Source organism: Triturus cristatus, chromosome 6, assembly GCF_964204655.1.
Source record: "Triturus cristatus chromosome 6, aTriCri1.1, whole genome shotgun sequence".
Classification (NCBI taxonomy): Eukaryota; Metazoa; Chordata; class Amphibia; order Caudata; family Salamandridae; genus Triturus; species Triturus cristatus.
In genome coordinates this window covers 1,354,755,260-1,354,827,348 of record NC_140589.1, presented here as the reverse complement: position 1 = coordinate 1,354,827,348, position 72,089 = coordinate 1,354,755,260, and the positions used below count along the sequence as shown (strand labels likewise).

General features: G+C 44.0%; 1 long non-coding RNA gene across 2 annotated transcripts; it reads left to right on the top strand.

The window, feature by feature from the left end:
• The first annotated feature begins 13,913 nt into the window (after positions 1-13,913).
• LOC146821419 (uncharacterized) lies at positions 13,914-43,163 on the top strand. Of its 2 annotated transcripts, XR_014962710.1 has the most exons (6): positions 13,914-14,050; positions 38,805-38,990; positions 40,803-40,868; positions 42,234-42,311; positions 42,417-42,495; positions 43,040-43,163. It is a non-coding gene; the product is annotated as an uncharacterized LOC146821419 (long non-coding RNA). The 2 variants fall into 2 exon arrangements; XR_014962711.1 differs by lacking the exon at positions 40,803-40,868.
• Positions 43,164-72,089: the final 28,926 nt, after the last annotated feature.

Genomic DNA, 72,089 nt, shown 5'->3' with positions numbered 1-72,089 from the left:
AGATTGATTGGTATTACTTAATTATCTAACTTTTAGAAACAGCTGATCTGACATAGAAAAGTAAATGGATCTTCTTACTCTGCAGGCCTACTTCAGATTGTTGGTGGTGACTTGGACACACTTTTTTGTACAGATCTGTGCACTTTATTTACAAGAAATAAGTTGGCACTTGTTTATGGTCACCACTGTGGGGGGAGCTGCAGACTAGCTAATATTTATTGGCTCATTCAGGTCACATGGCAAGTCATCTGGAGGCGAGTCATTTAACCCCTGCCAGAGATACCACTTCCCCCTTCTGGATCCAGCCCCAAACATTTGACAAGAGGGGCACCAAAACAGTGTTTTCAATATATGCATATAAAGTCACTGCACCTATGGCCTGATTTACAGTTCGGTGGATGTGGTACGCCATCACAAACATGAATAATATCCCGTCTGCTGTATTACAAGTGTATTATATCTTATGGCTCTTGTAATACGGCGGAAGGATATCCACTACGTTTGTGATGTAGTAACCTGTCCGCCGAGCTCTAAAGCAAGCCCCTGATGAAGTAATATGAGTTTTGGTTGAACTCATAAGGAGATAACTCATGTGTGTGAATGAATGGAAAACGAAAACTAAGAAACCACATTAGAGGAAACCAAATCATGGAAAAACTATTTTAAGGAAAGACAACTTTAAGAAAATACTAAAAAATCGAAAATTAAAGGAACATTTAAAAGAAAAGATCATTTTAAGGAAAAATCCAAAATTACTTGCTTGGAGTCGAGCACTACTGTGGGGTTTTTTGGTTCAGGAATTGGTAATGTTTAGGGTGATGAGGGTTTTTTTAGGTGTCAGAAATAATTGCCATTTGGGCAAAGAAAGGGTTTTTTAGCTTTCAGAGATGGGTGGAGTGTAGGGGTGGTGAGACGATTTTAGGGTTTACAGATGAGTGGTGTTAAGGTGTGTGAGGTGGTTTTAGGTTTCGGGGTTGGGTGAAGTGTAAGCGTGTTGAGGGGTTTTAGGGTTCATGGACAGGCAAAGTTTAGGGCAGGTGAGGATTTGTAAGGTTCCACTTGCTTAGAGCTGGTAGTACATCTGAATGTAAAGTCCCGTGAATTGGGGATAACCTGTGGAAAATGACCGAGTTACTTATTCTGGGGGGTAAAATTTAGAATTCCAGGAGTTTGGAGGGGAAAGATATATACCAGACTCCGTAATTTTGTTCTTTGTATCCCTCTTTGAACTCTGGCCAAACCATAATAAAGACCTCTATGAGAAAGAAATTTGGTTTAAAAAAAAAAATAGGGCAAGGATTAGTGGTTAGGGTGAAGTGGTAATGAGTTAGGGATTTGAGGATAATGAGTACCCCTTAGGGGTTAAAGGTAAAGGACTATGCATATAAGCAAGGAGATTAGAAGCAATGTTTTAAAGGTAGTGAGTTAAGATAGGGGTAAAAGGATAGGTTTGCGGTATGGGGTTTGGATATAGAGTTGGGTGACACAGGCTAGAGTTTAGATGTAAGGGGTAGCAGTGAGCAGTAAAGGGTTGGCGGTATGGATTTAGAGGTAAGGTTAAATGTTATTCATTAGAAGTTATGGGTGATAGGTTCGAGTTAGGATCAGGATTACAACAAAGTTTGTCTTAAGGATATCTTAGAAAAAACAAATTTGAATCAAATGAATATTGGTCCAAATGATTCAAGTAAATTTCCAATTCACATAAAAGAGATATTTTCACATAAAATCATGATTTTTTCAGCTGAGGAAAGTAATAGTTTTTTGTAGAATGTAAGAAAAGTTTCAATTTGTGAAAAGATTAGAACAAGACATTCTTATCGGTTTTGACAATGTTTTATATTTCAAACACACCAACTTATACATGAACTAGGAAATACAAAGGTAAAAATGAACTTTTGTTTTATATGCTTCCTTTCGTGCAGTGATGTGTGCTACATGGTTAATGTGAATGTTTAAAAGAAGTGAAGATGGAGTTGTGGCCTTGTAGGGGAATGACGTAGAAGTGAGCCATCAGATCTTCTCTTCAGCCCCTGCTTTAAAAAGAAAAATAAAGCAGCCAAACATTCATTTTTAATTTTCTGCTATCAGAAGCCAGGAACTACCCGCAGATACCAAATAGCAGGATGGTGATACATTGGAGACAAGAGGGTGATCTAGAGCTCTCTGCCTGAGAGAGGAGGCGCCATCTTGGACACAGAAATGAAAGCTGTCATTGGGTCACAGTTGATCCTTTTTATGTTGGCATTGTGGCATCAGGGACTGGACCTGCAGGAGGAGCAGAACCCTGGTGGACAACCCGGATGTTTCCAAAAAATACTGAGCTACTTCAAAAGTAGCTAAAACCTCTTGGGCTTGTTAAAAAAAACAGAAGAAGCTACTAGGCAAAGTGGATCAAGTGGGGAAGTGCAAGGCTCATGGCCAAGATGGAAAATGGTGCAGGGGTCGAGCAGGAGACAGCAGACTTCCAAAGAAGACATCCCAAGACGAGAAGCTTTACCACAAGTGAAGATCAGTGGTCCTGCATAGCACCGTAGATTCAAAGATCTGCATGGAGATACATGTGGTAAGAAAGCACTTTAACACATTTTTATTTGATATTTCATGAAGAGATAAAGTTAGTCCCCGTTACACTGATTCCTAAAGACTGGAGCACAAACTACGACATAGGGAAAGACTACAAGCTATATCGCTTTGACACTCACAGTTGGAGGCACATTAGAAACACATTCGAAAATAAAGAAATAATTGTTTGACATTAAATGGGTTGATAGTGATTGATATAAATGGATACATTCAACAGAAGGTATTGAAGTGCAGGTTGGGAGGGGGGTAGGGGCAAACCGAGATAGTTTGGTGACCAGAGGAACTTGTCTTTATAAGGCGCCAAGTGCGGAGTACAATGGAATTTTAACTGGGAAGACTGACTGCATTATATGAGTGATAAAAGTAAGGAGTGCCATCAAGGAGGGTTCTAAATACATAAACAATTGTTAACAAGCCAGACGCTACTGCACATTTCAAACTATACTGCTCTTTTCGAAACTATGGGGCTCATTTACTGTGTAGCGGTCAGCCTGCCAGGTTGCCAAGTTGGAATAGGCCCTTAATTCTGCTCCGCCAGTGGAGGACCACCAACTACATCACTGTTGAATGCAGAGCAAGCTGCCATGTGTTTTGTGGACCGGCTCTGCAGTGTCAGGAATTTCATACCTCCCTGCAAATTTAACTGAGGCCAGAAGGGACTCCGCGATGTCTGCCATTGTGTTCTCATGCTGGTGCCAATGGAAGACAAGACCTTAGTATCTGGGAAGAATTATAATTGTGTCACATGAGGCCAGAGGATATGGACACTAGGGATGCACTTCTGGATGAGCATAAGTAGATTGAGAGGGAGGTGAGAGATGCCTAGCAATGTTATCTTGTTGTATGGCAGTTCGCACCCAACTTGCATCATGCACTATTATTTTTTTCCTGGGGTCCGTATGGAGGCTTTTTTGCTCAGGGCTCTGTTTGCTTTTACTTTGCCCCTTCTGTTGATTCTGCCTCCTGCAGTTCTCCTGCTTCTTTGGTGTGAAGGACTAGTTCCAGGTAGCCTTGTGACTCCTTGAAGCATGAAGAAGCTAGTAAGCCTGGCTGCTCATTTCTCATTTCACTTTTCATGCAAAAATTATGATGGTTTGAGTACATCCAAACCTTCAAAGCAGGGCTATGCTGCTCAAAAGCAAAAAAGGCATGTCTTTGATGGCCAGTGAATTTACTCTCTGAGCATCAATAATAATTTAACATTTTCATTTCATGGGAAACCAAGATATGTATGGCTGTCCTGAGAAGGCAGAGCCAGTGGTGATTGCCCTGCTCCAAACAGAGTGCTGCTACTATGGCCTAGAGGTCCTACTGTTAAGCCTTTATGCTAATGGTTGACGATGTCAGAGAAGGCGAGTTAAGGGGGACAAATCAAAAGCAGACACATAAACTCTAAAGCAGCAAAGATGGGTCCTTGCAATTGACCTTGGACGATATATCCTTAAGAGGTGGAATTGTTAGGCACAAAGTGGCTGGGGAGGATGGGCCTCTAGGCAGGAATAATGGGCGATGTTGCTCTTGACGGGGGGAGAAAGGGGTTTGTCTGGGTCAAACTGGAATGGCGTGGCGAGCAAACAAATGACGGATTTAACCCAGATCTGTGACTAGGGGTGAATGTTTGATTTGTTCAGCATTCCATCCATCATCTATTCTTTGTAATTTGTCGCCCTAAGTGGGAACGGGATGCCCAGATATGGATCTCATGCTTGCTATACCACTAGATTCAAGCTAGCCTGGCTGATGAGTGGTGATACCCCGAAACCGATCCTAGGATGTTTGCCTCTGGTCCGGGGAGGATTTGTACTGGCAGTTCGGGCTGGACTGTTCCCATGGGGATAAGGGTCAAGACTGATTTTCATATGACTAGGTCCAAACTGGAATGCCATGGCGAGCAAAAGTAATGATGGAATTAACCCAGATCTGGAACTGAAGGTGAATGTTTGATTTGTTCAGGATTCTGTCCATCATCTGTTCTTTTTGCATACCCCTACAGACCACGCACGAAACCTCGGCATCATCCTTGACTCCTCCCTCTCCATGAACTGCCAGATCAACGCCGTCGCCTCCACTAGTTTCAACTGCCTTCACATCCTCCACAAGACCTTCAAATGGATCCCCCGACTGCATAAGGACCGTTACCCACGTACTCATAACCAGCAGACTGGACTACGGCAACGCCCTCTACGCCGGAATCAACAAAACTCTTCTACACAAACTCCAAACCATCCAGAACTCCTCAGCCAGACTCGTCCTCGGGACACCGCATCTCAGGCACATGACCCAACACCTATGAGGCCTCCACTGGCTCCCCGTCGAAAAGAGGGTAACCTTCAAGCTCCTCACCCACACCTACAAATCCCTCAACAACATTGGGTCCAAATATCTCAACAAGAGAGTTTCCTTCAACGTACCCAAGAGGAACCTCCACTCCACCGACCTCACCCTGGCAGAGGGCCCCCGCATCCGCAGAAACAGAACCGGCAGGAGAGCTTTCTCCTACATCGCTGCCAAAACCTGGAATGAGCTCCCGGTGAACATCAGATGCTCCTCAACCCTGCACACGTTCAGGAAGGACCTCAAGACCTGGCTCTTCGACTGACCCGGATCTGCTCCCCCCCTCCCTCAGCGCCTTGAGACCCTCACGGGTGAGTAGCGCGCTATATAAACCCTTGATTGATTAACTGATTGATTGATTGCATAAGCCAATAATATGCATCATCTCTCTTCAGCGGCTTCATTGAATATGTGTAGAAACATTGGAGGTCTGCAAACATTGCCATTATAATGAACCTCAAATGAACTCAATCCCTCAAATTACCCACAGCAATACAATACCCAGGTCAAAAAACCTAACGTAAGTCTTATTTTTGCAGGGCACCAGGGAAGAAGCACTAGGTGCATTGTAGGGACCTCCTGATCTAAAAAAAAAAAAATCAAGCAAACCCTACGTCTGATGTTTCTGCCCTTTTTTTTACCCATGAACAAAGGTGATACAACAAAACTAGACCCATGACAAATACTAGTTGCCTTTCTTCTTTCTGTAAGTTGTCAGAAGAGCTTACCGTATAGCACCATTACGCAAATGTGCACAAATACTCAAGCCATGCATACCTAATGCAGAGACCTAACACTTTTCATAAGGTACCAAGAAGGAGGCCAAGAAACCCCACACCCATCACACTGCAGTGCATGGGCTTGTGTACACTCTCTCTTTTCTTGCCATTACCTGGTGCTTTAGCATAGAGCCCCATATTGCGCATGCACCAGAGCAATAAAGAGGCCTAATACTTTCTTCAGCCAGACCTAAAGCAACAATTTCATGTCTAGTTTTCACATTCAATTTGTATGGGTCCAGAATTAAGTCAGTCTAGTGTTGGTATTGCCAACCTGTTAGTCAAGTTTAAAGACCAGCTTAATGTTCCCATGTTGAATCTGTTGGTGGAGCATAAAGTCAGATCTTACTTTGATAGGCGACTATAACAAAATGCAGTCCAATATTCATATTGACTCGGTTTTGGTTTGGTATAATGTCCACTCTAGTTCTGATAATGACACTCTGTCAATTGACTATAGAATCCAGTATTGTTTGATCTTTATATGTTATTATTCACGATTAAAGTTCAGTTCAATTTGCATAGTTCTGAACTGCTGAATGTTTACCCTAAAGATTCACATGCTCTTGGAAAATGTCACAGCTTGTGCAACCACGATAGCATGACTTACTTTTTTCGGCATCTTTGACCCTCACTGCTTTACAGTGAACAGTTTGGTTCTGGTGCATTTAGCTTTTTCTGTCTTTGAAGCACATGACAAAGAGCAGACACTGAGGAAACAGGTTCAGTGGTCAAACATATCTCCCTCACACAGGAGTCAGTTCTGACGGCCAGGGGCTGTCTGGCTCACAGCTAGGTCATACCATGTTGATTTGTGAGGGGGTTATTGGTCTGCAGAGTTACTGCTTAGAAGTTATGCTGTTCACATATATTGTCTCTAGCTTTTCAAAATTAGACCCTCATTTAGAAAAGGTCGATATGTGTAAAAGTCGTGTTAAATACCGTAAGACTATTCTGCTATTTAAAGTGATTTGCTGCGTTAACTTTATGGTGTTAATGGAGATGCCAATTCGGTAATTTGTAACAACACCGGAAATAAGCTCCTGTAATGCTCACGCAAAAAGCTGGTGCTACCTATGTAGCAATTATGTGGAAAAGCTGGTGGAAACACTGTTTTCGCACGTTATACCTTATTTTCAGTTTAAAGATAAATTTATAGAATTACTGGTTCTGATAAAGCCATTTCTAATTCGTGGCATTTCTGCGAATTGGCCAAAATACGTCTAAAATGACGGTCGCGGTTTCATGGAGGCCGGACAGGACGTTGCTTTGAAACCCAAACAGGAAGGATGTTTGAAAGAGGGAAACCGCCTCATGATGTATTTCTCAGATACTCGCTCAGAATGGGGAAGGGCGACTACTTCTGAAACCAGCCTGGCTTGGCCTGAATTGATTCCAAGTCATAACATGCGAGGGTAGTTTTTGCTCAGATGTGACCCAAATTGTACAAGTGTTCAGTCTTAAAATGTCCTCAAACACCTGCAGGTACTGTCGAGCCAGGGGTGTAACACAGACCCATGCAGCCCCTGCAGTGCAGGGGGGTCCCAACGCTTCAGGTGGCCCCCATTCAGCCAAAGGCCCATGAATATTTGTGAGATATGGGAGACTCAGTGGAACTTCATCACACCCTGCTGGGGGAGGGGCTTCATTTTGCATTACGCCATTGTGCCAAACGGCTCACTCGACTGTGTTGTGCACTTGCAAGACCTTCAACCCTAGGGACGTTGCACTTTGGCGTTTGCTGCAGCCAGTGTTCCACTGTAGACGCTGCATGTTAGTTGGCACCAATGAACAGCACATAGAAGAAGCTGTACAGGCAATAGCGTAACAATAGCCCCCGCAGCCCACACGGTGAGGGGGGGCCCCGTACTCCAGGGGCCCCCTCTAGCACTGTGCACTGGAGTCTGGGCGAAGGCCTGGGAGCTCCTGCCTGGGCACGGGGCGTGGGTGCCCCCCTTCATGTACTTTGCAGGGTGGCTCTTCGAGTTCCGTTACGCCACTGTGTACAGGCCGAGTGTGGAACTGAAACTTGCGAAGATGCCACATCCACTTCTTGCGGCTGTCAAGACATGCCGAGAATGGACTGCTTCAAGGGTTGCCCAGGGCTGGACTGGCCACAGTGAGCATCAGACGTTTACCCGGGAGGCTGGAAGGGTGGGGACTGCTTTTGCAGTGGTGGGGGCCAGTTTTGTTACTGGGGGCTGGTTTGCAGTGGTGCTTCACACTTGCACCCAGTTCCCCTGGGGGAGGGTCGACAGCTCTGTCAGAAACTGCCAGGGCTGCTGTGGATTCCCAGTCCGCCCTGGTGTGTTTTATTGTGAAGTTTGTTCCGCGCCCATACCACAAAATTCACGGTCCTTTGCTTAACACCTTTATTCCTAGCAGTGCCGAACTGCCCTGTTGGGCACTCTGTCACACTATAACAACTTTAGATGATCTAGCTTGAAATGGCCATTGTTTAGCAAAAGGATTAGCGCTTAGACGCCGTTGGGTAGTAATGCACTTTATAAATTCCACTAACATTACATAACATTGTGTGAGTCAGCAGTTTTATTCCTGTCACAGTCCACAGGTAAAAAACAAGTACTGGCAAAGCCAATAGGTCTCATCTTTGGGACCGTCTAGCTTTGCCAATGCTTTTTGGTGATTCTGAACAGCATTGGTAAAAAGTAATGCTTGTTTGCCGGTGTTGTTAAATATCGTCAGAAAAATACTAGGCACATTGTCGTGATCCCTAAATGTGTCATCATGCATCTGTGTACCCATAGAATGACACAGGTGCCATTCTTTTATTTTGTATTGACCAATCTAAGATGGTGGGCACTACTTAGATTGGTCAATAAAAAAAAGCAACTGTAAGTACACAAAACCGCTTTTGTGGAGGGTCAGCCACAGCACTAGTTGTGGGGGGGAGATTAGCACGAGGAAAACAGCAACATAGAGCATCGGGGAATCCTCACAGGCTGGTGAGAGCACCATGGAGTACAGGAAAATGAGGCACAAAGATGAGTGAGAGCAACATAGAGCGCGGGGGAGAAGCACATGAGGGAAACAGCTGGAAAACACATGCAATCATAAACTGCTTCAGCAAAAAAAAAAGATCGTTCTCTAAAAGTAAGCAGTGAAAGGACATAAGTAAACAGGCTTTCCGACAGGGGAGGGACAAACACAAATTAGACAAGACAAGCCATTAAATTAGAAGCAAGCAAACGAGACTGACAATAAAACCAACCAACGGTAAGCAATGTCCCAATGTAAAAGAGATCCATCGTAAGATACGATTGGAGGCCGTTGGCGAGATTTCAGAAAGGTGTGTTTACCAGTAGCTACGTTAACGAGGGACTCACTTAAATGGAACCAATGCCAGGATCTTGAGAGACATTTTGGAATTTAAAAAACGGCATTGCTAAATGACACTATGCAGACACATGCCTAATGCCCAAAACTTGATTGGGGCATCACTCAATCCAGGTTCTCACAGACCACATATTCCAGTCTACTGCTTTCTTTCAACAAATCATCATTTTAGGTGTGCTATTCTAACTGAAGAAAACCAAGACTACAACTCCAGTAATGCAATACTGTATTAAATGAAACACCAGGACAGGCATATGCGGTCCCTGTGTCATGGAACAAATGGCATCAGTATCCTTGAATTCACAGGTGAAAAATGTGTTAAGTTGTAGTAGAGGAGGGGTGGTTCTCAACTATCTTGTGGGATACTTTGTTTTCAACTGCACGCTTCGCTTAAGAATTGTTTCCACAGTTTAACTTGTGATGTCATCGATAATGTTAACAGCTTCTGATTGAATGTCTTCATTTTACAGCTAGTGGGACTAAACCCTATCTTTATTCTATGTACATGACCGTGAGACACGCTAGGAGCTAGACACTGGATTTCCTGTCTCTGGGTACAGCGTCTCACCACCCCCCCACCTTTAGTGGGTCCTCCCTGCGATCTCCTGCAACCCCTGGTAACCTCCAAATATGAAACTCACCAACAGGACACTGTTTATGAGCAGGGGGGATGAGCTATTGTCATCTTGTTCAGTTTTGAATTACTATTCAGGCCACTAAATGGACTCCGACCTGCACCAGTGGCGGCAGAGAATTGTCAGTCAAGTGCCAGGGGAATACGCAAGCCAGCTGCTGAGGAATTAAAGAGGCAGCCACATAAGGTGGCACTCAGACCTTCGTACAATGTCTGTAGAAAAAGGAGTTTGATCTTTACAATATGAAGTAAGCATTCAAACACCAAGCAATTCGTAAGGGCGGCTTCTCCATTTGAGCAAAGGAGCGTTGTCGCCCCATTTGGAAAAGCCCCAGGCCAGAGCTGAAAAATAAAATGGTAATAAAGTTTATTTATTACTACTTTATTTTTCAGCAACCTGCCCGTCCTGAACTTAGTGACAGGAAGGGGCTGAGCCAGTGCTGCTGAGTGGCAGCAGGGTGCTGTGTGCCTTAAAATGCGCATGTCTCTTTGGCCGGCCGTCTTTCCACGGACAGCCAGACATGCGCATTTTAAACGTCTCTAACCCAGCTGTCTAAGCTCAGGCCTCCAGTGCTCTTGAGAGCGCTGAGAGAGGCCGCTCCAACCAATCCTGATGCTGCTCTCATGCTGGTGAGAGCAGAGCCAGGATTGGTTTGGGGAGTTGGCTGGGCCCCTTGGAAGAGAGACGACCAGTGGAGGAGGATGTCGCGTCTCAAGATAAGTGTACTTCATTCACATTTTTTTGCATCCCCACTAACTGGTTACATGGCAGTCACTGCTGAATTTGCGAAAGAACAATCTAGTTCATGGGGGCAGTGGGCTGAGGAAGGCAACGGATGGCAGGGTGTATGGGGAGGAGAGCAACACAGGGGAAGGGGTAGAAGCACACAAGGAGACAACACACAGAGGTAAGGGGAGAAGCACATGAAGGAAACTGCAACATGGAGTGCAGGTAGAAAGCACATGCATGAGAGAGAACAACAGGGAGTGCAAGGGGGCGAGAAGCATATGGAAGAGAGAAAGCAACATGAGTGCGGGGAGAGAAGCACATAGGAGACAGAAGTAGAATGCATGTGCGCTCATGGAGTGCTTAAGCAAAAAGGAATTTCCTAAAGTGAGCAGTTCAAGGATGCAAGTAAAGAGGCTTTGCCCTAGGGGAGGGACAAACACCAATTGGACATGGTAAGCAATCAAATAAGAAACAAGCAAATGAAAATGACAATATAGCTAACCAATGGTAAGCAAGGACGGGCTCTAATCTTACTGTAAGCTGATAGTCTTTTCCTAAACAGATAGGCGAGGCATAAAAACGACCTATTTTCTTTCAAGCCAGCTCAGGTGGATGTGACAGAGTGCCCAACCAACACTGATTTTTACTCAAAGACAACACTGGACATGAAAAAATAGTTGGAACAGGAAATAGAGCACTGCAAGGTTTCGCTGCACAGAATGGCCATTTGCCGTAGTTCTTCATTTGAATGCAAACGGCCAACATTGAAGGCCAGCGAGCTCAGCAGGAGCTCATAACCATTCGTATTGAGTTTCATGAAATTCCTTGAGACTTTCTTGCAGTTTTATTTAGCGCGAACTCGACCCGAAGGAATCGGAGCGCTTTACACGAGCACCAGTTATATTACATATGCAGTTATAGACACATCATATTTTTTTTTTGTCAGCAGGGGGAAATCAAGTGATTTTGCCCAGAATCACAAGAGGCTGAGCCGACGCCGAGACTCGAACCAGGCACCCGAGCTCTCAAGTCGGCCGCTGTGGCCGTTACCCATATCCTCTTCTCTGGTTGCTTTTTTAATGCTCCTGCTTTGGGTGCGAAAGTACTTTATAAAAGATGATTACCATAACACCTGGGCAGCTCTCTTCTGCAGCTGTGACACATAATGGCACCCTGAAACTGAGACTTCTGTTCACTCTGGTTATACAGAGGAAATGGCCCCCGTGAAAGCAGACGTCAGTTTGTGCCTTGCACAGACCCGAAACACGCCTGTGGTTGTTGAACATCGTTGAGCAGCATTTGTCTCGGACCAGGTTATGACATTTCACTGAGCGCCAGCTTGGAGTCCCAATAAGTGGAACGAGGTCCTTCCCCCTGGTGAATTTGCATATTCACATCTGTTTGTGCTTTGATATGTGGATGAGGTGTCTCGAAAAATGGCATTCTGGGGTTGTATTTTAAGCAGACAAACACTGGAAGCGTAGATTTTCTAGGGCACATACTATGAATGGTCTTTTCTCAGTTTTACTTGGCAAACAAGTCTGGGGTGATATTTGATGTTTTTTATGCCTCCAATACAATAGGTGTTTAAACATCCTATGCTGAGGTCCATTTAAGTAAACAATATGTGAGTGTGCCCTCCTCGATTAACTAAACGGTTATATTATTTACAATATGTAAATTCACCAACATCCTCATTCTGCAAGAGTTGCAGTCCATTCTGGTCCTCCCACTGAATCCCATTTCCATCTAATTTACCATTTTTCTAATGCTTTATACCGCACTGCTGCTACTTCCAAGCGCTGTCATAAGCGATGTTGATATTGCTAAATATAAGACTACTCAATTTACCATCCTTGAAGGATGAAAGGGGGGGGGGGCTACTTTGCTGGGAATAAAATGTGTGACCATCAGATCATCACTGCACATATCGGTGGCAAAGATTAACCGAGGGAAGTTGAAAAAAGACACTAAGGTGCAACTAAATTTGGCAACAAGTCCTCCCAACATAAAACCAACTAGATTCAGAGTGAAAGGCTGACTATTTGTTCCATTATACCAGAGGTCTTCAAACTGGGGGGCGGCCCCCCCTGGGGGGGGCATAACTGATCTCAGAAGGTGCACCAGTCTCTGGCCAAGAGAAGCATCATGCTTTGTTTTGAGTGTTAAAAACATGAGCAGCAGTAAGCCATTTTGTAAAGGGCCTTCACTAACAAACTTTGTCATGTATATCCTGACTGGGAGAATATGTAAAAAGGGGTAACAGAGCTGAAATGCAAAGTTTAAATATGTTTAGAAATATTTAAACCTTGCCAAATTAGCAGCATAAGTGTAAAAAAATTGAGGGGGGCCCGAAGATTTTATTTTTTTTACAGGGGTGGCAGCATTAAGAAGTTTGAAGACCTCTGCATTAGACTCAGAGAGGACAAAGTGCACATGTCCACCTGAACATAGCAGTGTAGCATTGGATACCCAGTTATACCCGTGTGGTATAATGTAAATCTGAGATACATAATGTCCATATAGCCCTTCTAAAATCTTAATGACTCAACACAGATTTGCTTCTATGAAAATGCTCATAGATCTGAAATCCGTGACTGGTTGTGGCTCGACCTTTGATCTTATCAAAACAAACATACATTTGATGTCTTTTCGTGTGATGTTTGTAGAGCCAATGTGCACTCAAAGGAGCATCTTGGAGCTGAGAATCACAGACGAGGGAATTACAAATACAAAGCAGCAAGTAGCGTTGCTAAGAACAGCCAAACAATTGTGTTTGGGGGTCCTCCTGGGAAAAGATGGCCTTGAATGCAAAACATATTCATAGAATACACACATTAAACAGAGAAGGGGGTAGCAGAGATAGGCTGGCCTGCTTGCAGGAATGAGCCCAAAGAGCAACACACACCCTTCTGAAACACTTGTTCCGTGTGCTCTTTTAATAAGCCTTAACTCACTGTATGAAGAAATAACTCTGAATATCTGTTTAGCATTAGGATGAGGCATGTGGAACAGGTTTCTGAGTACACTGAGCACGAGGGGTGCAAATGAATAATAAAACGTGTTGCCGGAAGCAGGAGATGTGGCCTTGTGGCGAGAACTGCAGAGCTTGGAATGTGGAGACTCTGGCTCAGGGCCTCGGGCCTTGACTCAACATCATATGATTCTGGGCAAATCATTACTTTCCGTGTCTTAAAAAGAAAAAAAGGTAATTTATGAAAAGTATTTGTGTTATCCTCCGTGATGTCTCCCAGCTTCCAATGCAGGGTCCCATGGGAAGCAAAGACGGAGCCTTGTCTTCCCATGGGAGTGTTTGTGAAGGGGAAGAATGACGTGGCAGGACAGGATAAGTTTAACAATAGGCAGGGGAGGGGTTTAAGAATAGTTTTTAAATGAACGCAGAGAGAGGCTTAACCTTGCAGGCCTTATTGTGTTCATGGGCCTGCCCACTCGTGATGTTGGTGGAATCTGAGGCGGTGCATAACGCTTTGCGCAGGATTGGTGCAGTGGGCCGCGCAGACTTGCTGCGGCTGGGTGTGCTGGCCCAGGCCTGGGTCGGCCCCTCGTAAGTGCTGCGGCCTGCCCTTGGCGGCGTGGCCGCTGCAGTTGTGGCATGCTCCTCGCTGCAAGGTAAGCTCAGGAAGAAGGGTGGGGGTGGGCGGGGCCAAATTGTGTCCCTGACAGAGGCCCGTTATCCGCTCCGAGGGCGCCGGAGTAGCTTGCCAGCCCCTGACCAGTGGGTCACATGTGCTTCAGGCTCGCCGGAGCATTTCTTAGAGGCAGACATGAAGGCCCACCCGCTCGTACTGAGCAGGGAGGGGCAAGCAGTGCAGGGGGAGCGAGCAGCAGGGCAGGAGGGTGGGGGGCACCCCCAGGGGGAGCCTGAAATTTAATGGCGAGCAGAAGGTGTCCCTGGTGGACCCTTGTCCAATACTTCACAGTGGTGAGGAGAGGGGCGGCTGCCCCACCTGCTGACTGTGTGCATGGTCGCATTGATGTGGGCAGAGGCCCCCGGGATGGGTGTTCGCGGGTGGGTGGGAGCAGGGGGGTCAGGCTACCTAACAAGTTCACAAGTGGCAGGCCTGCAACCTGGAGGCTAAGATTAGGGAGCAGCGGAGGCTGGTCCAGGAGACAGAGGAGAGGTGGGAGGGGATGTACAGGGAGATTGAGGCTCAGGCAGAGATGGGGGGGCATGCTAAGAAGGTGAAGGGCGCCTTGGGTGAGGGGGAGAGCGCGGGTGGCTCAGCAGGGAGCTCTGGTCGCTGGGTTTGGGTGTCTGTGGAAGATTTTGGGGGTCCTGAGGACAGAGAGGCTACTGCAGCCAGTGGGGTCTACTGCGCAGGGGGCCTGCATGGTCAGAGCGATGCTGCGGTGAGCAGAGGGGCAAGGTCAGCTACTGAGTCTGGCAAGATGTTGGAGACCCCAACGGGGCGCACAACGGCCCACGGACGTTAAGCAGAAAGCACTAGGGGGTCTTCAGTGGCCTTCCTACTTCGGGGGATCATATACAGCGCATGGTGAGCACCCAGCGATGGCTGGGGGATCAGGGGCTGGGAGTGTCCTTCCTTTTTCTGCTGAACTATCTGAGAGGGGGTTGTGTGATGTGGAGGATGCTTTGGAGATGGATTATGATGAGGGGAGCAATGAATGGGAGGAAGGTGAGGTGCATGATGAGGATGAAGGGCACTTGCTGGATCTGAGCGTCCGGGGAAAAGGGGGAACAAAGACTTCTGAGTTGCTGTTTTGCAGAAGTCAGGTGCGAACCAAGTGGCTGGCTCAGCGCAACAGAGGGAGTCAACCTCGTGAAAGGCTTCAGAGAGGATGGACCGCAGCTGGTTGCCTCAAGTTAAGAGTGACTGGTGGTCAGTGTGGGAGCCTGGGATGGCTGGCTCACACAGGAGGGGCACAGGTCTGTGGGAGTGGGGTAGGGGAGGGTTGATGAAAGGGATGTTCAATCGAAGGGGGCATCTGAAGCGTGCCCAAAGGGTAGTGCCGATGATGGCAGTACCAAAGTGGGGTTGAGATGCTTGCAGCCTTTGAGAAGGTGGGGAGACAAGGAGGACACTGAGGATGGCTCGCACAAGAAGCGGTTACCTTACATGGGGTTGGCCATGCCACTGTGGTCCCACATGGCTGAAAAGACCAAAAAGCGAATCGGGAGACATTAGTATGTGGACGGCTTTAAGCTCTTACTCAGGGATATACAGACCAAGTAGGGTTCTAAGGAGAAGGCGTGGGAGCTAACTAGGCGGCCCAGGGTGCACATCACCATGGATAATTGCACGTAGCCTTCCTGAGCATATATTTTGAGAAATTTGCTGACAGGGCCATTGCCTTATTTAAATATATGGACATATTTCGCAAAGCGAAGTTACATTTTGGTGGCTATGCTTGGCTCAGCTATGATGAGGAGTTCCAGGCCAGGGTCATACTTGACTCTGAGAAGCCTTGGGGGAATGTGGACTCGGAACTGTGGATGCAGTGGATGTCCTCCACCCAATCTTCAGCTTCTACCCACACAGCCAGAGATCTGCCCATTACTTACAAGCCATTTCAGCCACGTCCTGCCAGGCACGGGGCGGGACCCACTCCGAAACCAGCAGGCACGAATGTGTGGTCCTGTTGGAACTTCAACAAGGGGGTTTGTTTGCGGTATCCCTGCAGGTTCAAACACGAGTGCTCCAAATGTAGGAGTAGGCACCCCGTCACTCATGCTGGTGAGCCCCTCTGAACAGTGGAGGGCTCTAATTTGGAGCCAGACGCGGTTGGGGGGAGATACAACTTCATTGAACGAGAGATGAGGTGCTCAAATTTGGGGCACATGCGGAAATGTGAAAGCATTTCATCCAGATAGAATTCATCAACCACCCCCTCCCTCGTCGTCTGTTTGTATGACCTGGAATTATCGTCATACTAGACACTTTGCATACTAAACCGTATTCAGCCGTGAACAAGTCGCATGTAAAAAACTACTAAAGGCGACGAAACACGTGTTGGCTTGGGAACGTTTTGAAGACTGTGAAATACATTTTGAGAAAAGAATATTAAACCGAAGAAACTCAAAAGAAAGAGACGAAGATCTACTTGTGTTATTTGTTTATGTATATTCTAACTGTTTTGACCTTGATTTAACGTGTGCTTGGGTACCCTTATCTTGACTCTATGTGGTCTGACCGCAGTTTTTAGGGAGGCTGGTGGTTCTCCCCTACCCTCTAGCACCGTCACTGATTCATGAAGTTTACATATATCAGGTGTACTCACCATAAGCGCCTATCATCTATTATAAATACCACTGTGCAAAACGTTAACTACCGAACAGTGGAGGGCTGCCAAAGGATGGGATCTCAGGGCCCTCCTGGGCCAAAAGGCTCCTATGCCAATTAGGCTGGGAGCGCTGTTATCGTGGCTTGCTCTTTATCTAGACAGAGAAGCGGCTTTGAGACTAGAATGGGTTTTCCGGGAAGGTTTCAGGGTGGGATACCAAGGTCCTAGGGCCAGGAGGTGGGCTGACAGCTTGCGGTCAGCCAAGGCTGCCCCCAGTGTGGTGTCTGATAAGCTTCAGTGGGCGATTGAGGAAGGCAGGATTGTGGGTCCTTTTGAGCATTGGCCTCTGCGAGACCTGATTGTGTCGCCTCTTGGGGTGGTCTCGAAGAAACAACCAGGGGAATTTTGCCTGTTGCATCATTTGGTTGTGGCTGGAGGGGTCATTGGTAAATGACTTCATTGCTGCCGAGGACATGAGGGTGGAATATGCCTCTGTTGATGATGCAATCAGGTTGGTCAGGAGTTGTGGTACAGGATCTGAGCTGATGGAATGTGACATCAAGTCAGTTTTCCGGCTTCTGCCCGTACACCCAGAGGATTTCCCCTTGCTGGCGATGCAACTGAATGGGGAAATCTACGTGGACAGAATTTTGCCAATGGGCTGTGCGATCTCCGGTGCTGTTTTTGAAGCTTTGAGCACTTTCTTGCAACGGGTCTTTGTGAGGGACAGTGGACACCAGGCTGTATCTTACTATCTAGATTATATCCTTTTTGTGAGTGTAGTGGAGTCTGGGGAGTGTCTGCCGGTGCTGAGGAGGTTTGAGATAATGGCAGCAGAGTTTGGGGTTCCTTTGGTGCCCGTGAAGACAACGGGTCCCTCTATGGTCTAGACCTTCTTGGGAATTGAGTTCAACTCGGTGCACATGATGGCCCTGATGTGCAGGCCCAAGGTGAGGGAGATCCAGGCATTCCTGGAGGAGGTTCTGAAAATGAGGAAACTGGAGCTCCAGGGGGAGCAAAAGTTGTTTGCATTGCATTGTGTTTCTGAACATTGCCTACAGGGCAGTGCAGGATGACAGGACCTTTTGCAGGCGACTGGGTTTGGCCATGGTATGGGTATTCAGCCACACCATGAGATTCAGATTTCCATGGGTGAGGGCGGACTTGAGGGCTTGGATACCCTTTTTGCAGGAATTCAATGGAGTCTCCATGCTCTTTCTGGATGAGGACATGGTATGGCAAATTCAGATTTTTTCTGATGAGTCTGAGGCTCATGGCTTCTGGCTGTTTTGGGATGGTTGCTGGTGCACTGAGGCTTGGCTGGCAGCATGGTTGTCTGAGGGACGGAGCATTGCCTTTTTGGAATTCTTTCCATTGGTGGCGTTGGCTGTTTGGTGAACTGAGTTTGCGAACAGTACAGTGCTTTTCCACGCGGACAACATGACTGTGGTGAGCCTTGTTAACAAACAGAGGGCGAGGGATTTGAGGGTGTTGTATTCGCTGCGCAGGTTCATGTTGTTTTGCCTGCAGCTGAACATTGTGTTTTATGCTATGCATGTGACTGGGGTCAACAACTCGATCGCTGATTCCTTGTCTCATTCACAGTGGCAGTGCTTTCTCAATCTGGTACCGGGAGCAGAGGCTTACAAGACACCGGTCCCGGCGGACACTAGGGACTGGGGGGCATGAGAGCTTTTAGGCTGGCTGACAACTCAGTAGCTGCATCCACCAGGAAGAGTTAGCGGCTGGCGTGGAGTGAATTTATGTCTTTTGAGGGCTGCTCTAGCAGTTTGTCCCACGTGGACCGGAGGGCCCAGGAGAGTAGGGTCAGGTTTTGGCGTTGATTGATCGTGGTTTGTGACCTGCCACCATAGCGGGAAAGCTGGCCTGGTTATCCTTCTATGGCAAGCTGTAGTGGGGTTTTGATCCTACACAGGATGACATGTTGGGTAAAGTCCTGAAATGGTAGGGGGGAATGGGAGGGGAGGGGTAGACAGCCGAGGGAAGCTTTTACGTTTGAACTGTTGGTTGATTTGTTGCGGGATCTGCCTGAATGTTGTGGGTACCGTTTTGAGTTTGCCCTGTTTCACCTGATTATGATCTGGATGTTCTTTGGTGCCTTTTGTGTATCTGAACTGATGGGCCTGAGGAAAGAAAAGGAGGTTTTGTGTGGAGAGGTGCGTCTTGAGGGAGACAGGTTGGGTATCTGGTTGAGGAAGTCTAAGATTGATCAGCCGGGTAAGGGAAAGTGGTCTGGCTGCTGGAAGGAGGTAGTTTGGAAGCATGCCCGGTGCGGGAATGGCGGGATTTGTCTGATTGGCCGTGGCCCTGGCGGGTGGAGATTTTCTGCCATGAGGATGGGACCAGACTCACGTCCTTTCAGCTTCTGATTGTGCTGCGCATGGCTTTGGGCTGTCTGTGCAGGGATCCTGCTTTCTATGGGACTCATTCTTTCCTTATTGGGGCGGTGACTGCTGTGGCACATTTAGGTTAGGATTGGTCACAAATCCGGGTGATTGGCAGATGGAAATCCAGGTTGCTGTGAGAGATATGTGCGCCAGTGAGTGTGAGGTGTTGATGTGCAGGGGGTTTTCTTCTCTGTTGGGTTGTGGGTTCTTTCTGATAATGTTTTTCCTTTGTCCTTAGGGTGCATAAGTTTCCCTGGGAGCTAAAAGACAGTCACATGGTTGGTTGGACATTCCTTTATTCACTGCATGCCAGATTTATGGGCAAAACCTGGGATTGCCACGCAGTCGGCATGGGGTGCTCTGGTGGGGGAAGAGTAGGATGAGATGGGCTACTTTGCTACCATTCCTAGCGACCGTGGTTCCCAAAAGTGGGTATCCGGACATGCTAATGCTTCATCTTGGAGAAAATGGCTTAGTGCAACTCTCTGGACTCGCCTTCCTGCCACACATGCATAGGGACTTGGTTTTGATTCAACAGTGCTTGGCTAGTGGCAGCATCATCTGGACTGAGCTTTTGCCCAGGAGAAATTGGGGAAGGACCTTGAAATGTGGGGCCATGGATAGGGCCCATAGAAAGCTGAATTGGGCAATGAGAGTTTTTTGTGGTGCTCATGGCATTTCCACCATGTCTCACTAGGGGATTCTGGAAAGTGAGGCTGTCTTATTCCATGCATATGGCAAACATCTGTCTGAAATGGGCAATGCATACTACATGATGGAGGTGCATGATTTGCAGGCGCATTTATGGCGTGAGGCAATTTAGTGTCATGGATTGCATTGTGTTTGCTGGTTGCAGTAGGGTTCGTTTGTGGGGCAGCAAAATGCCTTTCAGGGTTTGTGCTGGTTGGCAGGAGAGTGGGGGGTGGAGAGTGAGATGTGGGCCTATCCACCCCTCGGGGGAAGGGGGTGTACACGGGGTAGTTTGACAGTATACAGGATGCCCTGGGATGTGGCAAGGAAGTGTTACATCGAAAGGAAGTTTGCGGAAGTAGGGAGAATGAGTCTATGGAGGGAAGGAGATTGTGGGACCAGGAGGTGTGAAGAGATGTGATGCAACTGGATGGGTGAAAGTTCTGGAAGGAAGAACAAAATGGGGAGATATGAGATTCTGTTATGATGTTATATGTTATGTATCCTGGCCTAATAAATGGCCTTTTGCACTACCTGGAGTGTCCAGTGGGATTACTTTACAAGCTAGGCTTGTGTTATGTATGTCAAATGCTTCATTGACCAGCATGGGGGTAGTAAACACTTAATAAATGCTGCAATACATATATATATCAACACATACACATATTTCCTGAAAAGGAAAGTACAAAAATTATCTGTAAGACACTTGCTTTAAACGCTGTAAACACTTGGACAACATTTTATATGTTATTCGGGGCACTAGAGTAGTCGCCAAGCATCCCACGGGGCGTTCAATAGAGACTCCGCCTCCTTTCAAAACTCTCTATGACTATACACATACACACAGCTAGCCAAGAACGTACCAAAATACTAAAGTGAGCAATCAGTTTACATGATATCAGTAATAAAAAAATGAACTAAAACAGACACATAGTAAAAGTATAGCCCCTTTCAAAATATAACACACAAATGTATGTAAAGCAACAGAGGTCGCATGGGGCTGCATGAGAGGTGAGCCACTTCCAATATACAAGGCAAAGTGCCACAGCAACTCCTCATCTCACAAATCAGTCATTAGCTCGCTCAAATTGTGCCTGTATGCATCAATGACCTACATACTTCTTTTTGACCCAAAGAAGTGGCCAATATTCCCTATGGAATGATTAGAATATGGTTATGTAATCATCATCAGAAATTAGATTTTACTAAGCCACACTTCATTGGCATAAACTATTACGAAACTGTTGTGGTTATTGCTATTTGAAAGATGATGTATGTCATCTCCTTCTAGAAGGATGAGAATGTAATTCAGGAGCTCAGTGCCTAGCGATGCAATGGATGTCCGTAGAATGGATAATTTGCCCTCTATTGGTTGGTGGTTACAGATGCTGAAAAAACTGGAGCAAAACTAACCTGAAGAAGTTTTCTCTTGTGGAAGAGAAACATAACACAGGTGACGAGTAGCCTGGAAGGAGACAGGCATTCACTGTCAACCTCTCCTAGTGCGTGATCCCGTGACGAAGACACTAGCATGATAGGAGAGGTGAATGAGAGGTGTTGCACTGGCTGAGTGCTGTAGTCTTCAATCGATTGTGCTGCACCTCCAAAGGTACTTCTATATGCTCAAGAGCCACAAAATCTAATTGGAAGGGCACAGGTCATTGGATTTGGGGGCACATGATCCTGATCAAGCTCAGAGTCGCAATTTCAGTTGGAGTGATGTCCACCATTGGAATTGCAAGCAAAGGTCCCAACCTGCTTGGGCGCTCCTTGCCTCTCAACCTGTGACATTAGTACACATGGGGGCAGATGTATCAAACATTTTTGAAGTCGCAAATGGGCAGATTCACAGAAACTGCCCGTTTGCGAATGCAAAAATTGCTTTTCCGATGCAGCAAAACTAATTTTGCGATTTGGTAACCTGTTACCGAATCGCAAAATGGGTTTGCGATTCAGTATTAGGAAGAGGCGTGTTTAGGGCGTCCCTTCCTAATATTGAATCGCATTGGTATGTATGAATGTTTTGTTACCGCATTTGCGGGCGCAAAACATTCGCATGTTACCACCTACTTCAAGTAGGTGGTAACCCATTTGCAAATGGAAAGGGGTCTCCAAGAGACCCCTTCCCCTTTGTGAATGTTTGTAAATCCATTTTTAAGAGCAGGCCTGCTCTTTAAAAATGAAAAGAAAACTTTTCATTTTTCGTTTTGTAAAGCATCTCGTTTTCCTTTAAGGAAAACGGGCTGCTTTACAAAAAAAAAAAGATTGCTTTATTTAAAAGCAATCACGGACATGGTGGTCTGCTGATCCCAGCAGGCCACCATCCCCGTGATTTTTGTGATTCGTCGGGGGTCGCTAATTGCGACCTACCTCATTAATATTCATGAGGTAGGTCATTTGTCACCCCCTAGGAATCGCAAAAGGTGTACTATACACCTTCATACATGGCATTTTGCGATTCTCTAATTGCGAAGCCTTGTGATTCGCAATTAGGGAATCTCAAATAATGATCTTGATACATCTGACCCATGGGTTCCACAACATATGTTGTGCGGCGTGCAGTAGCCATACCGGATTGGGAATTGTATTCTCCGCAGCGTACGTGAAGGTGTTCCAGATCCAGCGCAACCATAATATGGGAAAACAGATGGATTTTTGACAGTTTAAGCAACAACAACTCGGCACATAAATACAAGGTGGCTGAGGTAACATTCTTTTATTGAAAACCTCCTGTCTTTCTTTCAAAAAGAGGTGACCAATCGTTACCCTAAAAACAATGAAAATACTTTTGGATTCATATCTTCTTCCAATATGAAGGTGAAAAGTTTTCAGCAACCAGAAAGAAGGGTGTCCTTCTCCACAATCTAGGAGTTGAAGACAGAAACATATATACAAGTTTTAAGACCATATCAATTGGTAATGCTAAAGAGATGGGTTTGAGTTATCTGTACAAATGTTAGAGAAACATTTCATACTAGAATAAAAATAGTTCTAGAGCACCAAAAGTTAATTGTGGGGACCCGAGTAGAAGGTGAAAGCAATCAAAATTATGTTGTGTGACTGAGACCATTAACACATACTTGTGACTTTGGGCCCTTAACAAACTCGTTGATTAGGGACAAGCTGGTCTGCTGCACAAACAATTTTAGGGTTCAGGAATTTTTTTTGCAAAGAATTCTAATATGATATTGCAATTGATGAGCGTGTGGAAAGCACTAAGAGTTGGGTGTCAGTGAAGAGTGACAACAAAGTGTTTGAAATTAGCACGGCATTTGCAGAACTACCAAGAGTGTGAGTGAGACGGTACCAGTGCAGAAGATCAGTGTGGAAGGAATGTTTACCTACATCATCAAAGAAGTTAAGGAAATGAAACTAAAGTGTTACTCCTGCTCAGTCAGCAAACAGCTTAAGCAGTTATGCACGGAATTGCAGTTGTCTCAAATGCGGAAAAAAGGCCATTATGCAAGAGTCTGCAACGGAATAGATTCTGGAGTCTTGAGTCTTTTTCTGAGGAAGTGATCAAAATGGTGTAGGACAGTCTGATTAAATTGCTGGTGGTCTCATAGCTATCTAATTAGATTAGATGGAAAATAAATAGCGGTTTCAGAAGATTCAGGAGTCACCATACACCATGGTAGGTGATAAAAATTGGGAAAGAGAATTTGAACAAGATTCTCTTTTTTCCACCCAATATTAATCCAGTGTGTTAAAGTGGAGTGAAAATTGATGTTTTAGGTCATGCCATTATGAGAATTGAATTTTGTGATAAAGAGACTGTTTGTAAGGTTTACGTGGCTAATTGTGGTGACAACTTGTTAGGGTGGCATCACCAATGGGACGTGGGAATGAGATTGAAACCAAATGCACCTGAACAATTCATGCTGGTGGATGATGTTGTTGAACATGCTAACATTTACAAGGAATTTCCTGATGTTAAGCTATTGGATAAGAGATGAGAGATGAGACAGAATGAATTGCACCTGTTGCATTGGCAGACAAGGATGGAGGCAAGTAGATAAGAATATGTGTTGATCTAAGAGACCTCAACAAAAGAATATGGGTGGACCATCAACAACTACCTAATACATCAGAGGCATTGGCTGAGCTTGGGGGTGCTAAGGTGTTCAGTGTTATGGTCCTTTCTTCTACTTATCACCATGATGATCCTGAACTTCTGGCATTATTTGTTACACCACTGGGAGCTAACTGCTTTTTAAGGATGTCCTTTGGGTTGTGTCAGTGACAGAGTTCTTTCAGAAGACAAAGAATATAGCACTTGAGGGTCTTTTTCATGTTTTGTTCTTTCAAAATAATATATTGGTTTTTGGTAAGGATGTAGAGGACCATTATAATTCCTTGAAATTTGCTCTGCAGGGGTTGAATAAGGCTGGTCTCACCATGAGGAGGGAAAATGTAAATTTCATGCAACTGCAGTGCATTATTTAAGTCAGACCATATTTGGAGAAGGCATCAGACCTAAATTAGAGTTCCTTGAATCCAAATTGAAGGCACATTTACCCTAAGTGAAGGACCAACAGGCACATGCATCAACCACAAAACCGGTCGCAAACGGGCAGATTCTCAGAATCTGCCCCTTTGCGACCGGTATTTTTGCATTTGGGATGCATCATCCCAAATGCAAAAATCGCAATTTAAGGAATCTCAAAATAGCGATTGCTTAAATAGCGATTGCATTTAAGGAATCCCTAATTGAGATTCCTTAAATGCAATGCATTAAAGTTTAAAAAACAGCGATTTCGCTATTAGCGGGAGCAAATTACCATGAAGCCGGACTTCATGGTAATTTGCTAAAACTTAGAAAAATGCACTTATTTGCATTTTTCTAAGTTTCATGTTGCGCACACACATGCCCTTAGAGCATGTGTGTATGCAACATGTGTGCAGAGTTCAAATACATGGGTGCAATAGGGTGTCATTTTGACACCCTTGCACCCTAGAAATTGCGGGAGCAATTTGCGAGTACCTACTGGTACTCGCAAATTGCTCCCGCAATCTCCAATGCATTCCTATGGGCCTGGAGGCCCATAGGAATGAATGAGAAGCCATTCATTAATTGCGACTCGCAATTTGTGAGTCGCAATTAATGAATGTTAAGGAATCGGTATTTTAATAGCGATTCCTACATGCATAGGCTTTTGCGAGTCCTTAATTGCGATTCCTTAATGTTCGCAACTAAGGACTCGCAAAAGCTTTTCTTGATGCATGTGCCTGCAAGTGAATTCATTTATAGCACAATTTTATTGCTATTTTTTCAAATGTTACACAATCAATAAGGTCATTATTTAAAAAGGCAACCAAGTTAGACCAGACTGATGAGTGTAATGTGGCATTTGTATCCACCAAAGCTATCATTAGTAACATGCCTATGTTAGGTCAAAAAAACTGTGTTAATGACAGATCCTAGCCATTCTTCCACAAATTGTGGATGGCGAAGAGAAGGTGTTTGCCTTTCTATCATGCTCCCTCAAAGGTGCTGAGAAACATTACTCAGTATTAGAGAGGGAGGCCCTAGCCTGTTCATGGGCCATACATGATTTTAAATTCTATTTGTCGGGCCTACCATTCATTGTAAGGAAAGATCATAGACTGCTAATTCATCTTTCCGAGTTGAAAAACAAGGTGGTAGATGCTTGTCGCATCTGCCCATTGAGGGAGACAATGAAAGGGTCAGAATTTTGTGCATGAGAGTGGCATCAACGAAGATGAATGGAGATTGGCAAGAGTGAATAATGAAGGAGAGAAGACCCTTGATGACTTTGGGGTTAAATGGTGTCCTGCTTACAAAAACCTCCCTGAAACTTTGAACGGTTTTGGAGTGTGAAGAAAGAATTGAGCTGGTTGAGAGGAGAACTTCTCAGAGGCTTGAGTTGTGGTGCCCTGTGGGAGCACTGGGTGGATATATAGGCGCGGATGCTGAATAGAGTTCTTATTGTTGCTTTTTATTTGAAACTTGATATAAAGAATAAAGTATTTTGACACATTTGGGCCAATGTGGATCAGTTCTGTAACAATCCTTGTGGGTTTTCCTTCTATCTTCCAGATGATTCTTACTCCACGATGGCGCCACCCAGAGACTCAAATGACATAAGAAATAGTAGCAGTAAGAAGTAGTTCAGAAAATACGTCTTTCCTTATCTATCACCACACCCTTTTGGTGATTTCTTGTGAGAGAGAGGGGTTTTATTTGTGAGAGGGGAGTATCGTGCCTGGGGAAGAACAGCATGCACCTTTCTGGACCAACAGGTTTATTGGAAGTTTACCCCTAGTAACAGAACCCTTATCAATTCCTTTCCTTAAAAGATACGGAGTGTAAAACTGGGTTAACCTCACCCAGCCTTTATAGAGTTGGTCCTTGTCCCCCTCCTCAAGACTGGATAAAGGGATATTATTATCTACTTGGCTCGTAACCTGACTCTGGAATTAGCCATGGGTCTCCCTGTGTAGCCTACATATTTCCTTAAAACTCCCTTGTTATGGCGGTTGTAAAAAGATTACACTGTACTCTCTCCTCACCATGACCTGTTTCCCCCCTTCCAGCCCCAACACACATCCCACTGCCCCGTTATAACTTACCTGCTATGCCACAACTCTCCTGAGTTGTAGCTCCTATCCAGCATCCTCAAGTGGGGTCCACCACTCCTCGTTCCAGGAGTTGGGCGCCTCTTCCTGATCAGCGTCATCCTATAACTCGTCAACAGCTCTGGATGACATCTTGCTTCTCTGGTCCTGATTCTTGTTCTCTCCTCACTTTTCTTTCTTACTGAGTCGGCGTCCTTTTCTCCTCCTCCTTTGACCCGTGATCAGTGGTGTAGCAAGGTTAGGTGGTACCCAGTAAGGGAAATTTTTTGTCACCCCCGGCTTGACAAAATGGCAAAAATATGTCTTTAAAACACATGTTTGTGCCATTTTGTCACCCCCGTCAGTGATGACACCTGGGGCGACCCGCACCCACTTCACCCACGTTCCTATGCCACTGCTTGTGATTAGCTCTTGATCGTAGTGACTCCATCTTTCTGTCCAAAATAATGATAGTCCTTCATTAGTGTTGTTGGATTACATTTGGTGGTAGTCCTTTCTCTTTTTGCCTTACAGACATGGTGTTGGTTTGGGGAGTCGGCTGTGTGGACTGCAGGATGAGTATACAGTAAGTAGGTGGGGTTGGGGGGAATTTCCTCACATGCCCTCTACAGTACTGAGAGAGAAAATTGTTAACTTGGCTTATGAAGCACATCTATAGAGGAATCTCACCAAAGCTATGGTGGCAGAAATATATTGTGGGTTTGATCACCAAATGGAGGAGGAGCTAAAGGTTGTAATATTTGTGCAAGGAACGACAAAGGTAGTATTTAACAGCATTTGAAGCACCACTTTCTCCAGTTGAAATTCTGGTAGAATTTAGGTTTATATTTTATGAGTCCATTTGATCTAGTATTTCCCAATTAATGCTCTGTGATATTTTCGGTGACTGCACTTCAAAGTGGATTATAATCAAGTACGTGAACTCAATCAACACACGCGTAGAAATATAGTTGTTTTTTTTATTATTTATCTTTTATTATTTTTATTAAAGAATACAATCGCAACCGCTGTTACAGGGTTAGCATCGAATGTGTAGTAGTCGTTTATACATTGGTGTTTATATAGCTAGCCCCTTCTGTCTATATTTTGAGAGCGAAAGTAAGGCAAGAAGGAAAGGACAGAAAAATTAGTGATGAAGAAAAAGAGGTATAGGACAGGCACAAAGAAAGAAACAGTCGCTGTACATTAGTTTTGACATCAGCTATACATTACACCTGACACACTTTAGTTTTTAAAGGAGGAGTTGTCCTGTGAAGGTGTCCCTAACCACTAAAGCACTGACATTAGGGTGCAGTTGACCTTCCTGGATATAAAAGAATTCCTGAAGTCTATTCAAAGTGTATTTGAGAACAGCGATGTACTCTTCCCGAGTTAATGGCCTTGTCGGACACATGAATAGAATGGCTCAAAGGGCAGTTGATCTGAAAGTAGCTCTTTCTGAGATACTTTGCGACACGTGGTGGGCACATCACAATGCTCCTACTAATGTGATATCTAAATCCCTGTTATTGTGTTTGAGTGGTAGTGTTGGTAATACAAAAATGAATACTGATTGGATGGATGGAGGAAAACGTGAGGAGGTTACTGGATGGAAAGGATTCTCCTTTGAGAAGGCAGGACTGTCACAAAAAATACAAACATTGACATGATCTAAACATATGAGTTTAACACCAACAGTGAAAAGTTGGAAATACTGTGCTTATAAAGTGATATGGATCTGGGTTCATGAGAAAAGGAAAATCCATCTTTACAGGACTCCATGTGATTCAGGAAGTTAAAAAGAATGTAACTGTATTAGGCAACAATGGTGTGGGGAGCATGTCATGAGATGGAATGGCACCACTAGCTCAGGCAGACATGCCATCTCATAAGAGAACCCTGCTTCTAATATAATGTTACATATCAGCTGTCATGGACAGGGGAATAGATGTGTGGTGGAAAGACAATGCGATGCCTTGAGGCTATATGAATCTTCATTAATGCTTTCGTATTGCTATCTCAATTTTCTTCATGGTATTGTATACCCATTTTGTTTTCATTGTTCATTTCATCATTCTAATAATGTTGCTTTAGCATGTTTTTAGTTATTTTGTTTATGGAGTTAATTGTACTTTTCATTGAAGGGAAGGGGGTGTATTGCGGTTAATACCATTTGGAAGGGTATGTATGTCATTTTCCTTCTGGATGCATGAGGGTGTCATTTAGGAACTCCATGGGTAAAGTTTCTGTAGATTGCATTTAGATGAGATGCTGCCGTGTATCAGTTGTTGGTTACAGATTCTGAATAAAGTTGAACAAAACTCACTTGAAGAAGCGACGTCTTGTGGAAGAGAAACATAGAAATATCATAGAAGATCAACAGATACTACTTCCACAGGAAACCTGCATGCTCCAACACTTGACACTTACCCCCACAAAGCAGTTCACATAATTGGAATGGCAAGTCAACATCAGGTACTGGAAAGGAGAAGTCTAACCACTGGGAACCAGTGTGCAGTGTGCAGGGGTACATTTTAAGGATATATGGCTTCACAGAACATTTGAGCTTCTTGTAATTGCCCTTTACATTTATTGATGTCTGCAATGTTTGGTGTGTTCCTCATGTTCCACTGGGTATGGCCATATAACTCCGACATGAGGCCATTGTAGGATTAAAAATAACCAACCACATCTTTTGTTTTTGAAGGCCTAGTCCCTCATTGTGGGCAGAAGAATTCCACCTGAAGTAATTCGATTACTCGCATTTTCGAGTGTCTCCAAGCACAGGAATTCTTATGTTTATAAAATTTGGATCTTATTATTCTGGTCCCACTGATATTGGACCCTTTTCCATGCTACACTGGAGGGGCTGTGGGCCGCAGCATAGCCCAGAGTCTGCCTAACCCCACCAGCAGTAAATGGGGGCAGACAATTCGCACTCAGAGGGGCTAAAGCCTGCTTTGACCCTTCACCTCCCACCTCTCTCCTACCACCCCTATAGGTTGCATTTTCCACCTGCACAGAGCAGGCTGAAAACGTCTTCGGTTTTCTCCCCACAATCGGGAAATAATATACAGAAAATGATCTAGTGTCTCTGGTCTATGTGGTTATGCTCCATTTTAGGTAAAATCTTGTATTTGGAAGGGTTAGGCACAAGAAATACCAGTAGTCTGACCTGCACGGCCGCTCCTCAATGCCAGTCGGTGTTAAGAATTCCGGCCCTCTGAAACCCATGTACCAAAATCGACCAAACTCACAATGAGAACCTTACGTTTTGTTTGTATCTATGGTACACCCATTTTCCAAATGATTTTTTAATTCACGATAACGTCAATTATTTCACGTTCCAAGCACAATACATTTATGTAGAGCTAAATATCATTATATATGTAGAAGAATAAAAAAAATTAGCCAATGCGTGTTTCATTTGTTTAGTATAAATTATCCTCAGAGAAAGGCTATGAATTCATGAGAAATCACGCAGTTTAAATCAAATTTCCACTAAAAGAAGGGAGTCAAACGTGTGTTAACACTGATCAGCCAGTGAAAGTTGCGTTGTGCTCTGTGGTCATAGTCGACCGTCAGACTAGGTGAAGCATGTGTTAGTTGACCTTTTATGCAACTAGTAAAATAAAAATAAAATAACTACAACACCTCCTTGCAAAAATAGGCCATGCTGTATTGTACTTTTCCAATGAACGGGACTAATGACGTGTGAATGATCATGCAACAGAACAAATAATTATTGAACATTCCTGTACTTTAAACATGTACACCTTTTATGGATCTGTTAAACAACTGCTGTGCTCACTCTGAGTCCAGTGAATGGGACCTAAGGTAAAAAGGTTAGGCCAGCTTGGAATGGGATGAAGTATATATGTATTAGAGTCTTTTAATATTATTGGATCCAATAAGCAAACTATGGGGTCGATTACGATGGCGGAAGGACCTCCACCGCCAGCCATGCGGTGGCGGTCCTTCCGTACGCCGACTGCAAGTTTCCCCAGCCAAATTAGGATGGCGGGGGAAATCTCAACGTGACGGTGGCGGTCGCAAAGATAATCCTTAGGATTGCCCGGCGGAGTGGTCTTCACCAGTAAAATGGCCTAGCAGGCATCGTCCGCCAAATTACGATGATGGCTGGAGACAGCCTTTCCATGGCCAGACTGACCTTCGGCTGAAGAAATCTTTGTCCATCTCCAATGAGCTCAAGAAGCCACACTGGCTTCCTGTCTATGAAAGATGCCATTTTAAAGCTTTGTGCTTATCTCACAAACCATCCATTTTGTGGGCATATTTCTTAAACAGCCTCATTGTTCTCCTGGTATAAGCACCCCTCATTCTTAGATCTCAGATCTCAGTCTGCTTGTCTGGTAAAGGTACCCAAATTAAAAAATACAAGCGTAGGGAGGCACTCCTTAGCAGTGGATATGCCCAAAGCTTGGAATGTGCTTCGACACTCTTACGTGCCCAAAACAACTTGACTCTTTTTAGGTGATAACTGAAGACTTTTTTATTCACTAACACAATATGACGTCTGGTGGATCATCTTGAGCTGCTGTTAATTCCTGCAATTTTTTCCCTTGTAGCGCCAGGACACTTCTTTCCCAACATAAGTTTATAAAATCATCAATCAATCAACCATCCAGTCTGCTTCCTGGGATGCAGAAAGCCCACTAGTGCCAGAGATATTTGTTTTTATAGAAAAAATGGAATGTGGTGGGATGGGGTAGCACACCCTAGCATGGTGGTTATCCCCCAATCAGACCTCCCTGGGGAGGCAGGGGCAGAAAGCCAACTAGACAAAAATAATTACAAAAAGAAAGCTGTGGGGGTGCCCTACCCAGGCATCAGGCCTGCCCACAATCCTTTAAAGTCAAAAATAACAATTGATGGACAGAATGCAGAACAATGTCATACATTAACACCTGTACAGAGATCTGGACCTAAATCCATTGTTTTTTTGCTCACCATGCCATTCCGGTTTGAACCTATATGCAAATCAGTCTTGACCCTGTGTCCAATGGGAACAGTCCAGCCTGAACTGGCAGGCCAGGTACTCCCTGGACTGGAAACAAGAATCCTAGGACCAATTTCGGGATTTCACCCCTCATCAGCCAGGATAGCTTGACTTCAGTGGCATGAAGACCATGGGACCCATGTCTGAGCATACCTGTCCCACTCAGGGCATAACAATCTCTGAACCCCTATTGGGAGCAGACTGGGTAGGTTACCCCTAATCGGTCCCTCTAGGGAGCAGTAAGCCCATTAGTTCCAGGGAATATATTTATAATTTAAAGACATAGGGTGAAAGCCGTCCACCACTGCATTGGATCACGCCACCTCAAGGGGTCCAACAGGGTGTATTTTGGAGGATTTACCCACAATCAGCCTTCTGGGGGCAGAAAGCCCACTCGACGCAGGGATAGATTTTTAAAACCAAAATATAAATGGAATGGGGACCTACCAATCCTGGCCTCAAGCCACAGTCCCACCCCTATAGTCCCAACAGTCTTTCTGCCTTCCTGAGACCTAGAAGATTCTCGTCCCCATGGCAAGTGAGAGGATTATTTTGAGCATAGTTTTGACACATGGTAAGAGAGGGGGTAAATCCAAATTTTGTCTCACTTGCAATGGCAAAAAGATACACTATTTGAGTTCTGGATCAGCCGACAAAGAGGGAATCCCACCAACCATGGGTATTTATGAAACCTGGAGACCCATTTAATTCAGGGTGGAATAGCTTTATGGATCCCAGTGCCTTTTTCTACCAGAATGCCCAGCTAATGCCAATGTATGAGTCAAAAATGCCATTCTTCCCATATTTATCTGACAGAAAAATCGGTCATTTCAAGTCAATGGGCATAGTCTTACCCCACTGCATTTACACACTTCTCCCAAAATGCTGCACCCCATGTGTGAGTGGACCTAACACTCATGTTAGGAACAGATAAAAACTGTACCCATGTGAAGACAGTTCAAGTTTAGACCAATTGTTTTTGCGGCTAACAGGCCCACCCACAAAAAGTCATGTACCTCTTTTATCGAGAGCAATGTGGGAACTCTGGTTGGTGGGACTTTCGTCATTTTTTGTTTGATTTTAGTCAACGTTTCACTTTTGCAAGGCATTCTGAGTAAGCAAGCATAGCAGAATTCACCCAAGTCACATCATCCAGGTCTCCTCTGGGTATGTAGTCTTCAGAAATGTCTGGGTTTGGTAGGTGTCCTAGGGTGGTGGCCAAAACCTAGCCCAAATTCTTCAGCTACCAACATCACCAAAAAGGTAAAATTTTCAAGGCGAAAGAATAATGTCTCCACATTGCATTTTAGGGCATTTCCTGACTAGGCCCTAGGACCACCCACAAGTGGGGTACTGTTTTTATCAGAAGAAGTGTGGAAACACAATAGAAAACATTTGCTATTATCAAATTAATTTCTGTCAATTTTGGGCTTCCAAATTTATGTCAATGTGTTAGGAAGAACGCAGTTTGCAAAAGGCCCTCTGAGTCACATGATAGTATGGGTAGCCCAAAATTCTGAGTCAGACAAATAACCACTATTCCTAAACTCAATATCATCACAATCTGCAGCTCAGTTGTTGTCTTTTTATACAGCATATTTATGAACAATCAACAAATATCCCAGGAGCGTCGCCCTACTAACAGCATGTTATTATTATTTTAATTTTCAGTACTTCTCTGTGGGGGTGGGGCGGGCCGGTCTGCCCAAAGAGCAGAGGGAGGAGTGGTGGGCACTCTTTAAGTACGCATGACGGTTTGGCCAGCTGTCTTGGGACAGCCAAAGAGTTATGAGCACTTGGCATGTTCTCCACTGGGATGTGTTGACCAGCCTGGGTGGAGAATATGACCAGGCTCCCAGTCCCTGTCTGAGCGCCAAACCGCAGCGCTCAGACCAATCACGATGCTGCTATCAGCAGTGTCGTGATAGGCTAGGGGAGTCTGGAAGCCTGGGTGCTTTATTTCCTGAGTCGACAGAAGCAGAAGAGGACGGAGGAGAAGCGGTAGCCGGCAGGTAAGTTTAAATGTTTTTGCTTTTAGTTTTTTATCTTTATTTTTTTAACCCCCTTCTCACCCTCCCCACCACTACTACCCCCAGCAGCCGCTACTGAAGCACCCTGCTATTAAAAGAATCAGATGGATGTAACAGTATATTACTTTTGTAAATCGACCACCGGGGCAAACAATTACAGATGAAAATGTTGTTGCCTATTTCTATTTTATCCTACTAATTTTCTCACGAGACATCCCACGAACCAGCCACATCTCCGGACATCTGAGAGACCTTCACTGGCTCCCCGTCAACAAAAGAATCACCTTCCGCCTCCTCACCCACGCACACAAAGCCCTACACGACCAAGGCCCGAGCTACCTCAACAGCCGAATCAACTTCTACGCTCCCAAACGCCACCTCCGATCAGCCAACCACGCCCTCGCCGCCGTCCCCCGCATCCGAAGAGCGACTACAGGAGGAAGGTCCTTCTCCTACCTGGCCGCCAAGACCTGGAACTCCCTCCCGACCGACCTGCGCCTGACCCAAGACCACCTCTCCTTCAGGAAGAAGCTGAAGACCTGGCTGTTCGAGCAGTAGCGGCACCCCCCCACCCCCAGCGCCTTGAGACCCTACGGGTATGTAGTGCGCTCTATAAATGTCATTGATTGATTGATTGATTGATTGATTTTTTTATTTCAACAATCAGTTTGTTTGCGAAAACTACAAACGCTCTAAAAAAATGACCCCTTGCTTAATTCTAAATTGTGTCTGCTCTTCAGAAATGTGCCACTTTCTGGGTTAGGCATGTATTTCACATCAGTTTCTAACCACAAAATACATGTAGGTAGAAAACGCAAATTCAGTTTATAGAAAAAAAGTTAGGAAGGCCTAAGTGCAAGGAGTCCCAAACATAAAAAAAAAAGTCAGAGCATGGGGGTCGGGAAAGCCACAGCAGTTGATGGATTATTGAAAGAGACAAGTGGACGGCACTTTGACAATTGATATACGTACGTTGAGTATGTCACCATGCCTTTTGCTGTTTTACAAACTTTTAACAATGAGGTGTTACGAGATATATCAGACACCTGCATCCTAATCTATTCGGAGGATATTTTAGGGTCCTATTTAGAGTTTGGAGGATAGGATACTCAATCACAAATGTCAATTCTCTCGTCCACTATAATATAAGTGTAATACAAAAGAGCAGGGAAAGGTCAGGGTACTAGGAGCCTGCACTAGTCAGTCTAGTGTAATGGCGGATAAATTAAAGGCGTGGTGCAATGAGCCAGGGACGTGACCCTCCTACGTCCCCAATAATGGGAGAAGACCCCAAAACCATGAAGAACAAAGAATGGCTCTGCACTCAAATGCTGCAGTAAACTACTTATTAATGGAAATATGTATCCAGAGTTGGAAGACAAATTTTGAAAGCAGACGTGATGCGCTCGTCCCACACGGGACTTCTTCACGGCTATAAAAATACATATGAAACAAGTTGTAATATACAACATATACATATTTTAAAAAGTAATATTTACAATATATTACAAAACACATTGAACCAGACTTGCTATCAGAAAATCAGTCTTGAGTAATAGTACACAATTAGTTTGGAGAAAGAGTTTTCTTTTTACCTACAGTACAACGCACGGGAGACAACTTAACACTCTGACATACATCGGATGTGAAACAATAATTGCAGACAGGGAGATTGAACCAATCATATCTAACAATATTCAAGTAATTCATTATTTTTATTTTTATCAACATATTCCATTGTATAACTTTATCTAGTTAATGGAGAGGGGCACTCATATAAGCTAAAACAGGATAAACGAATACATGAATGTCATCATATCTCTGAATGATCTGTCATACATTGGCCTACATTTTGTCCTACATATAAACACGACATGATCTATCCATTCCAATCAGAGAAATAACACCCACGTACACTGAATCAGGACAAAACGATAATACAAAAATAGTCAAATTCTCTATTTGGTCTGTCATACCTTTAACATATTTAAGATATGACACATAGACATTTCTTGTCAGACTTACTGTGACAAAAAAAGGGTTTTGAAAGGTGAACCTGTAAGAAAGTCAAGGGAAGAACTACTCATAATATGGTTCCATGAGTTGCAAATGATAATCACAATAAATATAGGTTGTCTTATCACCAAATGATCAATCATACCTCGATATGTTTGGGACAGGACACACAGGTGCTTCGTGTCAGGCTTAATATGACGAGGAAATGTTTTAACTGGTGGACCTGAAAAAGAGTTTGAAAAGAAGGGGACTACACTTAATATATTTGCATAAAAAACGACGGACAGCATTGTCTAATGTAGTTGAAGAGTCAATATAACAACCGTCTTTTAGGTGTTATTTTACAAGCAAACATAGCACTGCTTTAAGGTTTTAGACAGGTAAACCTGAGCAAGATTGTGGGAAATGGAACTGAATCAAATATATTCCGATATATGGTAACACCCAACGTTGTCTCGTACAGCTAAAGAGTCAACACGGCTTTAGTCCTTTAGATATTATTTCCAAAGCAAACAGAGTGCTACTTGTAGAAAGGATAATAACCCATTACGGTATAGCGATAATCACATTGTATATATCGACTGCACTGTTAGCATTAATAGAAAAGCAACAATGTCCTATATCAACACCGGCATTAAAAAAGGTCAGCTATGAGAATCTATCAAATATGGAATGCAGCAACGTCTTAGTCCAAAGCCATACATAGTATAAAAACACCCAGTATGGTTACAAATTGTACAAACACGACAATAGCACACTCTATTATTTGCACTCCACAAGACATCTCTTTATTGAAATGGAAAATGTACAGCCAATCCTCACCACATATTTGGTATCAAAATTGACAGCCATCTTAGATAGTACAATTTTGGTTAAAAACTCATTTCGACTGCCAAAGACTCTGTCATATTCATGAAAAATAGCACAATCCTCCCATATAGAGAAGGTCAAATATTTGCTCAGGCATTTATGTATAAAACAAGCCACTATTTAGTACACCTGTGAAAACAAATTTGGACACAAAATTAACCGCCATCTTAGACGTCAAAAGTCTGTTAAAAAACTAGTTTGGTCTGACAACGATCCCGTTATATTTATGAAAATTTTTCTGCCATATATAAATTGTCAAAAATATTTATCATGCATTTAAATTTGAATCAGATTACTCTAGAACATATCCGTGAGACCAATTAAAGACACGATAATGCATATATCTTAGTGTGGACCCGGTGTTTTAACTCCGGGAGGCATCTCCACATCGTGAATCTATTATCACATTTTTTGAGTGAGCAATTATGGAATTAAATGTACTTAAATAAGTAAGCCAAACATATCTTTATATGTACAACACCAACAAATCTCGCAGCTACTCAATCAATCAAATCTTACGGGATATGTATCTCCCAATACCGCAATCTGATGTCCGGTTCAAAAGAAAAGAACCATGCACCATGTCGGGCCTGCATATATACCAAGAAGGTGAACAAACACACCTGTGCCTGATTGTGTATCATCGACATCAAAAGAAGTAACTATAGAATTCAAAGTCACAAACTGCGCCATTTTGAGAAGTCAAAATATCGATCTTTATACTAATGACTAGCTGGGTCAATGCACGAAGAGAGAGAAATATAACCCATGTGCATTTAAAGATCGATACATACCCAATCATTAAGGCAATAAAGATAAATAAAATTCATCTAACTCACAATCATTATAGTTATATATAACTATAGATGTTTGCAGTTCGTTCTGTCAGCGCCATATTGGAACGGCAAAGTGGTGACTACGTGGTCTAAACTAGCAATGTGTGCCATTTCAAATGGTCAAGTTACTGAACTTAACACCAATAAATGGCTAAGATACTGTACGCAAAGAAGGAATATATTCAACATGCATTACCATATCAGCGGAAACACAATCAGTGAATCAATGACGATATCTGAAATCCATCTGTCTTGCAATTACTGTTACGGATATTTGAGATACGCTCTCCCAGTGCCATTTTGGAACGGCAATAAGGTAATCAATATGCCGTAACCAAGAAACTGCGATACTACTGGTTAACATCACGACATTTTAAAAGAGCTAATTGGTCAATTTAAAACAAATAGAAGACTACGTTATCCCTTAGGGAAGGACAATTGTAACCGATGTGTATGTTAATATCGGTTCAAATGTCGTCTGTTTCGTCGCAATTTTTGAGGATCAGATTACTCATCATAAAAACGAAAATTCCATGTTGGTGTAATTATGTCTTCACATCAACAACTCCATAACTCAATACACCCAACAATAAGTTTGCACTAGTCACAGTGAACTAAGGTTAGACCCTATTTGATATACACATATTACGTGCACAACAGAAGGGAATGTTGAGCTTCACTATAATATTATGCACCCATCAGGAAAGGTTCTGCTTGCAACAGATTATGGTGTCATCCAATAAATCACAGTTGAATTCAGAGAGCCTCCATTTCATCATACATTGTGAGGCACATTAGGGGAATATGAAATTGTAAACAGAGACAACTTTTTTATTATCCTTATAAAAAATGACGGAACATATTATTAATGTTAAAACCAAACAATACAATCCTCAAACGACTTATCCACTGCGGTTCCACTTGTCTTAGATAATTGGTCTTGTCCCCACCTCTGTCATTCCCGGTCACCTGATCTATACCAGGGAAAGTGACTCTGGTATCTTCAGGATGTGTTGTGTGTATGTGGAGAGCAACAGGGTATCTCTCGTCTCTGCTCTTAATGGCTCGTACATGTTCTTGTATACGAACCTTTAAGCTACGCACACTGCTGCCGATATATACTTTATCACATGCGCATTTAATGAGATATACCGTATATGTTGTGCTGCAGTTAATAAAGGATTTAATTTTAAAATCATTCGAGTTGTTGTAGCAGAAACTAGTTATTTGTTCACACCATACCTACCTACGCAACAATTACCACAAATGAAGAAACCTGATGGTTTCTCCGGTATCCACGTTGTTACGGTGGTCCTAGGTTCTTTGACATAACTGAGACATAACATGTTCTTTATAGTCTTGCCTTTTTGATAAATGACCTTGTTTTTTTTAATATAATGTCTGGAGGTAAAGCATTGGACATTAGCAGTTGGCAATTCTTTCTTAGAATGTTAAAAATGCGACCACTGTAGATGTTATACTCAGTTATGAAGGCTACTTCTGTCTGAAAATGTGCATCTCTATTGTGCTTCTTCATGACAAGAGTTTGTTTATTATCAATTTTATTTATTTTCTTCTCAGCCTTTTTTAAACAATCCTAGTCATGCCCTCTTTTGCCAAAATCTCTTTTTATTTTTACAACATTGTCCATGAAGCTTTTTTTTACTACAGTTATGGCGTGCTCTTACCATTTCTCCAACTGGTATGGCTGACGTGGTAGATTTCGGATGACAACTTGTGGCGTGAAGCACACTGTTCCAAGATGTGGATTTTCTAAAAATATCACTCTGTATGGTATCTCCTACTACATACAGTCTATGATCCAGGAACTCAATCTCCTGTTTCGAGCTATTGATGGTAAGTTTGACATTGAATTTATTGTTATTAAGGTATGTATGGTATTGTGCAAGATCTTCACTACTGCCCTACCAAATAAAAAAAAATCATCGATGTATCGGTTAAAAAAGAGAATGTTGTCAATCCATTTCTTGGCCCCTGAGCCCCAGGCATGCTCCATCTCATACAGCCCCATAAACAGGTTTGCATAAGAGGGAGCAAACCTGGAGCCCATAGCTGTACCTCGTTTCTGCAGATACCACACTCCATTATGTATGAAGGCATTTTGCATAAGAATCATCTCAGACATTTGCAAGAGCATGAGAGTGTGTTCCGGAAGGTTTGCATTGCATTTATATAGATGATGCGTTAATGCTCTAAGACCACAGTCTCTTTCTATACAGGTATAGAGACTTTCCACGTCCATGGTGACAAATGTGAAAATGTCTCTTTCCCATTTGAAATCTTCCAGTTTGCAGAGTAAATCTCTGCTGTCCCTCAAATATGATGAAAGATTTTGAACAAAAGGCTGATGAAAGGTGTCAACATAGTCTGCATTCCTTTCTGTGGGGTCCTCATTGCCAGATATAATTGGCGTCCTTGGTCGAAAGGGGCCCCCCTTATATATTTTTGGAAGAACGTAGATACAAGTGTATCTGGAATTTTGAGCTAAGAGATACCTATATTCTAAGTCTGTGATGAGGCATGACTCATGCCAATCCGTTAATTTGGCATTGATATTTCTCTCAATCTTAATGATAGGATTAGATTTACGTTTCGCATAACAGGTGGTCTGACTGAGCTGCCTCTCTATTTCAGTCATGTAATCATCACGATTCAGCAGAACACTATTGCCGCCTTTGTCCGCTTCACGGACTACCAGATTGGGATCATCTTTGATTGATGGTAAAAAAGATTCTATCAGCTTTAGTCATGTTGGAGGGATATGCACACTTGCTATCTGTTGCATGGTTGTCTTCTAATTGATATAATTCTTGGGTCACTCTATGTGAAAATTCATCAATGATTGAATTCGTACTATTGGGAGGGATGAATTTCGATTTTTTACGTAAACCACTATTTATTGTCACATCCTCAAGTATGTTAAGATCACGTACAAAATTTATCAAATCACCCGAATCATCTTCATCATGCAGAGTGGTAATTAAATGAGTAACATTGAAATCAGAGATTGTAAATTCAGAATCGCACACAGTAGCAGGTATAGAATGTTGTACAATAGGATGTTCAGCAAAATATTTTTTTTAATTTAAGTTTACGTACAAACTTGAATAGATCTAAATATACATTTTCAAAAGATGGTTTGTCAGTAAGGCAGAAATTTAAGCCTTTACATAGTACAGAAGTATCATATTCATTCAATATTCTAGAAGACAAGTTTACTATACTCAAGGTATTGGTCACACATATGTCATTAGTACTGTCCACTCTGCGGTTCACATTCTCCATTATTTCTGGGCCTGTGGGCTCTCCATTCATGCTTTTGTTCCTGCCCGTGTATTTTTGACCACCCCTCCTTGTTCTTCATTGAACTTTTTCTTTTTGTTTCCCAAACGATAGCGTTGTAACTCTCATAAAAAAACAGATTGTGGATTAGAGGTGACAGCTGTACTAGGACACTCACCAGGATCACTTTCTACAGAGGAGATAGGAGTACTACTTGAGGAAATACTGGATTCTCTAACCTCAATGATGGGATTAGATGTTGGTTTTGCTGGAATAATCGTCGTATTTTCTTGCAAAAGTAAATAAATGACTCCTGTCATAATCCCCTTGATCCCTTAATATTTTCTGGTGTTTCTTTTCTTTAAGGTAGATCTGATAATTGGCTAGTTCTTTCTTCAAGATAGCCTGATTTTTTACAATGACATCTGTAAGGTTGGTATCATTTATTTCCTTCTCTAGCTTCACTACATCATCTCTTATCTTTTTAAATTTCCGCTCCGAGTTCCTGATGAGAATGTCCATCATTTTATAAGATGAGGCATATAATCCCTCCTCCCATTCCTCTAGGAGATCTGGGTCTAAATCCTCATAGTTCGGAAAGATGAGGATACGTAATCCACGTGGGATTATACATATAAAGATATGTTTGGCTTACTTATTTTAGAACATTTAATTCCATAATTGCTCACGCAACAAAATTTGATAATAGATTCACGATGTGGAGATGTGCAAAACATTAAAGCGAATGGCAAAGTAAGATTTTCTAGGATGCCGCTCGGAGTTAAAGGACAGGGTCCACACTAAGATATATGCATTATCGTGCATTTACTTGGTCTCACGGATACGTTCCAGAGTTATCTGATTCAAATACAAATGCATGATAAATGTGTTTGACAATTTCTATATGGCAGGAACATTTTCATGCATATAACGGGATCGTTGTCAGACCAAACTAGTTTTTTAACAGACTTTTACCGTCTAAGATGGCGGTTAATTTTGTGTCCAAATTTGTTTTCACAGGTGTACTAAATAGCGGCTTGTTTTATACATAAATGCCTGAGCAAGTATTTGACCATCTCTATATTGGAGGATTGTCTTACTTTTCATGAATATGGTGGGGTCTTTGGCAGTTTAAATAAGTTTTTAACCAAACCTGTACTATCTAAGTTGGCTGTCAATTTTGATACCAAATATGTGGTGAGGATTGGCTGTCCGTTTTCCATTTTAAATAAAGAGATGTCTTGTGGAGCGCAAATAGTAGAGTGTGCTATTGCCATGTTTGTACAATTTCTAACCATACTTGGTGTTTTTGTACTATGTATGGCTTTGGACTAAGACGTTGCCGCATTCCATATTTGATAGATTCTCATAGCTGACATTTTTTAATGCCGGTGTTGATATAGGATAGTGTTGCTTTTCTATTAATGCTAACAGTGCAGTCAATATATACAATGTGATTATCGCTATACCATAATGGGTTATTATCCTTTCTACAAGTAGCACTCTGTTTGCTTTGGAAATAATATCTAAAGGACTAAAGCCGTGTTGACTCTTTAGCTGTACTAGACAACGTTGGGTGTTACCATCTATGGGAATATATTTGATTTAGTTCCATGTCCCACAATCTTGCTCAGGTGTACCTGTCTAAAACCTTAAAGTAGTGCTTTGTTTGCATGTAAAATAACACCTAAAAGACCATTGTTATGTTGACTCTTCAACTACATTAGACAATGCTGTCTGTCGTTTTTTATGGAAATATATTAAGTGTGGTCCCCTTCTTTTCAAACTCCTTTTCAGGTCTACCAGTTAAAACATTTCCTCGTCATATTAAGCCTGACACAAAGCACCTGTGTGTCTTGTCCCAAACATACCGAGGTATGATTGATTATTTGGTGATAAGACAACCTATATTTATTGTGATTATCATTTGCAACTCATGGAACCATATTATGAGTAGTTCTTTCCTTGACTTTCTTACAGGTTCAACTTTCCAAACCCTTTTTTGTCACAGTAAGCATGACAAGAAGCGTCTATGTGTCAGATCTTAAATATGTTAAAGGTATGACGGACCAAATAGAGCTATGACTATTTTTGTATTATCGTTTTGTCCTGATTCAGTGTATGTGGGTGTCATTTCTCATGATTGGAATGGATAGATCATGCCATGTTAATATGTACGACAAAATGTAGGCCAATGTATAACAGATCAATCAGAGATATGATAACTTTCATGTATTCGTTTATCCTGTTTTACCTTATATGAGTGCCTCTTTCCCTTGACTAGATAAAGTTATACAATGAAATATGTTGATAGAAATTAAAATAATGAATTACTTGAATATTGTTAGATATGATTGGTTCAGTCTCCCTGTCTGCAATTATTGTTTCACATCCGATGTATGCCAGAGTGTTAAGCTGTCTCCTGTGCATTGTACTATAGGTGAAATGAAAACTCTTTCTCCAAACTAATTGTGTACTATTACTCGAGACTAATTTTCTGATAGAAATTCTGGTTCAATGTGCTTTTTAGTATATTGTAAATATTAATATTTTTAATATGTATATGTTGTGTATTAAAACTTGTTTTGTATGTATTTTTATAGCCTTGAGGAAAGTCCCGTGTGGGACGAAACGCGCAGCGTCGGCTATCAAATCTTTGCTATGCTTTTCATGAAAGAAAACTTGAATAAAAGAATAAAGAATAAAAGGAGAACATTTTCTTTCCAGTATCTTGGCTGGCAACGTGATTTATTTGGGAGACGCTATGCTTATGTTATTTGCATTTAATGGTTGATATTTATATTTAGTATCACACATCATTTTTGTCTTTCAACTCCGCATACAAATTCCCATTAACAAGTAGTTTACTGCAGCATTTGAGTGCAGAGTCATTCTTTGTCCATTATAATATAAGTGTGTTGTAGCCTATAGCAATTGTAATTTGGTGGATGGGTATCCCATCTGCCAAACTCTAAACAGGCCCTTAGTCTTTTCTGACGATCTAGAATAACACCGAGCACGTATAAGAGAGGTTTGCATTCACTTGCAGACAAATGGACTGTACTCCAAACAAGAGAATTGTGTATTTAAAACGTATCACCTTTTAATGTTAGGATCCATTATATGAGATGAAGGATTGTAGATAGACCCTAAAAAGAATAAACCTGTAAGAGAATGGCCCCAACCATCGAATGTGAAGGTGAAAGAAAACATCTTAGGTTTTGAAAATTCCTACAGCTATTTTGCAAATAAATTCTCAAGGACAGTGTTATTAATTATTACACCAACTAAGTAGGAGTAAATTTTTGCTGGAGCTGTGAAAAGGAACATGCATTTAAGGTCCTAAAAACAATCAGGGTATTCGTTCTTAGATACCCTGATAACAATTTTCCTTTCATTGTGGAGACGGATGCCTTGGCATATGTGTGTAAGAGCTATCTTGTCCCATAGACATCTGTTTGACCTGGCATCTTTGGCAAGATATCCCCTGTCTTTTTGCTTCTAACTTCCTATTTTTTACTGTATGCTGCATTTTGTTTTTGCTAGTTTTAGGACTCCGGGCACTTTATCGCTGCTGACCAGTGCTATAATGCAAGTGCTCTCTGTGTAAATGGTAATGGTGATTGGCTTATCTAAGATTGGCATCATTTATTTACTAGTAAGTCCCTAGTAACGTGCACTTCGTGTGCCTGTAAGTCAAATGCTACTAGTTGGCCTGCAGCACTGACTGTGCCCCCTGCATGAGTAGCCCTACAAACATGTTTCAGACCTGCCACTGCTTTCTGAGTGTGTGCAGTTTTAAACTGCCATTTTGACCTGGCAAGTGCACCCACTTGCCAAGGCCAAACTTGCCATACTACATGAAAGGCAGCCCCATGGGGAGGGTGCAGTGTATTTAAAAGGTAGGATATGTGCTGGTGTGTTTTACATGTTGTGAAATACTGCTAATTTCATTTTTCACTATTGCAAGGACTACCTGGCCAATAGGGTAACATGGGGATTGCCTTGAAATATCTTTTCAGTGTCATTTCCCAATGAGAGTAGATAGAGATTCGGAGTTTGGGGCCTCTAAAAGTTGGTTTTTAAATTGCATGTTTGCAAATGCCACTTTTAGAAAGTGGGAGTTGTCTTACTTATCCATTCTGTACCTCTGCCAGTTTGTAGAATCCACGTCTGGGTTAGGATAATAGTTGGGCTGTTGTACATGCACTCTAGACAGTCACACAAAGAGATCTGAGGTGTGCCTTGCATATCCTGATGGGCCAACGTGGCTGATGAGCCTTCCTGAGCTGGAGTGCTGGGAGAAGTTGTTACAGACACCTGAATAGGTCTGTGCCTGTCCTCACACAAAGCTATCTCCACTCCCCGATACGCTGTCTGGAGCCAGGTCAGGGAAAGGCAGGGTCTTGTGCACTACAAAGAAATTCCTTTGAAGTTGTCCTACTTCAAAGACAGAAAGGAGTATCAGTAGTTGACCTGGATGCTGTAGGAGGGACTGACACTCTGCCTGTTGCTTTGTTGTGCTGCCCTGCTGCTTGCTGCTTCTATCCTGGGAGGGAAAATACTGGACTTTGCTTTCTGAATCCTACTTCCAAGGTTTTCCTAGGGATTGTGCGTGCTCGCCTCCTGTTAAGAAGTCTCAGGGCCAGTAAAGATTTTATCTACCGGTACCTGGGCTCTTCTGCTGAGAGCCCTCACTTGCCAAGTGGTGCCAAATCCAGTTCCTGGACCCTTGGAAGTGCAAATTGGTGAGAAAGTCCGTTCATAAATTCTCAGCGCCCATTTTCTCGGTGCAGTTCGCCGTCCAGCTGAAAACTCGATACATCATTGCTGTGAGGCCAAAGAATCGACGCAGTGCCTTCTGTGTGGCTGAAAATCACCACAGCTCAAGTCCCGAGCACCGTGTCACCGATGTCCGTGGCACCCTGCTCCGACTCCGACGCAACCCCTGCTGTACAGCTGAAGAATCAACGCATCGCCTGCTTCATGACTGTGAAATCAACACAGCGCCTGCTTCACCAACGCTGCATCGTTGCAACGCGTCTCGATTTTCGACGAATCATACTTCAATGCTGTCTCTTCATCAACACTGCCAAGCAGTAAGCAAACGAGGCCAAGTGTCCTGACATCGACGCATCACCTCCCCTTCCAGAAAAAGAAGATTCTGGCAATGAAGTCTGATACTAAGGATGAAGCTAGACACGTTTTTAGAAAATAATTGTAGTGAAATAAAAGAAATTGAATGCAAGTGAGTGTATCCAAGAGAAATGTGATCTAAGGAAAAAAGCATCATGGACTTTTGTCATACGCTCATAGATTGCTCAATCCTAAAAAAGCAAAAAATAAATCCTCCAGTGATGTAATGATGCTCCAGTAGTTGGAAAACTCAGGAGTTGGTTAAGAAACGTTTGGTGGCAAAACTAAGAAGGCTAGTTGTTCAACATTATGTTCAGAAATATGTCCTTTGTGCCAAGGCCAATACAGATCACAGAAAGTGTGTGGGGCTACTACAACCTTTACCAATACCAAAAATAACATGGTCTCAAATATCTTTGGATTTTGTGGTAGAACCACCAAAGTCACTAATCGTTCAGTATTGTTGGTAGTGATTAATTATTTTTCCAAATTGGGACTCTTTATCCCAATCACAAAATAGCCTACAGCACCACAATTGCCAGATTACTCTCTAAACGAAATAGTAAGGTTGCCCAACGTCATTATTTCAGATAGCTAATCTCAGTTTATCTCAAAATTGTGGTCACTGGAATACCTCGATGGATAGGTAGGGACCATCAGTTTCAGACTGTAAGGTTGAACCAGGCCATTGAATACTATGTATCTTGGCCCACTATAGAATATCAGAATAATTGTTTTTTTTTTCCTTAGGGTATGACCTTCCTCTTTGTAGTGTCAGAAACTCCTTTGGTTCATGACCTACTCGGTTCATTTTCCAAAATCCAGACGTATCATGTTCAAAATTTAAAGCAGCTTATAAACAAATGGAAAACTGTATAGTAACATATCAACAACTCTGCAACTCCATGAAAGAGATATACCCGTCCTTACCAAATGAGCCCCCAAATTGGGAGCTACTAACCATGATTCTCAACAATTCAAGTCCTCACAAACTTTTTAAACACATATATAACTCCATCATGCATGCTGATAAGAAAACCAACCTGACTATTAAAGAAAGATGGGAGGGAGGCCTGCGACCCGAAATTACCGGTGTGCAGTGGTTATTTTGCTGCCTGCACATAAACCATGTGTCATTGGATGGTAAATGTAGGCTCATATAGTTGAAATATATACATCACTCTTATTATTCCCTGGTCTCTATATTATGATATGGGATGTCGATGGTCCCAAATGTTGGAGATGTGGGTGCCACTAGGGCTGACTTTCTCCACATATCTTGGTACTTGATATACCTGCTGCTCAACTGTTATGAGTGTGCTGTTTGGAATGTTGGTCCATGGGGATGCATTGGAACGTTGGGGTGCCTGTGAGGTGCTGGAGTGTCAGTTGGAGCAAGCACTGAGCAGCAGTGAGGGTGCTCCTGATGAGGCTAACTATAGAGCTTATCATAGAAGCTTTCCTGAGATGTAAACTAAGAACCTATGAGCACCTTTACCTGCAACTAAGATAAATAAACCATCTAAATGGAACTTACATCTCGGCCACTGGATTTCTTTCCTTACAACAGTACTTCCCCTAGATATTGGCAGGAATGTCTTAAGGAGTTGAAACAGATTACAGCAACAACTCTGAATGTTAGCCCATTAATAGCCCTTCTGTGGTGCATAGACATAATATTGAGTACAAAAAATCAAATTGCACAAATATCATGGGTCAGGAATATCTACAGACAAATTCTCGTGGTGCAGAATATCAATTTTAGATAAGTAATATTGATTTAAAAAATATCTAAGTGTTTAATATCGTTTGCAAAAATATAGTTGTTAAAAATATCGAATTGTTATTAATGTTATGTATTTTAGTATATATTTTATATGTGCGTGATGTTTGTTTTTTGTGTAAGAATTTGTTTTATTTGAATTTTGCGTTTTTAGTTCCATAGTGGGTTGTTAGTTTATAGGGTGGGAAGTAATTTAATTATATAAAATGTATTGATTATTTTTAGTAGTTATTAATTCTTTTTTATTTGAAAATTGTGTTTTTAGTTCCGTAGCAGGTTGTGGGTTTAAAGGGGAATAGGGTGGGAAGTAATTTAATTATACAACATGTATTGAATAATTTTTATTTATTCATATTTGTTTGATTGTGATGTTATAGTGTTAAATGTGTAAATTATTTTTTTATTAATTATTTAATAATTAGTTGTTAATTAAGTTAAATTAATTAATTAGTAATTAATGATGGTAATTGTGTAATTAATTGTAGGTGTGTGTTGTGGTGTTTATAGGTGTAAATGGTGGGAAGGGTGGGAAGTAATTTGTTTTTTATTGATACATTATTAATTCGTTGTTAATTTCAATTGATTAATTAGTAATTAATGTTGGTAATTGTGTAATTAATTTTAGGTGTGTGTTGTGGTGTGTATAGGTGTAAATGGTGGGAAGGGTGGGAAGTAATTTATTTTTTATTGATACATTATTAATTAGTTGTTAATGAATTTAAATTAAGTAATAGTAATTAATTATGGTAAATGTGTAATTAATTGTAGGTGTGTGTTGTGGTGTTTATAGTGTTAAAGAATGTGTACTCAATGAATGTTTATTATCTTTTTTATTAATAATATATTTTTAATTCATTATTAATTATGTTAATTATGGAAATACATTTAAATAAAAATGTTGGTCTTTTTTTATTGGTGTGGTGTTATAGGGTAGGAAAGAAAATAAATACATTCGTGTTTTAAATAATTTGTTTGTTTGTTAATATTTTCTCCTTTTAAATAAATATTGTTCATAAATGTATTTATTAATTTATTTTATATAATATTTTTATTTTTTGTTATATGTAATTAACATTATAATATGTGTTCTTTTTATGTTTAATATATTTAATCATATATTTTGAAAATATTGTTTATTTATTTTTAAGATTATTTAATTTCTTTCAATTTTTTAAATATTATAAGTAATTTGTGTTTCTCTGCTATCCAATACTTTCTCTACTGTTGCACCTACTGGAGTGGAGTGGAAATAGTAATTTTTACTCCTCCGCTATCCAGCTCTTGCCCTACTGTTGCAATCATTGGAGTGGGAATAGTAATTTTTACTCCTCCGCTATCTAATACTTTCCCTACTATTGCACTCACTGGAGTGGGAATAGTCATGTTTACCCCTCAGCTATCCAATACTTTCCCTACTGCTTCACTTACTGGAGTGGGAATAGTCATTTTTACCCCTCCGCAATCCAATACTTTCCCTACTGTTGTACTCACTGGAGTGGTAATAGTAATTTTTACCCCTCCGCTATCCAACACTTTCCCTACTGTTGCACTCTTTGTACTCGGAATAGTCCTTTTTACCCCTTCGCTATCCAGCCCTTTCCCTACTGTTGCAATCCCTGGAGAGGGAATAGTAATTTTTACCCCTCCGCTATCTAACACTTTCCCTACTGTTGCACTCTTTGGAGTGGGAATAGTAATATTTGTCCTTCTGATATCCATCACTTTCTCTACTGTTGCACTCACTTGAGTGGGAATAGTAAATGTTACCCCTCCGCTATCCAACACTTTCCCTACTGTAGCACTCACTGGAGTTAAAATAGTAAATGTAATTACTTAGCTATCCAACATTTTCCCTACTGTTGTATTTATTGTATTGCGAAATGTTCGTTTTATTTTGTTTTAATGGTTTAATTAATTATAGAATGTTTTTTTTAAAAGATTGATATATGTATATATTTTATTTTTATATCATTTAAAAGTTTAAAAATTAAATAAAGATAATAGTTAATAAATTATTTTAAAGTAAATATATGTTTGTGTGTTTATATTTCTTTAATGAAGTATAGTTTTTTATATTTAGTTAAAATGTATACTAAGGTGGCGATTCCGATCCGTTAAAAAAATATACCATCCGACTCGTATCCGTATTTTTTTACGTACGAATCGTACAAGTCCCGTACAAACGGCAAAGTACGATTCGTACGTGAAAAATACATACGAATAGCGTCAGGAAAAGTGTACGAGAGGGAGCCGGACATTTTTACGTGCAAATCGCAAAACAGAAGTCCGAGCGCGATAGTACGATCCGTACCGCCCGTCCGAATAAACTACCGCATGTAAAAGTCCCCGTACGGAGCGAACGCTGTAGCACACATGTACACGGGTAAACTTGTGCCCGGATACGAGTCGTACAGCCCCCCCTCCCCCGCATATGTCAGCACCGTACCCCCGTATGTTAGCACCGTACCCCCGCTCCGCACCGTACCCCAGGACCGTACCCCAGCCCCCCACCTGTACGCACCGCACCCCAGACCCCTATCCCAGCCCCGTACCTGTACGCACCGTACCCCAGGACCGTAGTGCCTGTACGCGCCACACCCCAGGCCAGTACCCCAGCCCCGTACCTGTACGCACTGTAGCCCACTACCGTACCCCAGCCCCGCACCTGTACGCGCCGTACCCCAACACCGTACCCCAGCCCCGCACCTGTACGCACCGCACTAAAGGCCCGTACCCCAGCCCCGTACCTGTACGCAACGTACCCCAACACCGTACCCCAGCCCCGCATCTGTACGTGCCGTTCCCCAACACCGTACCCCAGCCCCGCACCTGTACGCGCCGTACACCAACACCGTACCCCAGCCCCGCACCTGTACGCACCGTACCCCAGGACCGTAGTGCCTGTACGCGCCGCACCCCAGGCCCGTACCCCAGCCCCCCACCTGTACGCTCCGCACCCCAGGCCCCTATCCCAGCCCCGTACCTGTACGTACCGTACCCCAACACAGTACCCCAGCCCCGCACCCGTACGCACCGTACCCCAACACCGTACCCCAGCCCCCCCCTGTACGCGCCGCACCCCAGGACCGTACCCCAGCCCCGTACCCGTACACACCATACCCCAACACCGTACCCCAGCACCCACTCCCAGCATCGCGTATGTACAGACTAATCCTGGGCAAAGCACTACACTACGCACGTGCAGTTTGCGAAGTTCGCGCTACTTCGCACTACGCGAACTGCACGTAGCACAGAGCGAACACGCGAAGCGTAGTGTTGCGTAGTGCTGCGGTCATTTTTTGCTTGCTCGCGGTCCTCAACGTCAAGTTGGCGACCGCGAGCAAGCAAAATGACATCCCGGCAAGACTTTTTCCTTGTTCGCGATCAGCAACTGCAAGTTGGCGATCGTGAGCATGGAAAATAAATCTCCCGGCGAGATTCCCAACGCGAGGAGGTCAGGTTTCTCATTGCGAGTGGTCGCGTATGCTCGCGACCGCTCGCGATGAGAAACTACCAGTTCGCGTTGAGAAAGCTGAAGCTCGAGTAAAAATCTACTCGAGCAGCAGAAAACTACATCTCGCACTGTGCAAGATGCCATTTTCAATGATTGCACAGTGCCGGTTGCTTGTCCGCACTGTGCAATCATTGAAAACGACATCTGGCACAGTGCGAACAAGGTATTACGCAGTTCGCGAAGTGCTACGCGTAGCTCGCGTAGTGCGAACTTCACTTTGCGTAGCTTCGCCAAGTGCTACTTCGCGAACTACGCCCAGGCCTAGTACAGACCTTACCTACGCGAAAAATACTCGTACAGAACCAGGACACTGTAAAACAGCACAAGGAGGGTCAATTCGACTCGCACAACACCACAAAACACGTCTACATGACAAAATACATCTCAATGACTGACCTGGCACATCCAAACAGGCAAACAGAGGCCCTAAATCACAACCACCTCTCATAACACACCCACCACAAATTCAAACCCAGCCACACCCACAAATGGACCAATAAAAAGGGCCCACACACACAACCCATGAGCCTTTGCAACAGACCCACTGCAGCCAGACCCCACAGACAAACAACTGCACCTTACTCACACCTTAACTACACCTTAACTTACACACCTTCACACAACCTCCTCCACAAACACCCCCTCTTCACATTCACACACACACCGTCACATTCACACCCACAACCATCCACACCCACACCCCACACCATGCCCACAGACAAGAATCCAAAGTTCACAAGGGTGGAGCTGGACCTCCTTGTCAACTAAGTCATCAGAGTCGAGCCACAGCTCTTTGGAACATTGGTCAGACAGACCAGCATAGCCCAAAAAACTAGCCTGTGGCAGAGGATCGTCGATAAGGTGAATGCTGTTGCGCCCATCTGAAGGACCAGGCATGAATGCCAAGCCAGGTGGTACGATCTGCGCAGGGCAGTCAAGCGGAAAATGAACGAGGAATACGCCCAGAGCAACATCACTGGAGGTGGGCTGCCCCGCAGACCCGTACATTACCATCCCTGGGAGGAGAAGGTGATGGCCCTGCTTCTGCCGGTGGGAGTACACAGAGTCGAAGGAGTCACAGAGCCTGGTGAGTACACAAACTACTTACGTAACATGGGGGCAATGGCATCCACACCCCAAATACACCAAATGCACGCAACTAGCCCCAAGCTCTCACTGGACACAACCACACACAAAAACTACGCTCATGCCACTAACATGTCCATGCCCCATTCACTAAACAAGGCCATGCCATGTCCCAGGCTACACAAACCACAAACCCAAGACTGGATGTCTGGGATGCTGGGAAGGTGGGCCTCACAAAACACATCATGACACTCAGAAGCAGACACCAATGCCCATATGGCCTAGGCACATACCCATGCACCATGCCCAAGGCACAGGGACTGGCAAAGTACTGACAAGGTAGCTGACACGTGGCCCCGCTGTATGCAGCACAAGGCCCTCCTGTGACCACTGCACACTCAAACACCAACTCTACTAGCTCAGATATCTAGCGCAGGAACTCACACTCACTGTCATGCCAGCATGCACCATGAGGGGACAGACACATCACCTGGGAGACCCAATGACAAATCACACTACACACAACAGCAGGCCCGGTCACAACCCCCCCCCTTACACAAGCACACACCCCTGGGGCAGGCAACGGATTCATCCACTCTCACAATGGACATGTGACACAACAAGATCAATCCATAGCCAAATAAGCATTCTAGCCACAATTCTACAGGTCAAACACTCAGGAGAACATATCAATCTGTCCCCCGCAACATACCCATCCACAAGTGAACATTGAGAGGAATGCTAGGCACATCCAACTACCTGGAGGAACTGTGCCAACTTGAATATGTATGAAACATTGATGTCGCATGAAACAGCATTGACATTGTCTCTCTCTCACACACAGGGCAACGTCATGGATCTCCCCCCAACAATGGGGGGGAAGAATCACAGTCCCAGGTTCTGCGTGAAGATGATCCCACCGGCAGCGATGACTCTCACCACTCCGTGGATGAACCCGACCAACCTGGCCCCTCTGGTGCCCAAGCCCCTGCAGCACCTGCTTCAGGTACATCTGTGCCAACCACCACCCCCATTCCTGCCACATCCCAGGAGACACCCAGGAGCCCTGCTCGCACCGAACAACACAGCCAGTCTGACCAGGAGGGACAAGGTTCTCCGGGCACCCAGGAGGAGGCAGAAAACCCTGCAAATGCCATCCCTCAGGGGTCCCGTAGACCCGATGTGCCCACAACGGCAGGCCAGGCTCGTGTGGGCAGGGGTGGTGGGAGTGGAGGCAGACGGAGGCGCGAACCTGACCAGCCAGCTGAGGGAACCGGTATGTCACACATACGCCACATCCTGGACACATACCGGCGTGACACCAGGGGCATCAGCCAGGTAGTGGGGAGCCTCACAGAAATGAAGGGGACCCTCGACGAGATGAAGAACCTGCAGGCCGAGCAACACGCCAGTCAACAACAACACCAAGGACGGATGGAGGCAAGACTGGGTGAGCTCCGGGCGGTGCAAAGGGACATAAGCCATTCACTCCGTCGGATCGCCGACAACATGGGCAACCCTCCCTGTGACACCAGGTGCAGACCAGCACCAGCCACAGGGAGGGAGGAGGAGGAGGAGGATTCGTCCGACGGAGCGTCCCAAACATCGTCAAGGCCTGCATCTGAGGGTCCCCGGAGGAAGGTGGGTCGTCCACGGAAAAGACCGTGAGAGGCAGCGGACCATCCACATCTCCCAGGTCACCTGGCCTGGCACCTGGCCCTCTGGCGCAACAGCAGCACCACATCCAATGACATTCTCTGCCACATGGACTTGCTGGTCACAGTCTGACCAATGATGACCAACACTGTGGTCTGGACTCTGATGACTCCTAATGCCAAGGATACCACCTCCCCCTGTGAACTTTGGATTCCATGCACCCGGTAGAGCACCACATTTCATCTACCAAAACACGTACCCCACCGCAAATAAATAAATTTATTTGGTATCATGAGATGTTGCAGTCATTTTGCATTAGTCCACAACATATGTGTGTGTAAATGTCAAACTATGCCTCAGTGTTGAACTAACTCCACCCATCCATACCCTTGGATGTGAGTCTCTTACAGGACACACATGGGTCACAATGTGTCATTCAATGCAGACATGGAGCACAATACTCACCTGTGATGGCCTCAAGCTGCTGAGGGGGGGCTTGCAATACTGTGCGGACAGACCTATTTGGAAGAGTATCATTAAGGCGTAGAGGTCATGCCTCATTTGGAGTTTCCCGGGGAGGGAGTCCCATGAATGTGTTCCCAGGTGGGAGAACTATGTCCTGCATGCTGGAGTACGGTGGATGTGAAGAATGGTGGCAAGGGCAAGGTTGGATGCACGGAGATGGCCCAACGGGGTCTCGGATGACAGTGGTACAAGGTTGGTTTTGTGTCGGATTGTGGCCTGCCTCCTGAGTGTGGGTGGGGAGTCAGAAGGTCATCCTGCAGCACACAGTGATCCATTGCAGCTATCTCTGCTGGACGGTGATGTGGCTGGGGCGCTGGATGTTGAAGCTGAGGTGTGCAGATGCACCCTAGATGTGTACTAGTTTCCAGGGAGTGCGGATGTACTAGCTCCGTAGTGGGCAGGGCAGTATTTGACACGTATGTTGTCGTGGACCTGGGGGATGGTCTGTCTTTCCATGGAGTGGATCTATCTGTGGATCATGTGCATAATGCAGAGGGTGTTGCAGCCTGAGGTACAGATGCTGGTGATTACCATGGCAAATGTGAGCGAGCAATACATGATGCACACCATCTTGTGTGCGTGCCCACTGGGTGCCTGTGCAGGGCTCTTGCGGGTGGGACACAAGCAGTTGACCCAGCTGTAAGGGGACAATCCGCAGATGATTACCTCAGTCCTGTACAAGTCCAGCCTCAGGTGGCTGATGTTCAGCCATCCATCAATGGATCTCATGCATTCTTGATTAGTTAAACCGGCAATGTCGGCGTCTTTGGTGAGGGTGAGGAGCACGTGGCTGTCAATGGCATACGAGCTGATGATGAGGTGCTGTGCGCATGTGATGGTGGTGAGGGGGGGCCTGGACACATTGTAGATTGACACGCTGAGAGATGATACCTGGGCCATGTGCCAGATGACGACACCATACTACATGCAGAAACCGTGACTCCCACACACATGGCCTTGCTGGGGTACAGAGCCGGTGGGAGTAGGAGGGACATGACCTGGTTGGTGTAACAGGGCCTGTAAGGCATGGCAGCGCTGTGTAGGCAGTCGGAGTTGCACACTCATCATGCAAAGGTGTTGTGTGTGCGCTTAGTGTATGCCTCAGAGCAGCCGGTGGATATGCGGATGGACATTGCATGGAGGGTGGCTGCAACATCAGACTGTAGTGTGATGTGGGTCATGCAAGGACATGAGGGTCGTACAATGTGCACGTTGCATGTGCAGACGGTCCAGGCTTTGGCACCGCGTGGCCGCAACAGTGGCACAGACAAGCAGATGACAGCCTAATGAATGGGTGGAGGGAGGAAGGGAGGAGCATCTTTGAGGCATGTGTGTTGCCACATCCAGAAACTCTGTGTGCCCTTGCTGCAGGGGCTGCAGCAGCAGGCGGCATATCCTGGAAAATGTGCCACAAGTTGCACACAAAGACAAGGATGTCAGAAAGGCCAACTGCAACAGGCGTATGTAAAGGAAGGAGTGTCCGGTTTTCAATGGCACACCAAGAGACAATGGATGCACAATCACCAAAGATGACTGACACCGGATCATTAAACTGAAGGCCGAGCTGCGCACAGGAAACACACCCTCAGCAGGAGTTGAGGGCCCGTTGTGGGGACCAACATGGCCAAATACATACACAACCATGGACTTCATGCACAATAGAGAATCAAATCCATGAAGAACACCATGCATGTTGCTCATCTACACATAGACTCATATGCACAATCTTTGACAACTTTGCCAGAGATGCCGCATGCACAGTGGCAAGAGACCTACATTGACAGAGATGAGGCACCTTGGAGGCTGAGGAACACCTTTATTACTCAGGCCAACTGTAAGGGAAATGCATCAATATGAACATACTCACAGGTCATTTGGCTGAACATGTGGGACCTACACTGGACACCCCCTTCACACCACAGATGCTGTGAATCCATTGAACTGGCACACAAGTGAAGGGTGTGAGCCAAACAACCCCTGCTGCACACGGAGAGGCTGCAATTCCCCATTGAGCCTCTCATGGGGATGTCCCACACTATGTCCACCCATAGCCTCCCGTATGTTTCAGAGGGAAGTTTCACACACATTGATGCCTTCCTCACAATCCACAATCCCATTACAGATGACTGCCACGTAGGGTGACTATCAAGTCATGGGAGTCATGCTACATGTCAGGTGCCCCATGGTGAGTCGAGATGTATGCATAGTAACAAAACATGCACAGGAGCAGTGCCCACACATTCCAAACAACTACCACACCCAAAATGCCTTGTTGCAATCCTACCCAAAGGAGAATTTTCACCATGTCCGTGCATGTAACGCTGATTCAGCACACGTTGCAATACTCATGAGGAATAGCAGGAGCCCAACGATGCCACGAGCAGACAGCATGCGCAAATACCTGGGGATGACAGACACACAAGAAGTCACTGAAAAGATACTCAACCGCATGCATGGTCATTGACTCTACAGGAATAAGGTTGTCTCCATGCTATTTTTAAATTTACTGTCTCATCCACAATGTGGGGAATGACATCATCACTCGAGTGCTACATCAGAACACACCTCTAAGTAACTTAGCATACAGTCAGCTGGACACACACATCGCAACACATGCTACACAAGGCTAAAAGAGTGCACACTCAGACCCAGGGACTCACCATTATGAGAAGAAGTTGCGTATGAGCTGACTCCGGATGTCCTCCTCCTCATCTTCCTCCTCCTCACTTGCCTCGTGACCAAGCCCTTCATCCTCCACGGGTGGATGTTCCTGCTCATCCGGATCCAGGATGAGTGGCACAGCTTTCTCCACTGCCATGTTGTGCAGCATGCAGCACACGATGAAGATTTTGCATACCTTCACCGGTGCATATGGGAGGGATCCGCCTGTCTTATGAAGGCACCGGAATCTGCTCTTCTCAATCACTCGCCTGGTCTGCCCATGGGTGTTGTTGTAGCGGTGATCTGCAGCTGTTCTGGGGTTGTGGAGAGGCGTCATCAGCCATGGCATGTTGGGATAGCCAAGGTCCCCTACATGGAAACATCATGTACAGAAGTGGGTCAGGAGAAGCTGTAAGATACAAAGATACCGCTAAATACAGGACAAACAGAGTATACCCACCAACAAGACATTCTCGTTCGTTGTGCAGCCCCAGCATCATTTCTGGCACCCTGCTACGCCTCATAATGTAGGCATCGTGTGCTGACCCTGGAAAACGTGCACAGACATGGGAAATCAGCATGTTAGCAAGACACACCACAAGGGCATTAATAGAGTGATAATGTTTTCGGTTTCGATAGGCTACCTCCTGTGCCTGTGGTGGCACCAAAGCCACATGTGTCCCATCAATGGACCCAATTACATTGGGTATCCCTCCCAGGGCATAGAACTCACCCTTGACACCCGTCAACTGCTCACGAGTCGGAAAATGGATGAATTCATCCAGGTGCTCCAACATGCCTTCTAAAACATCATGCAGGACACGGCTGAACATGGTCTGGGACATGCCACCCACATCAGCTATGGTGAATTGAAAAGTACCGGTGGCAAAAAAATGTAGGGCTGCCATCACCTTCATCTTGGGGGTCAGCACAGTAGGATAACTGTGTCGCGGTTGGAGGTGTGGTGCCAGCCTGTTTGTCAGGTCCTCAATTAACTGTTGGGTGAATCTGTAATGGCATATGCAGTCACGTTCCCTCATGGCACCCAAGTCTGGCATTGGTCGGAGGAGAGGCGGTGCCCTGCAGAAATTTGGAAGGAATAACGAAGAGTGAGTACATCACAACACCAATGTCAATCAACTGAGCACATGTTCAACTGCTAATACACATCTGCAAATTACAGAGTCTGGTCTGTGCAATATATCCAGGACACGTATGCCAGCCAGATGCGACTCCTACGAAGAGCCAGCTACAACCGTTGATTGTCAAGATGTACATTACATGCCCTGAAACAAGCTGTGGGCCAGTGTAAGTGAACAGCCAGAGACATCACAGGAGTGACATACATCCACATATCTGCTTTTGAAGGATGTCATCTCATACCGACAGCTGGCGGCAAGCTAGACGCACAGGGCACATGTCATTAAAAATTAGCAGCTCACACACATTGCGATGAAGGTACACGTGAAAAAAGAAAACACAGACATGGAGACGACGCAGATATGTCCTCATGTCAAAAGAACATGTTCGAAGCATCCAGACACACGTAACGTGGCATGTCGTGCGTATATGTGTGCCATGGCCAACTACGCACAGACACATGTTGGATGCAGTAACAGCAGATGCAGTTGACGGAACACCAACAGCAAGCTCATGAGAACACATGACACACACGACATAGTCACATCGGGCCACGCTGGTGGTGAGATGTCAGGTGTCAGTGTCCCTGTCACTGGCATCAGGGGACAGTTGCGGGTGTTGGTGACTGTGCCATACCAGTGATGCAGTTTCTGACACGTTTGTACTACATGCACACATGTGCAAAATGTGAAGGGGAAGTGTGCCACATAGTGCCCCATCACACATGCCATCTGTCCAGAGGTCATCACACATCTATTGTGCAAAAACATGAGGAGAAAAGTGCCATATCACTGCCTGACACACATAGGCCCTGCACAAGAATAACTGGACTGACAATGACTTGATGTTGCGCCTTCTGCGAGTGTGAGACCTCCATTCCTGTCCTGTGCACCTCCTATCACCAGTGGAAGATGTGAAACACACAGTACACACGCTCTGAGGGCGTGTGTGCGGTACGTAGCACTATATTGGTGTTGGCGTAGGAGTATGTGTGTGTGTAAGGACCATACACACGTACGTGTACGACCAGTGTGTACACGTATGTGTACGACCTGTGTGTACACGTACGTGTATGACCAGTATTTACACGTACGTGTACGACCAGTGTATACACGGACGTGTCAAACGCAATGTGCAACTGGTGCCGTAGGGGTACGTGTCAAACTTACCGTACCTGTGTGTGGATTGTCAAATTACATAGGGGACACGAGGGACAAGTATAATGGCCTAAATGCAGGCTGGTTGTCATGGAGACCGAGTTTCCAGTTAAAAAAATTTCATGAGGTGGCCAGCAAAAGTCGGTTGGAGACAATATACAATGTTGCAAAGTGGTTGTTGACTTGACATGATGCTCAAATTTTGAACCATGCACAGGCACTCACTGGTGTATGTTTAAAGGGATTGGAGGAAACGTAGGATGCTAATGAGTCTGACCAATCACTCGGTACTCCAGTAAATGAAACAGCCCAGCAAGGCAGATATAAGTCAGCCAGGACCCATGAGAGGGCACTTGCCTGCACAACCTTTAATTCCACACCACTGCTGCTGTCATTGCTTCCTCTGTCACCATGTCCAGGTCTGTGGAGAGGGCCCAGCCATTCACCCAGGAGGAGAATAGGCGTTGCTGGATGTCATCCTCCCACAGTACCCCAGCCTGTATGGGAGACCAGGGGAGCAGGTGAGTGCTGATTCCACTAGCTTTGACTGTGCCCCTTTTTTGTGACTGTCACTTCTGGCATTGTGTCCAGGTGTGACAGACATGCAATGTTGTTTAGAGTGGGTCCCAGGGGGAGAATGGCTTATGTCTCCCATGCAGAGCATGATGTAGTTCATGTCTGCACTCCTCACTTGCATTGTGCTTACTGTGACAATCAATGCATGGTGCATGGCACATTCAGCCTGGCTAATCCTCTTGGGAATTTTAGTTCTATAGTCCTGATGTGATTCTGTGGTCCCCCCGGTGTGACAGGTGACTGTACCCACAGTTGCGTGTGAGTTGAGTGTAGCTGTGGTGAGAGTGTCCAAATGATGTGTACGCCCCCTGGACATTGATGTGTGTGAATGTTCCCTGTCATGTGGGTGAGTGTCTATGTGGAGTGTTGCACCACAGCTGCATGGAGGAGGCATATGCTCTACCCATCTGATGTGAGAAGGAAGCCGTGCTGTGTGTCTAACGTGCTGAGCTAGCCCCACACCTGTGACACCCCCCAGTCAAGTGGCACATGTGCAGAGTGAGGTTTGTATCCGCTGTTGCCAATGGCAGTGCCAATGGCAGGTGATTGATCTGTGCCTGTGTGTGTCTGTCTACTCTGCTGAGGTTGCGTCAGTGGCCTGGGGCATGTGACTGCTTTGAGTTGCTGTCCATCATCCTTGTGTTGCTTGTGATGCACAGTGTGAGCCATGATCAGTGATTGTGTCGCACCCCTCATGCCACCTGTGTACTTTCAATGCCATGTAGTGCATTTGGGCTTCTCCAGAGGCTAATGTCCCTATGACAAAGGTGCTATGAGTTGGCTGCATACTATGCCCTGTTCAAAAAGCAAAGATGTTCAAATGTGTGTCTCTGTGACATGGAGCAGGTGTAGTGATGTTGTCTCACTTTGTCATCCTCACAGGTAACCGCCTACGAGAAGGGGAGAATTTGGAAGCGGGCCGTCAGGGCCGTGATGTCGGTGGAGGGTCGGTGTCGGCGCCTACCCCAAGTGAGGAAACGCTGGCAGGACATCCTGTGCTGGACCAGGAGGATCGCCCAGGTCCTGCTGGAGGACTCACCTCCACGTCCCAACGGTGGGCATCGACGACTGACCCACCAAATGAAGCGTGTCCTGCCGGTGGTCTTCCCTGACATGGATAGGCGGTTAAAGGAGGGACAGCAGCAAGGAGGGGGTAGGTACATGTGTGTTTGTTGTGTGTCACCAGCTTTAGGAACTGCTCAGTCGCATGGATACACTGCCAGGGTTTATATGTGCAGTGCATATCCTGTTGCCCCAAGTCAAACTGGGCTGTTCTTCCTCCCTTCCCCTCCTTGACATGTGTTCCCTGGTCTGTGTGTAATCACTCTTGCATATGGTCATCTAGGCTGGCAGTTAATCCAAGTGCACAATGCTTGCTGCATCATGTGTGGGGGTGGTCTGTGACATGTGTTGGTACCTTGCCTGTGCCCTGTCCTGTTCAGTAATTTGGGGGTCCATGATTGTTGGCACTGATGCTGAGTCTCAACTTAGGAGTGTGAGGCTTAAAATGAACAGACTTGCAGCATGCATGACCGATGTTGTGGCCTCAGACATGATGTGCATGAGTGGGAGATATGCATAGTGCGGGGACGGTTGCTCCTGTTACAGTCAGATCTATCCAGGGCCATGGAACAGTGTGGCCACTACAGTCCCCTGAGACACCTTTTCCTAGGAATCATGTGTGTCATCCAACACTGTGGACATTCTCTGCGTGTTCAGCATAGGTTGGCCTCTGTGGCATTGTTCCCTGGACTCTTGATTGATTTATTTATTTGTTGATTAATTAAAACCATTACAAAAAAGGACAAAAATAAATACAAACCACACACTTTACCTAATTGAACATTCCTGGATACAATGCATAAAATTAACCACAATCAATTCACATTTTCTAGTTTGGGATAGTCCAAAATTATTAATTCAATTTTTAAAATAGTTTAGGACTTGACAGTTTTCAGGGATAAAGTGCACGTGTGCCATTTGGTAAAAATAATAAACATTATAAATGGAACATCATCTAAGAATAGTACTCTAAAAACAGACAATTAATACATTATCTTAAAGTAGTACTATGAAAGCAAACAATTAAAAAATGCCATCAAATTAATTCATCATCACCTTAAAAGCAACAACATCAATAATTCACAGTTTTAACAAATTTAACATTTACTTTGGGTGTCAACCTTCCATAATTTATTTTCTACTATACACATACATTTTACAAATTGGTGAATAATATAAACATTGACACCACTTAGGCAAAATATTAATGCCGATCTACAAGTCCTAAGTCCCATTTTTTTAAAAATAGGTTTGAAAATTATTTTCCGTTCCTTCATCATTTTTGGGCACAGTGTTACCATATGCATCAAGGTTTCGTCATACTGCCCACAAAGCCGACAAATATTCGATGCCCATTTGGACTCCCATTTAGGGGTTCCATCTTTGGTTGGATAAATTCCAAACCTTAATAACATAAATTTCTTCTTAATTAAGGGTTTTTGGTGATAAAAAAGTAAATAAGGTTGGGCCATCATTTTGTCGAAGCAATTGGCAATAGACCAAAAGTGTTTTTTTTTTCTCAACTCATATTTATCCAACAATTCTGACAGCAAGGCGACGGTTGAATTAATTATTTTTTTATAATCCATTTTACTCCTTGTTTCGTCTTCCAATTTGGGACAATCAAATTTTAGGAGACACTCAGCTAAATAATCCTGCCAGCTTCTAGAGTATTCACTGGACGAAATCTCTCTCCAACTCATATTGGCCAGCGTGCCCTACTTGGCTTGAGATAATGCCAATAGTGTTTTTACAAATGATGCTTTACGCACAAGGTGCTGATTCCGTAAGTCAAATTCCAGTCTTAAATTGGCACAGGAAATCTGCCTAGGAATCCTATTGACTGATTTATATGTCCTTGCAACTATGGCCTCCAATACTTTCACATCTTTACCCTTAAAAATAATAGACCCATAATCCAGGGAGGGGATAAGTTTTGCTTTCATGACTTTAAGTAGATGATCATAATTGGGGCATATTAATTTATCTCTTAATTTTCGAAATGCAAAGGCAAGTGAAGAACCTTTAGCCTCTAAGTTATTAAAGTGCTGTCTGAATGATAGCCGATCATCAAATGTAATTCCAAAATATTTATAAGTGTTTACACAGTCCACAGACAAACCATTGAAACACAAATCCTTTACCCCAAGATTGCCTTTTCCTATTAACATTATTTTTGTTTTTTTTTAATTAATTGTTAACCCATTTTGGGTTACATATATATTAAAAGAATGTATTATTCTTTTTAGTCCTATCATAGTTTGGCTAAGTAAAATAGTATCATCAGCATACTGTAAGTATTTAATTTCTTTACCCATTACAGAAGGGGAATGTGAATTTACGTCATTAAAATGGGTTGGGAGATCAGACATGAATAAATTAAAAAGACAAGGAGCAAGCATGCATCCTTGTTTTAAGCCAAGATTTGTTTAGAAGCGGCGGGTAGTATGTCTACCATTGCCGATTTTGACCTGTACCCAAGTATTTGAATACAATAATTTAATAATTTTTAAAAGAGTTTCTGATATATCCCAATTCATTAACTTTTTCCAGAGAATATTTCTGGGTACAGAGTCAAATGCGGCTTTTAAGTCAATAAAACAAATATACAATTTTTGTTTCCTACATATGGCTCTTTCTCCTAATAAAGACAATAAAATCAAATTGGTAAGAGTCGATTCTCCCTTCCTAAATCCTGTCTGAAAGATTGGAATCAATTCTTCTCTTTCCGCCCAAGACTCCAACTCCTCTAACAGACAACTTGCAAATATTTTAGCATCTACGTCTGTGAGGGTAATTAAACGATAATTTGCAGGATTCTCCTGGGGCCCACTTTTGTAGATCGGTAGTATTATACTTCCCCTCCATGAATCCGGAATACAGCCTGTCTTCCGAATTTCATTGAAGAGGACCGTTAATAACTCTGGCCAATACTCAGTCTTGGCTTTAAAAATAGCATTCGGCATTCCATTAGGGCCAGGTGCTCCATTTGATCTAATTTTAAGTAAAACTTTTTTAACTTTGTCTACCGACCATAACTTAATATTAGTAGAGCCCGGTGTATTCCTTGCACCAAGACGGTCACACCCTTCAACTTGCTCCAATTTATATTTGGGGTCAAGACATTCAGACTCCTCTATCAGATGGCTTTGAGGAATTAATTTATTATTAAAAAAATGTATCCAGCTTAATTCATCTATATTGGCACTTGTATTTCTAAAATTTCCATTTTCCAAATTATTAATTAAGCTCCAAAACATTCTCGGATCCTTAGATTTACATGCGAAATGGAGTTTAGCCCAGGTCTCTTCATAATTCAAATGTTTAGCCCTCCAAATTTCATTCTTATAACCCCTCTTTAATTTTCTGATTTTGAGCGATGTTAAAAAGTAGAATGCACCCTTTGCTTTTCTGTACACTGATCTTATTGATTTGTTAAGAGACCGTTTCAGATATAATAAGCGATGGGAAAACCAACCTGGTTTCCTAGGATTCAAAATTCCACCCCCAAATGGTCCCCTATTGGGGAATTTATTCAATAGAGATTCACATATTATGCTGATAATGGGGAAAAATAGTAACAACTGGAATGACCTCTGGTGGCCCCAATCACTGGGCCCAGCACCCCCCCCCAAAGACTCTAGCTAAAAACCTGGGAGTGTGGCTGGACTCTGCTCTTAGCTTCCAGTCGCACACAAAAAAAGTTGCCGCAACCTGCATTGGCTTACTGAGAAGCCTCACCCCCATCTTAGGCTATTTTGACTCAAAAACTCGTCAACTCATCGTACAATCTACCATTCTGTCCAGACTGGACTACGCGAGTGCCTTGTTGTTAGGAGCTAATAAAACTGAAGTTAAGAGACTCCAACGGATACAAAATTCGGCGGCAAGGGCTATAGTAGGTCTCCCTAAAAGATGCTCGGCGAGAGCGACCATTCACAGATTACATTGGTTACCCATGGAAGCCCGCATCCAGTTCAAAGCCCTCATATTCGCCTTTAAAATCATGAAGAACGAAGGCCCGGAGCTACTCCGCTCGCTGTTGACCCCCTACACTCCCAAACGGAACCTCAGGTCCATGGGGCAACACCTAGCAATGGTACCCTACACTAAGTTTTGCCGCATCGGAGGGCGCTCCTTCAAACTACTGGGGGCCAAATATGGAACTCCCTTCCCCTCAATATTCGATGCATGGACAACATCCTAGCTTTCCGCAGAGCTATTAAAACCTATCTCTTCCCCCCCTGTTAGGTCCCTCCCTTCCCCCTGTTTCAGTTGGTTGTGTTATGGTTCCAGCGCCGGGACGCCCCGTTGCGGGGGCAGCTGTTTGCGCTTTACAAAACTGATAACATAACATAACATATGGTGGGCCAAAGGGCAATCATCGAGGTTCCGTAAGAGTATTCGACCCACGCATCAAGGATTAGGAGAGAGAGAAAGTCAATAATATCTTTCTCTGTTTTCTCATTCCATGTTAACCTTTTTCAATTTAAAGCGACCGGGGCCGTTCTCAATATTTTAGTCTCTGGTAAATACTCGAAGGGTAAATTAATCTTAATAACTTGTGGATTATGGTCACTCTCAATCCTTGGCACAACCTCATAACTTTGAACTCGTTCTGCGAGTTTATCTGACAATGTCGTATAGTCGATTATAGAAAGACAGTCGGCTTTATTAAATGTTGGAAAATGCTCCCTATCATATAACATCGTTAAATTGTATTTATTAAATTCACACATAGACCATTGGGATAAAAGATCTGAGTGGGTTTCCCGCTTTTTTTACGATAAAAGATGAGTATTAAAATCTCCCGTGATGATCATCTATGCATCCCTATGATCATAATATAGCACTTTCACCATCTCCCATAACTCAATAAGTTGAAGTGATCGCATCTTTTTTTTCGAACTTAAATAAACATTTAAAATGATCAACGATTGACTGGCTATTAATTTAACACATTGAATCCATTTGACTTGAAGGTCTATTTCATAGTGTTCAACATTAAGATTTTAAGAAACATATATTGAGAGTCCCCCACTAGGTCGACCATATGCAGCTTCCCTGCACGCTGTATTCAAATATTCGTAGTAGCTGATCAGCGGCGTGCTGGCCAAATTCCACGTTTCTTGCAGAAATAACATATCAAACATATTTTAAAAACTTACAGCATTTACATCTTCTACAAGTGTATTAAAACCATTTATTTTCCAAGAGCAAATTCTGACTGATGTGGGAGCATTAAACGAAGTACCCAAACATCAATCAGTCTCTGCTGAATTTTTTCCAGATAGAATAGCCGGTAGCCAACTCGAATCATCAGCTGCCGCATGAACCCCTTTTGATTCCTCACACACTCGTGACCCTGGCTGACAGCTTTTGATTTTAATACCACCTAGCCTATTTAGGGCTGATGATGGTCCTGAGGCACCTTTCAATACTCTAAATTGGTTAACAACGGTTTGTTTTGGAGCATCATTCTTCACTATGGGTATTAGTGGGGTAGGGTATTGCAGACCGTGTAGCCTCCATACCTTAATCCCCCAACTTTCAAATTTGTTAGAGTTCGCTAATATTTTCTTTACAATATCATCATTTAGCCAAGTCGTGATGGTTGTCTCCCTATTACCACCATCTATCTTAAACTCTACAGAATCCAGGTCTTCGGTTGCTTCATCCTTAAGATCAGGAGTTGCTTTTAGTGATTTCAGAATGTTCCCTCTATTCAAAATATCACGTGAACCGCGAGTCGAGTATTGGGGGCAGAACACCACTTTTCGATTTTCAACTTGCAGTGATTCAGTATTACTCCCAAGCTTTGGACCGGATTGATCAATATTACTCCTAAGCCCTAAATCCGATCTAACCATATTCCCAGCAGTCACCAACAGGGAACTATCCTGCACTTTAGGGGATTCAATATTACTCCTAAGCCCTGGGCCGGATCGATCAGTATTACTCCTAGGCCCTGAGTCCGAACGAGCCGTATTCCCAGCAGTCACCAACAGGGAATTATGCGGTTGATTTAAATGATCAGGCTGCCCTGGCTTGGATTGAACCAGCAAACAGGGGCCCTCAGCCTGTTCATTCTTATTAGTATGCAAAGGAGGGGGATTTACTAATTTTCCAAAAGACAGCTTCTGATCCTGTACACGGGCTTGAATTCTCTGATTAATCTGGTCCCTGTGCGTAAGGGAAAGGTTTACAATTGTTTCAATGGCCATATGTTGCTCGCTTTTTGAGACTTCTCCTTCGTCTCTGGATCAAACGGGCCCTATTTCTTTTGAATAGGTGCGTATAATATTGTTAGACCCTATTAATTCTTGAACTGGGATAATCTCATTCTGTAAAAAGTTTTCAGTACCCTGATAAAAGAGTTGATCTTGCATAGGCTTATCTTGGCCTACCTGGTTTTCTCGGATTGACAATATCTGGGTTTTAATCCCCTCATTTAGAATAGACCCTTCCTTTGACCCTTCACTTCCAGCTTTACTACATGGCTTAACCTTTTTATTGGCTTGAGGTGCAGTCGAAGAAGTAAATATTGGGAAGAGAGCTATAGGACCAGAATTCAAGTTTAATGGGCCGCTGTTGTTTGCAACCCCATTAGCTATTTTTTTATCCCGGGCTGCCTTATTATGTGTTTTTCTCAATCTTTTCCGCGCCCTTTTTGATAATACTTCAGGTGCTCCTGTTACTTCGGTGACCGTAGTTACTACTGAGCTACTCTTATTTGACTCCAAATTTATCTTAAAATTAGGGGAGTGTAATGCCTCTGAAGGTTTCTCACTATTACCTACTGCAGGTCCGAGGGCCCCACTTTTAACACTAGCCTTCCTCGGGGGAGAAAGTTTTAGGACCAACTGATTTTTTTTTATGGTTCCAGTATTTCTTATATCATCTCCCGTCCCAACTTCCCTACCGGATAATAATTTTACTACGTGGACCATAGAACTAACAATTGATGGCAGATCAGAGATTTTATCAATCAATTGAGCACAAGTGCAGGATATTAACTGATTTTCTTTATCAGCTTGAACTTTAGAAATCAGTTTGGTTAGTTGAAAAAGCTTTTCGTCAATTCCTACAACGTGAGTTGCTAAAGTGTTTAAAATATCTACCTGAATATCTAGCTTATCAGAGTGGAAATTAAGGGCTTTTGTTATAAAATCCATAGTATTAAGCATACAATCCCATACTCCACGCTCAGAATTACTAACATTATTTTCCAAGGTATCTGATTTAACCTGAAAATTTCCATGAAACTTGGTTAGAAAAGATAAATCTGCGGAGTTAAAAGACTTACATTTCTCATTAATATCCACCTTAACCTCATTACTCCTACTATCCACACCTGGAATCAATACAGATTTATTAATACAAAAACTATTTTCCAAAATTATGCTGGATTTATCCAAATTAATAGGACAAGCCTCCCCGGTTAAGGAAAGATGTTCAATCGGGCTTAATACTAAATCATCTCCGTCACCCTTATTAAGTGGCTTAAACACGTTATAATCAGCCTCTATGGACACATCACTGACGTTATGATTCGAACCCGAAGAGATTTCAATTACCGAGCCTGCAACAGTTCCACTTTCTGTAGATCTTTTGTTCGACTCTTCCGTACCTAAATTTTGTTGGTTCTCCATCACAAATAGATCAATAGGCTGTTCGAATAGCTGATCCACCATATTATCACAGTGAATTTGTGCTTGTGCTTGCAGCCTTCCAGTATACATTGGTGAATTTTTCGACAGGATGAGCACTGGGTCTTGAAGATCTTTAACCGGCATTGGAAACTTTTCCATAGGGCTGCTCATTTCCAGTGCCTTAAATTGGCCCGAAATAGCTTTAGAATCTTTCAATGAGGATGAATGACCAACAATTAGGTTCGAAACCTAGAAATCCGACTCATCCCGGGGCCTTGGTGGAGACTGGGCAAATTTGGGCTCAAAATCTTCACCCAGTTGAGCACTATTTAAACACGGTGACGATACAAGGGAAGTAAATGAAGATGATCTACAATCGACACCAGTGTTGCCATTATCCTTCTTATTTTGAATTCGATCTTGCTTTTGAGTATGGTACTTAAAAAAGAAACTCTTAATTGACGGTTGGACGTCAATATTGGCAATCTTCTGAATCTTCCCTAAAACTACGGGGGATAAAGGTGCTACACTCAGGTTAGCTGATTCAGTCAAGCAGACCCTTGATGTATTAGCCCCCTCATTTTTTTCATCTGATTTTGACTGTATCCGCACTTTGGTTAATGCATCAAGATTCTGGCGCTGTTTTAACTTCGTCAAAGCACCACGTTGGCGACCTGATCTCATCGTTAACCAGCACCTTGGTGTGACTTCAACAAGTTTCAATGACGTAATAGGAGATGATTAAGTTATGATTAAATTATACCAAAAACATCTAGGGAATCCTCACACCTCCCAAACATGACCCGTTGTTCCTTTGTTGATCTTTGTTATTCTTTTTGGCCACGTCAACATAAACTTTGGGGGACTCCCTTAACCACCACTTTTACTTTTACCTTTGTCACCGCTACAGCTCACCTCCCAGGCCTCCCGTGCCTGACCGCCCCAAGTCCTGCCGAGCCCCGAGCTCCAAAGACACCACAGCCGCCCAGACCGTCAGGCTTTCAGCCGCAAAGGCAGAACAGCGGGGGAGACACGGCAACGGCAACGACAATGCGACGGCAACAGTCAAGCACAGGTCCAGCACAGGTCCAGCGGCAGCAGCACCCGCCAGGGAGAGGCCGGGAAAGACCGCAGCAACGAAGGCGGCAATGGCAATGGCAATGGTAATGACAACCGCGGGTGGGCGGACCGCCAATCCTCACGGTGGTGGCGGCGGCACACAGCAACACGGCAACACAGGATCTCCCGGCCCCCAGGTAAGGCTGCCAGGTCAGACATGCACAGCCACTGGCCTCCGGGGAAGGCACTCGCGGCTCTGGCCGCCAAAACAGAGTATACGCGGCTCCGGCCGCTGAAGGTATCGTTTGCGGCTCTGGCCGTGAAAGAGAGTGAAAGAGAGTGCTCTGGCCCCGGCTCCGGCTGCGGCAGCTACGAGCTGCTACGAGCTGCTACGAGCTTCAACCACATGATCAACTCCGTTGCGGTAAACCAGTTCCCTGGACTCATTTGTATTTACGTAAAGTGTGCTACATGTGTCCACTGTACAGGGTGACCCAATTTGGCTTGTGCATACTCACACTGGCCAGTGCCTGTGTGTCTCTGTACAAGTATCTGATGATGGTTGTTTGTCACTAATATGTGTGGTCAGTCGCACGAGGTGATGTTGAGTACATTTAGGAGTTCTTGATGCACATGTTAGTAAACCCAGATTAAGAGGTGTAAGTACTTGCTCTGTCTCAATCACATTGTCTCAGGTAGGGGGGGTTTGTGCGGGCAAGGCCTACATGTCCAAACCTTATGTCTCCTTGCCAGGTCTGACCTGTGTGTGATAATTGTCTGGACAGACACTCAACATGCAGTGACCCAGTCATGTTGTGCAGGGTTTAATGTTTGTGCTGTGCAGCATGTGTCAAAAGTTAAAAGACATGGTTCCTGCTCATCCATTTTTGGCAACGGTGTGTGGTCTAGATGCTACGTAGTTTGGTCTGTGTGTGCTGACATCTGTGTGGACAATCTTGGTTCCCATGAGGGTGTCTCCTCAGTGCATGTGCTCCTTGTTCCGACAAAATTGCAGGGCCATTAGCTAATGCATTGTCCTGTGTTTGGACATGTGTGCCACTCCACATGACAGGTAGTGGGTCAGATGTGTTGCCAAATGTGTCATGATGTTACAGATGGCCATGTGACAGGTGGCATGATTCAAGTTGTTAGTCAAGCAGTCTTGGACGTTGGCACTCACTACACTTGTCAACATGTCTCAATAGTTGATATGCATGACTTTGATGTTTTGTGGTGAATGACAATAATGTGCCTGCATGACAGATGTCTCCCAAGGAAGTGCACAAGACACCACCTTTACACTTTTCTTGGACACGCTGGCACATTAGAAACGAAGGCACAGTTTTGAAAAATATTTGTTTACAGATTATCCATAGACATGTTCCCACTGTGTGGTTGCATTTGGGTAAGTCCTTGGTTGTTGCTGATACCAACTTACGAGTGTCAAGTCATCCAGACCACCATGGTGCCATGTATATGTACTTACTGATACCCCATTTCTTCTTTACTGTGGCTTATTTGATTTGGGCTGCCAGCTCATACAATGACTGTGTAAAAGTAGTTTTCTGTGCACCTCCTTGTGTGACTTCTGTTATACAGGCACATGTGTGTTCTGATCAAAAAGTGGCACATTCACACATTCCAAACAAGTTGATTGTGTAAAGTGTTGTGATTCCCAAGGGTTCACAATGTATTTATTTTGGCTTTCCTAATTACTCACAGGTCTCTGAGTGTGGGGACACCTTCAGCATTGGCGTCATTTATTTGCCCTTGGGGGCATCAATACTGTTTCTTTCACAGTGAACAAGAGGTGGCATGCCTTCATAGTCTGTCTGTGCTCAACAATCCCCAGACACCATATCCTCTGTCTAATTGGATATCGAGTTATTAGCTGTTGTCTCCGGATTTTCTTTGTTTCCAAGGGGCATGATGGGTCAACCAACTGGGGAGTGCAGGTCTTACATATGTGCGGAGTATTGTAGATGTTACTCATGATGCTTTTCCTGATATGCACTGTGACCTATTTTGTTTGGACTCATGTGTCATACGTATACAGGTGTCTGATTATTTCCTGTCTCTTCACCTTGCCCACAGCATTGTCGGGGGACACCGAGGGAGACACCTCGTGGAGGAGGGATCCAGCACCGGTACCACCAGTGCTGGCAAGTCTGGCGCAGCAAATGGCACGGAGGGCGAGGGGAGTCAGGCGGAGGAGCTGTCTAGTACCAACACCGACTACGACGCTGACGGGTCCGAGGCTGAGCTCCCAGAGGGGGCGGAGGCTGCTCCAACAGCTGGCAGCAGCACTACATCTATCGCCGCCCCCTCCATTCCCATCACCGCCCTCCCAGTTGCTCTGGTCCCTTCTGTCCGTGTGGGGCAACAACATGTCTCCTTTGTGCCAGGCACAGCACCCCCTGCCCCTGTCTCCCCTGCTGCCCTCACTGCCGAGTCTGTGGACATTCAGCGGCAGTTGCAGGTTGGCCAGACATCGCTGCTGAGTGTCCTCCATGGCCACACCAGACTGCTGACACAGATGGTGTCGTACATGGAGGGCATGTCATCAGCGTTGTTTGACCAACGGATGTTGCTGAGGTCCATGGACTCGTCACTGATGGCAACAGTGAGTCTCCTGCAGCGCTTCGT